The 60,948-nt window shown below is 40.5% G+C and overlaps 2 protein-coding genes across 2 annotated transcripts; both read right to left on the reverse strand.

Moving 5' to 3' along the window:
• Positions 1-6,833: 6,833 nt before the first annotated feature.
• slc17a6b (solute carrier family 17 member 6b) lies at positions 6,834-22,883 on the reverse strand (the record flags this gene model as incomplete). The annotated part of the gene is made up of 12 exons (XM_083891563.1): positions 6,834-7,193; positions 7,826-7,953; positions 11,923-12,033; positions 12,459-12,591; positions 13,640-13,789; positions 13,884-14,026; positions 16,480-16,566; positions 16,654-16,741; positions 17,643-17,757; positions 19,781-19,899; positions 20,971-21,226; positions 22,810-22,883. 12 exons carry the CDS (start codon positions 22,881-22,883, stop codon positions 6,834-6,836), a joined length of 1,764 nt encoding a protein of 587 aa, XP_083747689.1.
• A 5,327-nt stretch (positions 22,884-28,210) lies between these two features.
• Positions 28,211-57,888, reverse strand: ano5b (anoctamin 5b; the record flags this gene model as incomplete). The annotated part of the gene is made up of 21 exons (XM_083891721.1): positions 28,211-28,640; positions 28,726-28,831; positions 29,947-30,131; positions 30,214-30,419; positions 30,566-30,696; positions 32,433-32,530; positions 33,958-34,136; positions 34,230-34,449; positions 35,748-35,822; positions 37,140-37,291; positions 37,670-37,730; positions 38,783-38,888; positions 39,740-39,874; positions 39,952-40,067; positions 41,404-41,523; positions 41,633-41,917; positions 42,123-42,191; positions 42,614-42,721; positions 46,330-46,394; positions 49,809-49,853; positions 57,819-57,888. The coding sequence occupies 21 exons, from the start codon at positions 57,886-57,888 to the stop codon at positions 28,416-28,418; spliced, it is 2,757 nt and encodes a 918-aa protein (XP_083747847.1). The 3' UTR covers positions 28,211-28,415.
• Between the last annotated feature and the right edge of the window lie 3,060 nt (positions 57,889-60,948).

The following is a 60,948-nucleotide window of genomic DNA, read 5'->3' on the forward strand; positions in this document are numbered from 1 at the left end:
TCACAAGATTCTGTCTTCTGGTCTCAAATCTCGCGGCTGGGAAACACCGTCAGAAAAGAGAGAAAAGAGGATTTCTATCGGCTCGTTTACAGCAACTAGCAGGTTTTTGACCATAAAAATAAGTTGATGTATGTAAGTAGACCTCCATAACTAACATATATGTGCAACAGGACCACACTAGGTCTGCTTTAATTCTGGTTGAATACAGGGGAACGTTGCCCTGCAGCAAATGCCACACAGTTCATCTACTGCTGTTTGCTCTGATTGCTCACTGAACCTGTGAAGTGAAGGAGGACTGAGTCCTTTGTACATGCAGCAACGCATCATCTTGATTCTTTTCTGAATATGAAACTGACTTTGTGGACAGTTTGTGAGGCCAGAAACTATTTTATGTAAGTTTCTGTATCAACAATGTATCACTAGCTGAGTCTAAAAGATCATATACAGTATGTTGCTGTGACCTAAGGAACAGAACTATTGTTTGGTTTTAGGTCCAATTAGGTCATATTTTTTGCAAACCCTAACCCATCTGTGAACATTCTGAAATAAATTGGTTCATTAATTACATACAATTAATTGTTTTGTTTTTACAGTTCATTTTTGTCGACGATACAATTGTTTATCGTTGTTCTCGCCTTTGATGCCGTTTAGTTTAACTTTTTTTCATTTAAAAGCAAAATACTTTTTGTTTTAGCAGCATTTAGGACCGGTTTAAGATGGAACAAGGTGTCGCCAGTTGTCCCTTACAGCGCACTTTGTCAATCAAATATTTAGGAATGCTAATTGATGAAAATCTGTGTAGTATGGGACACTGTGTACTATTTATGGGTTTATATAACCCAAAATCCACTTTTTAATACATATTATGTGCTCCTGCATTGTCTAGTCGCTGTATAATATATTTTGATTCATTTTCGTAGTGTTTCAAAAAGTCATGTATAATAACATGGTCAAGGGCCGCGGTTGCATTGCCACTGTTAGCAGCGAGATGCCATGTTTCTACCGGAGCCTGTATGGACAAACGCGAGAGAACAAATCAAGCGTCGCTTTATTTGTAGCAGAAGTCCCGCCTCCACTCTCTCCGCTCTGCTACGGCCGCGGTATCTCGCCCTCTCCCTCGCCTCACGAACCTCATCTGCTGACACGGAGAAAGACGACGAGGACGACATTTGACCGGCTGCGGATACCGTATCGCTCAGGGAAGGGAGGGGGTGAGCAGAGGAGCAGTTCTTTGTTGTAAATTTCAGCCTCTCCTCTGGATGTCACTATAAACTACTTACTTCACCTTTAAGTCCAACTTTGACCATATTTTGAAGAAATTGATAGTAAAACAAACCAGGAAGGGTTTGTGGCAGCCATCTTCTTACCTCATCTTGACTTTGATGACATTGTTTACATGAATGACTGACCATCACTGACTGTACGCACTTTTCTGTGTTGGTATAACTTTATTTATAAATCCATTATTGGTGTCACACAGACAGCACAGTCTTAGTCTGAGCTCCACGGAGGTTCAGAGTTCCCGGAGCTCATGGAAAAAAAGTCTCCTCTCATAAACTCTGGAACACTCCTGGGGGATTGTTAAGAGCATGAAAAAAGAGACTCTTTGGAAACCCGTTCCTCTTTGTATGTTCTGCTTCTAAACGACACTAAACTGTTGAAAATCTGTCTGTTGAAAATCGATCTCTCTTATGAACGAGACCCCAGGTCACAATGACATTACTTGTGTTCCTGTACCAAACTCTCATCATTTCTTGATTTTCCGACCAAACCTACATCTCCAGTAAATATAATCCAAATCTGTCCTTTGCTCATAAACAGAAATACTGAAATCCTCCAGTTCTTGAACATTACTGCATGAATCTTGACCGCACCATCATCTGTCTGCTTTTTTGGCTGCATCTCCTCTGAAGATCCTATTTAAGAACCGTGCCCTGAGCTTTTGTTGGTGGAGGAGGCAGGGGTCGCCTCCTGAATAGAAGTAACACCTCCAAATAGCTTGGTAAGTGCTTCTCCTCCCTCTCATCTCCATTAAGAGGTTAGAATAGTCAATAGGCCCAGCCAAACACTGGGGACTGACCCTATTGATTTTACCGACAGGGAAGGAGGGCAGCCATTAACTGTACACTTCCTGTGGCCTTGATGGAACACGCTGAAAGTCCCTCGGCTGAAAAACTTGCTGTAATGACATTACACAAGGATTGTGCTTTGTGAAATTCTCTTTTAGTGTATATAATGAAAAAGAAACAACCAATAACATTATTTATCTGAACTGTGACGCATATTATTAGCATATTATATTATTTTTTAACAGAGAAATCAGGTGATTTTATATTCACTTTTGTCAAAATGCAGCACAAATATTTGTACAAGAATATTTAGACATTCAGTTTCTGGTGTGTCAGGTTTACTCTTCACTGTCATGGTTGAGGTTTTTTAAGCTACAAGTGTCTTGAGATTCTCTTCCACCCATAGACTATGTATAAAAAATAAACATAGTTTCCTCCTGAAGCCAAACAGGAAATAAGAGTATACTGAATAGTCACTTGGGGTTGACTCCACTTATTGTAAAAAGGGACTGGAGATCTTTGAAAAAACACAATTTCTAGCTTGATTTATAACGACAGTTAATGTTTTCACGAGTTTCAGGTCTTCTCCAATACAACATGATTTCAACTTTGTAAATGATGTTCCAGTTTAGAGAAAATAGATGACACCAGAGTGACTGACAGCTGCTATTGTCCAAAAAGAAGCCTGGTTGTATGGGTGATACCTGAGAACGTGTTTACAAGACGCCAACAAGGCTTCAAGACTGCTTGTTCCCAACCTTTAAGTCAGCGTAAAGTGTATTAACAGACTAGTTTCTGCTTGTAATGTTGCTTTTACACACACCGTAATGGTTGGTTTAGTGTTATTTAACGAATCATTGGATTCAGAGGAGTCAGGAAGTCTCAACCAACAGCTATAGCCTACAGAGTGCTTCATGGGTCTGCTCCCACCTACTTAAATGCTCTCCTAAAGGCTTAAGGCCACATTATACTTCTCCGACTGCGTATGCGTTATCCGTCTGCGTCACCATGGAGACCCCTCGAGCCTTCATACTTCTGTGTCGTGGTGACGGATATGCACTGCAATTTCCCGCCCGATCAGTAGGGGTCGCTGTGCAAGGTTGTTGTGCTTTTGGCTACAGTGAGCAATGGTGTCCGAGAGAGAAAGAGGGAGAAAAACTGTTGGTGTTGAAACAGTGGCCGTTTCTCACTTTTCTGTGTCACGGAACGCAGTTTTAAGATAATTTGAGGCGAGAAATTGGCCATTTAGAGTCTAAACATGTGGTTTGTGTATTAGGATATGACGTATTTATAGTTTGACAGCGACGTTGTCGGCGGTGATCAGCTCTGCCTCTGTGGACGCATGGTGTGCACTGTGAGCCGGCACAGAGCAGCTTAGCTCGGCCTGTCCTGAGGACCAATCGCAGCTCTTGCCGTGTCCGTTGTCCCTTGACGGAGTGATGGACACTTAAAAAATATTTCGTGCAGTCGGAGACGACGCAGAGACTCTACGACAGGCTCTGCGGTTACGCACGTAACCTACGCAGAGCACTTCACGCAGGAGTATAAATTGGGCTTTACTCCTTGACTACATCGCTCATCAATGGATTGTCGTCTAGCAATGCCAACGCCCCGCACAAGGCAATCCAGACTCTTTTCATGTCTCGTTCCACATGGCGTCCCTGTCTATCTTCAAGAAGCTCTTGAAAACCCAGCTCTTCCAAGAGCATCTTCTGTCCTATCTCCTTCTGCATTTGCATCCACTCTCACCCTCTATAAGTCCACTGTTCCTATCGAGTGGAGTGCTTTCCAAGACTTCTATGTCGCTTATTTCTCTCTTGTAAGCTTTGGATAAAAGTGTCTGCTAAATGCTTAAATGTTAAATGTAAACACCTCATCTTCTTCATTACTGTCTGAGTTGCTCCACCATTTGTTCACTGTAGTCACCAGCAAAGCACTAAAGACACACAGATTTAGTTTTTTAATAAAAAAAGGATATATATTTCATTTTGACATCAACAAACCTCTCAATTTACACATCAACAGAAGCCATAGAATCACACCGTAACTTCAGAGGCACAAAAACAGGAAACTATTTTTTATGTGTTTTGTTTTACTACTTCAGGTTGCACATTATGCCATTTTTTTTTTTTTGAAAATGAGGAAATCGCTTGTGTTACGTTTTAACCTCTGTGAAATCAGGGTCGGACAGTGGGGGAAGGGGGAGGGTACGTCGGGCAATTCCAGCCACTGAATGAAAAACGTGAATCAAAGTAAAACCTGAGGAAATACAGAGAAAGGAGAGAGAGGGGGAGAAGACGACAGCACAAAGTCCACGTGGACCACACGAAAAACAAAAAAAACGAAAAGAAGACGAGCACCCGTCTCTCAGATGGAGCTCGTTTTATCATTCTCATCTGGTGAGCAGCCGCCGCACAAACTCATTGCACTTTCTTTGTCGTCAATGAGGATTGTGTTGGGCTCTATTACTATATTTTTCATACATACAGATATATTACTATTTTTTTTTCTTTACAAGTATTCATTTTCTACATTTGTTATCACAAAAAAACACGACTGTCAAACAAAAAAGTGCATTAAAAAAAACAACAAAAAAACAAACAGTTACAGAATGACCGTTTGTGACGTTGGACCAGAACTGTTACTATGGATTTATTGCTTTGTACACTGAGTAATGTTTGGTGCCACCTGCACGCAAAGGGACTTCATACGTTCTTGTACTTGCCACCACAAAATAAATATATTAGACTTCCAGCTAAAACCCAGCTCTGCTCTTCACTTTTGGTTAATTGTGCAAAGAAATTGAAGCATCAGTAACAGTTTCTGAGACGCGAGACAGAGAATTTGGGAAAGAAAAAGGACATTCAACAGATTGTACATTGTTCCATGCATAAATACACGTACATCCACACACATCTATATTGTGAAGTGCTGTCTTGAGTGTCTCCACAGACGAGTGACAAATGAAACAGAGTAAGTGCAGAGTGAGGACGGAGCAGATTTGGGAGAATGTGCGTTCACATGTTCTTCACGTGTCTGGAGCCTAAAACACTTTTTCTTTACCAGGCTCCAAATGTAAGAAAAAGGTCATCCTATCTTAGTTTATACTACTTCATATCACCTCATTCTGTAATGGAAATGAACAAATGGCAGTTTGTCCAAATTGCACATTCTTCCTGATTGAATCTCCTATCGCATTAAAGCCCCAGTGTGCAAGTTTTAACTTCTCACGTAGTCGATTAAGCCTCTGAAGCTCCACATGTTTCTCAGCGTAGCAGTGTTTCGTTTTTTCGTGTCTGTGGAGACGCACAGAGTTCTGCAGGGAGGGGAAAGCGTGAAAGCATCACAGCTACGCTGGTAAAAACGGACACAGCAGCAAATTTAAGGCTAAGGATTTCATCCACAGTTTGAGGTGAAAGGATGAAAGGAATGGTGAGAAGAGAACTTTAGGTCAAGGAGTTGAAACCCGGGTTCTCTGAAATGATGAGTGAGGTAGTGCGATACCAAACAAATGTGGAATGTGGACCCTAAAGTGGTTCTTTCCGAAAGCTCTGACTGCAACAGAAGTTACACACTGGAGCTTTAAATGCAAAGTACAGATATGTAAACATTCAAATACTTATGTTCACTTTATTTTTTAAGTCTTATGAGGCAGATTGAGCATTTTTTTTTAAATATTTCTTTCTTTGTTTAGACATATGTAGGGACTTTAATATTAAATATAACTAATTTATTTAATGTAAATATCTATTTCACACTTTCTATATTGTTTCGATTTGCTGCTCTAACAGATTAAGATTCTCATACTGATTTTGGTTCATCTGTACTTTCCCCAGAGTCTTTGCATTGCACCAACTCTTTATAAGCTCTTGGTTTAATGATTCTATTTAAATTCAGTTCTAATTTTAACTCCACTAGTTATCTCTGTAATATATGGTTTATATAAAAGGTTCTTTTCATTTAAAACATCTGTTTTCTGGACTATGGCTGTACTTGTGCACGATATACGCTGCTGAGACGAGACAAACTGTTATGAAATGGATCACACGTAGCAAAACAAAAACCTTTTTTTTAATGCCAGTGTAACGAAAAACAAACGGCTGTCAAAAGTCAATAAGCCCCTTGTCAAATCTTCACTGCCGCTCACTCACTTGTTCAGGACACGGAAGCCGTGGATCAGAAAACAAACCAGCGACCGAGCGACAAAAGAAAAAGGAAAAAGTCCACCATTTTGTGCATTTAAAGGTCACACTACTCTGTGTGCATTTAGGAAAAGGTACAATCTACATCAACAGTGTCTACTTTCTGTTTACAATGCTGTGCAGTGACATATTTATACACTGTAATGGCTGGTTTGTACGACGTTGTACTGTAGTAGGTAGGCTCACTGATAACTACAGGGTACACCTTCTATGTAACCCAACAGTGTGATTGGGAAGTCTCCACTAAGAGGATGGAAATGTTCACATTGTTGCACTCCGAATAAATATATTTATTATTAGTATTATTATTATTATTATTATGAATATGCATAATAATACATTTAAAGACTGCCAATTTGATATGTTACAACTCTATTAATGAAATATTATATTTTCTATGTAATTCTTTGATTAGTTTTTTTGTTGCTGTAATAATTTGTGCAAACATGAGCTCACAATAATGGATTGTAGTGTTTTCTCAATTGTTGACATTTTTTATGACTAAACGGATACACACTCAGGAAAATAGGTCTACTCATATGTCAGTGAATGTGCGTTTGGTCTAAGAATATCCCTCCTCCTGCCTGTATCCATACCCCCCTCCTCCTCCTCCTCCTCCTCCCTGTGCTTCTTCTTGGATGTACTCTTCCGTCTTCTCCCAGCCGGCCGCCCAGCCTCCGTTCACCTGAGTGGTCGCGCCGTACGTCTTCGCCGGGCCTCCGAACGCGGCGTAATTCTGAGTTATGTCGCCCGTCTCCTCCGCCAGCTCGTCCTCGTCGATGAAGCCACACTTCTCCTCGCTGGTCAGCTCCGGGTCGGCCCACGGTTGTTTCTCTCCCGACGCAAATAACCCATAGAAGATCACGCCCCCGTAATGCACCATGGAGGCAATCAGGAACACGTACTGCCATTCTTCTCGTGTCTGAAGGGAAAGAGAAAAATGTACGTTACGTCATGTTTGTCCTCACAGATTACCGAGGGAATGGTGTTAAAACAATGTTTTGTTAATGATTAGCTGCGCTACTGAGAGTGGGTGTACTGAATATACTGGCCAATCACAAGACTCTGGCTGTAAACACCAGAAAAGAAGATTTCTATTAGCTTGTTTACAGCAACTAGGAGGTTTTTGACCATAAAAACAAGTTAATGTATGTAAGTAGACCTCCATAACTAACATATATGTGCAACAGGACCACTCGAGGTCCGCTTTAACATCTAAAATCTATTATTTTTAGTAGCATTTGGACACCGAAGCGGCGTGAAGGCGGCTCAGTGGTCGAGTGAGTCGCCTTTCAACCAGAAGGCTGTGGATTCAATTCCCAGCTCACATGCCAATGTCATTATCGTTGGGCAAAGCAGTGTGCTGGCAATGTGTGAATAAAATATATAATGGAAATGCACTGCATATATGTGCTGTATGAATGTGTGAATGGCAAAACTGTCGTGTAAAGCAGCTTTGAGTCAATCATCGAGACTTAAAATATCCTTAGACTCATGAAATGATCTTTATGACTGTATTATTTAGAGCTGGAAGGGGAGAAGAAAAGCTTTTACCTTGTTTTTTGTCATAGCACCAACGATTAGAGGACACACCATGCCAGACAGCGTACCCACACCATTAGAAATCCCCATTAGGATGCTGGCGTAACGTGGCGCTATATCCAGGTGATTGACATTAAAACCTAACAGAGGCGAGGGGAGAAAAGCCAATTAAAAACATTGGATAAATAATCAGTCATGAAGAGGGTAAAAAAAAACACATTCACGACCCAGTTGTCCATATAAGCATCAGAAATGTGACCATGCTGTTGCAGAAAAATAGGCTGCAACTCTCCTCTCATCCTCCTCCTCCCCCCACTCTGACTGGCTGAATGAGTAAGTGTCCTCGCCGAGCTGCTGGCTGACTGGTGAGTCCCGCGGGACGGCGAGTACTGAATTATTAAACACTTTCTCCAGGAGAAAGCTCAAGAACAACAGGAAGGGAAATTTCCCTCACAGACGCAGACCTCTGCAGTCAAACGGCAACACATAACGCTGCTGTTGAATGAAGGAAAGTCGGAAAGGATTCGTTGTGATTATACTCTGTCTTCATATCCTTTACATAATATACTGCAGAATTACTGAATTTGACAGTCCTATGCAACAGCATAAATATTCGATGTATCAAATAACGATGAGTCCACTCGTAACAAAGTCTATGTGAACCAAGAAAACACACCAACAACCCTCGTCAACCCTGGCCTATGACCTCAGTTTGTATAAAACCCAATACAACATAACAATAGAGTGAAAGTTACTAAATAAGAAACCCACACAACTTCTGTTTGTATACACAAATACTTTATATGATATAGAAAACTGATTCACTCTTTTGTGAAATGATCTAAACATGTAAAGAAGTTGTCGCTGCTGGTTGGGCTGCTATTGACCTCTAACAAAAAGCACTTATTTTACATATTTGTAAATATGACTGTTGGTTTAGATTAGAAGATTAACAATACTATAATGGCTGTATAGCAAATACAGTAAAAGGCTATAGAGCAATGAAATAGTGTAGCCTAATATAAGGAGACTACAGACCTGATTCTGTCCAAAGGTAACAAAAGACATCCCGAAAAGACCTAATAAATTAAATTTGGATTAAACTAGGACTGTTATCTGTTATTATTATGATAACATGTCAGGAACTGGTAAATGAATATTAACTGGTGACTCCGAAACATCAAAATGACAGAATCCCCAAAAGTCAAATATTTCTTTGTAATCCAGAGCAACAAAACCAGCGAATATTCACATTTTTAAAGCTGAACAAAGCCCTCACTCACTCTGATTGATCGATGAATAATCAATGAATTGTTGCAGCTCCGGTTTTAACAAACATATAACATGATGTGATGTTTGTGCCATTTTTAAACCCCTAATCCTTTCTTTGATCCTTTCTTTGATCAGCTAATGGTCAGCGGTCTATACCTAGTGCTACTGATCTTTTCATCTCAGCAATTAAGAAAATGAGCAATATCCTCCTCCAAAACACAATGTTGTACGTCAGTGTTCACCTTTTTTAGTAAAATGAAGGTATATGTTACACAGAATCAGAACGGTTCAATCAACACCTACTGTTGTGAAAAGTAATTTACCTATTTCAACGTTTATACCTTGTAAATGTGGCACCGTGGAAGCATTTCAGTTTAAATATATACAGTTGTGCTCATAAGTTTACATACTCTGGCAGAATTTCCCATATTTCTTGGCCATTTTTCAGAGAATATGAATGATAACACAAAAACTTTTCTTTCACTCATGGTTAGTGGTTGGCTGAAGCGATTTATTGTCAAATGAAATTACTCTTTTTAAATCATAATTACAGCACAAACTATTCCTGATCAAAAGTTTACATACCCTGGTGATTTGACCTGATAACATGCACACAATTTGACACAAACGGGTTTGAATGGACATTATTAGTTATGGCTATTATTATTATTATTATTATTACATTAGTGGGTGTGTATAAAAGCATCTTGCATCTTTCATCCAGTGCTGCACTGATGTTTTTTGGATTCAAAGTCATGGGGAAAGCAAGGGAATTGTTAAAGGATCTGCAGGAAAATGTAGTTGAACTCTATAAAACAGAAAAGTGATATAATAAAATATCAAAGGAATTGAGAATGCCAATCAGCAGTGTTTAAACTCTAATTAAGAAGTGGAAAATGCGGGGTTCTGTTGAAACCAAACCACGGTCAGGTAGACCAACTAAAATTTCAGCTACAACTGCCAGGAAAATTGTCCGGAATGCAAAGAAAAACCCATAAATAACTTCAGGTGAAATACAGGACTCTCTGAAAAAATGTGGTGTCGCTGTTTCAAGATGCACAATAAGGAGGCACAAAGATGGGCTGCATGGTCCAGTTGCCAGAAGAAAGCCATTACTATGCAAATGCCACAAAATATCCTGCTTACAATACGCCAAACAGCACACAGACAAGCCTCAAACCTTTTGGCACAAAATCATTTGGAGTGATGAGACCAAAATGTAAGTTTTGACCACAACCATAAACACTACATTTGGAGAGGAGTCAACAAGGCCTATGATGAACGGTGCACCATTCCTCCTGTGAAACATGGTGGTGGATCACTGAGCTACAAAGGCACAGGACATTTGGTCAGAATTGATGGCAAGATGAATGCAGTAACATCAAAAAATACTGGAGGAACATTTGCACTCATCAGCCCGGAAGCTGCGCATGGGACGTACTTGGACATTCCAACATGACAATGATCCAAAACACAAGGCCAAGTCGACCTGTCATTGACTACAGCAAAATAAAGTGAAGGTTCTGGAGTGACCATCTCAGTCTCCTGACCTCGATATCATTGAGCCACTCTGGAGAGACCTCAAACATGCAGTTCATGCAAGACAGTCCAATAATTTACAGGAATATGAGGCTTTTTGCCAGAAAGAATGGTCAGATTTACCATCTGAGAAGATAAAGATCCTCATCCACAACTACCACAAAATACTTCAAGCTGTCATTGATGTTAAAGGGGGCAATACATGCTATTAAGAACAGTGGTATGTAAACTTTTGATCAGGGTCATTTTGGTAGTTTGTGTTGCCATTATGATTTTAAAAGAGTAAACGCAGTCGTTTGACAATAAATGGCTTCAGCCAACCACTAACCATGAATGAAAGAAAGGTTTTTGTGTGATCATTCATATTCTCTGAAAAATGGCCAAGAAATCAGAAAATTCTGCCAGGGTATGTAAACTTATGAGCACAACTGTATATGCAGACACTGCCAGACTGCTGAGCACTACACTTTGTGCAATATGAGTAATAAAAGGAGCTACTCTGCATTAGGGATGCAACGGGGTAAGGATACAGTTTCTCCACGGTTTGGTATGTTTCACTTTTTTTGTGCCACGGTATCGGTGCGGTTTTCGATATCTTAATATAAAACTGCGCAGACTAGCAAAGGCAATATTAAATTGTAAAAATAATTAAAAGCACAGATATAATCAAACCACAAACTGTATTTAAACAGTAGTGCAGAGTGTAGTTCAGATCAAATGAAACAGCAAACATGAAACCACACAAATTAAGACTAAGTTTAGTGCTATCCAACAAAAATAAACACAATTTTAACCCACTCACAGAAACTACCACTACAAATACACCATGCTGCTCCAAGTGAAAGAGACGGGTGATGACGCTTGCTCTGGGTGGCGCTGTAGAGTGAGTGTCTGTCCAATATCCAACTTCACTGCGCTGCATAACAGATGCTTGCAAACCGTGGTTTGTTTGTTGACATTCATTTCCTCATTCTCATCGTAGTCTACGCTGAATCCTATATGGTGATGCCGCTTCAAACGTCCTTTTTTCGCTGAAGGCAAGTTTGAGACCTCTGCTCTAAAGGAAGTGATTTCAACCGCAAATTCCCCAAAACAGCAAGAGAGCTCAAGAGATTGCGAGATATTTTAGTGAATATGGAGCCAAATACCTGAAGCCATTTTCTGTCATGATAAAAGACTGCTTGAGAAGGTTAATAAGCAGGCTCACGCTAAGTTATAACACCCACTCACAGACATACTTTACTCAAACTCTCAATAAATACTGTGTGTTGACATGTGTGTGGTGTAATTGCACTTACCAGATATAGCAAAGCCACTGAAGCCCACTGCTAACACCAGGAAAGATATGGCCACTCCTTTACTGTGGGAGTATCCTACCACCAGCAGCAGTGTCGCCTCCATGCCAAATCCTGCCACAGAGACAGCAGGGCAAACGCACACACACACACACACACACACACACACACACACACACACACACACACACACACACACACACACACACACACACACACACACACACACACACACACACACACACACACACACACACACACACACACACACACACACACACACAAAGCCCATAGGTTATTGGTCATCACACTGCCAATTGAATTAACCATCACGCATGGTCTGAACTCAATTACATAAGTGGCACATATGAAATCAATGCACACTCTGTGTTTTTGTAGAGATCTATGAATGTGAAACAGACATCTCTCGCTGCCTCCTGGCAGAGAAACAATAGGCAGCAGGTATAGATCTAACACCCTGCAGTAGAACACACAGAGGTGTGGAAAGTAATATTTCATTCTCAGTGCAGACTTCTCACCTCCACAGTTCATGATTTTCCTGACAGTAGTGGTTGTCAGGATGTTGTTGCTGCGCAGGTGGTCAGCCAGCTGGCCACCAATGGGCACGATGATGGTCATCACCAGGTGGGGGAGGGCAGACAAAAGGCCAACCTATGACCACATAAAGATAATTAAGGTACAGTGTTTTCAGGAAACTGATATTTATTTTCCTTTATTATCAAGTGCTGACAATTCAGCTTCTGGATATCCACCAAAAAAGACGCTGTCACGTGTAATTTTCACATTTGCACACTGCAAAACATTAACTTATTCTCAAAAAAAGCTATAATTCTAATCCATGTTCTGACACTTGATTATGTAACCCTTGATTATTGTAAATTGCCTTAGGAATAATACACAACTCCTTATATGGACATCCTGGTGGGTGTGTTTATAGGTCACATTATTTTTGTGTGTCTTTTAATGTGTTACTGAGTCAAAGTTATGATTTTATATTGCATAGTTAAAAAAAACAAAAAAAAAACAGGACTAGCAATAATTGTGCAAAATAGACCGTTCTTTTTAAAATGAGCCAAGTGAACTTCGAAACTTTGACAAATTTCACAAATTAAATCCGATTTAAAACATTTTTTGTACTTTTTGCTCAGGAGTCTTTATATAGTTGGTGAAAGTGAAACATCTATATATTTTTCATCACATTGCCTATAGGTTGTACGGGAAAAAAGGATATAAGACACTCTATTTACATTATTAATGTAAAGTTTGTATTATCATACAGTAGCAATGGTAAAAATCAGCTTAAATGCTCTGTGGTCTCAGGGTTAACACTCTTGTGTGTCATCACAGACATCCATAAAATGTGATGCCCTGCATAGTAACAATACAGAAGACATGTTTTGTTCTCTTGTGAGATTGTTTTAGGACTATGTGCACATTATTAAACAGAAATATTACAAGTACCTTGGGTTATTTTCCTCACATTACTGCTCTTGTAAACCTTTTTACGTGAAAAACAAGTCCATGTCCTTGTGTGAAGTGATTTCATGTTGTTATGTAATGTATCGGCTGATGGTTTAGAACCTCAGGCCAAAGGTTTGCACTGACATTGATTTTGAAGTGTGACACATCAGCTCTAAAACACCAGTGCGGCTGAATCCACCACTGATGGAACACACAATCCACACTCTCTATTGCTCACCTTACTGATCTCAAAGCCAAACACTTCCTCAAAATATGCAGGTTGACTGATGAGAAGCAGGTAAAAGGTCCAGCTCCTGCAGAAGTTGGCCACGATGATTGCATAGACAGGCATAGAGGTGAAGAACTTCCTCCAGGGGGTTTTGAATTTCTGAAATTGATCATCAAACGTGAGTGGATGTTATCCAAGAGGGTGATAACTTGTATTATTGTGAGTATAAGTTGTACTGTGGATTTGCCCTCACCTCAGCAGCAGCCATTAGCTGGGCGCTCTCTCCGATGCTCTCCTCAATGTAGCAGCGCTCCTCATCAGTGATTGTTGGGTGTTCAGCGGGGCTCTCGTAAGACACAAGGATCCAGAACATGTACCAGAATATGCCAAAGCACCCTGCAGAGACACGATTACAAGAGAGAACTTCAGATTCTTAGACATGAGGAAGTCCAACTTATTAGCAGCAAATGGAGCACTGCAGCTCTCTGGGAATTAGAGGCAGACACGAAAGCTTAACTGTACTCACTTCAGTGCGGGCAGAAAGATTGATGGTTATTTACAGATATGCCAAAACATTGGAGGAGATCAATACACAGTCTGTCGGGATAGATCTGTTTGACTTTCACTGGGCTTTCTCGCTGTTCAATTCTCGGGTTTAAAAACACTTCAGCGAAAATACATTTGCTGACACTGGGGATTCAAGACCCTTAAGGCCACATACTTCTCCGACTGTGTAAATGTGTTATCCGACTGCGTCACCACGGAGACCCCTCAAGCCTTCATACTTCTGGGTCGTGGACGGATACGCGCTGCAATTTCCCGCCCGATCAGTAGGGGTCGCTGCGCAAAGGTTGTTGTGCTTTTGGCTACAGTGATCAATGGCGTCCGAGAGAGAAAGTGAGAGAAAGACTTTTGTTGTTGAAACAGTGGCCGTTTCTCACTGTTCTGTGTCACGGAACGCAGTCTTAAGATAAATTGAGGCGAGAAATTGGCCATTTAGAGTCTAAACATGTAGTTTGTGTATTGAGATAATACGTATTTCTAGTTTGGCAGCGACGTTGTCGGTGGTGATCAGCTCCGCCTCTGTGGACGCTCGGTGCAGCCGGCACAGAGAGCCGGCACAGAGCAGCTTCGCTCGGCCTGTCCTGAGGACCAATCGCAGCCTTTGCCGTCTAGGTTGTCCCTTGACGGAGTGACGGACACTTAAAAAATATTTTGTGCAGTCGGAGACGACGCAGAGACTCTACGACAGACTCTGCCTCGTAACCTACGCAGAGCACTTTACCCAGGAGTATAAATTGGGCTTTAGATCACTGTTTTATAGGAGACTCTCACAGTTGCCGGTGTTTTGAAGCTGACCCTTGGTGAGACAGACGGCTATAGGAGGTCAGGTTAGCAGAGCAATGTTTGTCATGGCTAACTACTGTACATGCAACACTTCTCCATTCAAAGTGAAGGAGAAGAGTTACAATTACATTCAAGCATTTAGTAGACGCTTTTATCCAAAGTGACTTCCAAAAGAGGGTGAGAGTGCAGTAGTGGATACAAGTGTAAAACGAGATTGTGCAGGGGAGGGGTGGTTAGGAAAGTGCTAGGACAGAAGATGCTCTTGGAAGATCCTGGTCTTCAAGAGCTTCTTCAAGATAAATAGAGATAGACAGGGACAACCCCTGTTCTGGTAGCGATCAGTGTACGCACAAAAAGAGTCTGGAGTTGAGGGGGTAACATAAGCCAGTTCACTATGTGAACTGTATGGTATATACATGCACTCTGAGGACTCTGGGTCAATCGACTACCAGTTAACATAAGTATCCAGTCAGGATGGCACGATATCACTTTTTCAGGTTCAATACCAATATCACAAACCATCAGTCCAATAGTCATTTTAGACCTTTTAAACTATAAAGCTGTTAACAACACATTTGTGCCATTTCAAGCTATTTAAAAGTCAGAAACCCAGATATTATTTTCCCCTATAGAAGAAATAAACAGCCTACAACATGACTCTGCTAAAAATGCTGCTACTGATTTTTATTTACTTTTCTTTTTTTGGATTTGTATCTGATTTATCTGTCCGATATCCGATCCAATGATTTTGACCATTATCTTACTGATACTGAGTATTATATCGGCTTAAGACCTGTCTGATTATTTCAGAAATTGTTGATCTTATGGGATTTTCACACACAATCATCGCTAGAGTTTCCAGCCAACGAATGGTCCGAGAAAGAGAAAATATTCAGTGAGCAGCAGTTTTCTGCCCGAGAATGTATGACAATGCGTTGTGCCACAAGTTAGGTATGTCATCATCTGTCCAAAAGTGTCAAGGGAGCTGGCAAAATTATAGGCAGGACTAACAGATACATATCTCTGTCTGCACAATTCTTGATTGCACTGTTCTTGTCTCACTTTATGGACAGTTCTTTTTAATCTGGATTAGGATTGTTTTAAGTCAAATTTGGTTGTGATGTGTCTGCAAGGAGTTTGTATGTTCTCCCCGTGTGTGCGTGGGTTTTTCTCCGGGTTCTCCGGCTTCCTCCCACAGTCCAAAAACATGCAATATGGGGATTAGGTGAATTGGTCACTCTAAATTGACCGTAGGTGTGAGAGTGTGAGTTAATGGTTGTGTGGCCCTGTGATGGACTGGCGAACTGTCCAGGGTGTACCCCGCCAATTGCCCAATGTCAGCTAAGGATAAAGCAGTAGATAATGGATGGTTGGATGGATTGTTGTAGTGTTCAACGTCCCTTTGTGGGGCAATAAAGCTCTGTACTATTAGATGTAATTTGTACCTAATAAAGTGGCCAGTGAGTGGATATAACACGTAAAACCCCATCAATAAATCTTACCATATACATAGAAGACTGAGGACCAGCCGGTGTACTGAACTAGGATCCCAGCAAGAGGCATCGCTATCACAGCTCCGGCGTACGACCCTGACAAAAATATCAGTATATTAACATTTAAAATACCATAAACAAATGTATTAAGGGAGAGGAAACGGAGACTCGCTGAGTATTTACCACAGAATGATATGGTGGCCAGACGACTCCTCTCCAGTGGAGGTGCCCACTTACTCCAGATGCCATGGCAGGCCGGATAAGTCACTCCCTAAAGAGACCACAGAGCCACAGTCAGGCTTTATTCATGGTGAGGAAACGCGAAAAAAAAAACAATAGAGTGGATGTCTAAGTGTTTCACTCTAAAGAGCTGAGTAAGATCTGTAAATGTGTGTAATGAACGAGCATGGACAACTGACTTTGGGGTAGTTAAATACAGCTGTGTGATCAATTTATAGGGAAATAAAAATAATTTGCGCCCATCTTGTCCCAGTAAATATTGGATTTCGAAATACAAGGGAAATTAACATTTTTCACCCTGATTAACATGAGCTGTTCTCTGCAGCCATTAACTCTTCATCAGGCACTAATTTGAACAAACTGCACTGATGTGAAATCAGCATGGACTTTCTGAAGAGGTCGCTGACATCGATTTTTGTCATTTTTATCTTACTAAAATCAACATCTCTACTAAAATGTTAATATTTTACCTCAGTTTTTTGTACATCTTAATACAAATAGATCATATTTCTGTGAATATAAGTTATAACTTCAGTGATCATTCAATATATATGATATAAATATATGTATTGTTGTTTCCAGGATACAAAGTGACAGTAAAAAGAAAAACAAAGAGCAGGACAATCCTACAAACACATAGTGGCCTGAATCAATACTATGCATCTTATATTTCCTCTGGCTGTAAATCTCATGTTACAGACTTCCCTTCCCATGCTTTCATGTTGAGTACTATTTGTAAGGAAGCCTCTTCACCGAGTATCACCGCTAATCCCCCGTGCAGCCATTCATGGACATAATAGCACAGACGTGGCTCAGACACACGGCACCTGTTTTTGTTCTGTTAATGGCGAGCTGTGAGAATACAGTGTGTCCAGCACTTTGTCGCAACAAAGGAAAGATTCAGGAATACAACACCTTTAACGGTCTCTTACCTCCACCAGGCCTTGTAATATCCTGACAAAGATGACACATCCATAATGCACTCGAGCGGCCGAGGGAATGAACATGTTGAGAATGGAGGTGAGGATAATGGCTGCACCAAACACCCTGGAAATGATCACATGTAGCATTTCATTAACATGTCGAATGAAATATTATATATAATATAAGGAAATAAGACAAATATTGGCACTTTATACCAAAAATATTTAGTGGTCGAAGGAAAGCATAATTATCAAAGCATAATGCACAGACTATTGGTTTTACAAGAATTGAATTAACATAAAATGTACTTTTTTTAATGAAAGGCCATTTAAAGGCTTCATCTTTGTCATTTTCTGCGTTTTGCAAAAAAAAAAGTGAAACAAATGAACAAAATATGTCGCATTGAAAAAGAAGAAGCGTGCACTTGTGCAGCCTGTGTGCCGGGTACCCTTCTGAGGTCACATCAACACATTTTTTTTTTAATACAGCAACGCCCCGTAATGGTGCTGTGCGTTGCCTAGCAACCGTTTTCACGTGGGTTAATCTTTCAAGAAATATGTTTCTTTTTTTTTTTAATTTCTATTTGATTTTGTTTATGGCGAAAAAATATTAAATATATATAAAATGATTTAGTGTTTTTTTTTTTTGTCTGTCACTGTGAGGGAGCAGCTGAGCGCGTGCAGGGAGGAAAACACGCGCGGTGATGCTTCCTCATTTGTGTCATGTCTCTCTTTTCTGCTTTGGGGTTTGGGGGCGGGGGCGGGGGTGGGGGGGGGGGGGGCATAAGGGGGGGCAAGCCCTAATCCGGTTTGAGACCGATGTTGGGGCACGAGACCAACGTATTCGATAGCATCCTCGTGTCAATCAAGAGGGCGAGAAGCAGGGGACACGAGAGGATTAGGAACATCAAATGACAATAGGCTTACAAATAAAAAAGTAGATAGATAGATAGATAGATAGATAGATAGATAGATAGATAGATAGATAGATAGATAGAAAAGCATGATAAAAAAACAGTTATTCCACAGTGCCGGTGTCATTAACGATGAAATGGACCATGTTATTGTACACACCGTATCTCTTAAACGTCAGCTGTGTTAATGCTGCAGCCGCGCTGTTTGTTATGCAACTGCAGCGGCGATGACTTTCTGCGTTGGCAACGCTCGCGTGGATAAAAACGCATTTGGCGACACTGGATGCAGCAGATCTCTGCATGCATGGGTCTCCGTGGCCGTGACAGAGCGACAGCTTTTAGCCCCCGTCTCTCCCTCTCTCTCTCTCCCTCTCCAGGGAGCTCATTAACAGGTGGCAGGAAGCCCTGACACCGCAGAGCTGCGGGGAGGCCCGCAGCCAGGCAGCCTGCAGGCCCGCGCCCTCCCCGCAGCTCTGCATCTTCACAGCAGCTGACTGTCTGGAACAGAATAGTGCACCACCACCACCACCCATTTAGCTCTTCACTCGGACAAAAATGATGCCAGAAATGTTTTTTTTTTCTTTCTATTATGTAAAGATTTTGTTTGGAAAAACCCAAGGCAATTATTTTTCTAATGTTATTTTATGTTTTTCACATGAAACATTACATACGTTCTCAGTGTAAAGTGTGTAATATTGTTTTTAAAAACATGAATTATGTGCCTATACCAATCATCTGCATGAGTGTTCAGTAATTCAGATGAATATGTATAAGCACGTATACAGGATTAAGTTTTTTTGGGCTATTAATAATCATGAGGGTGTCCCTTTTTTGTCCTTGAGGGCCCCCTCCTCCTCCCTCAAATGTCTGTGCACGCCACTGAATCACAATTATAAAACAGAGGACTGGTTTAGAGCTGTGTGTGTGTTTGAAGGCCTTTTGCACATCAGCCATTTTGACACAGGTGGGAATAATCGAATGAATGCTGGTCGAGTTCCTTTTAGCTTCTTCACGTTCACTCGTAAAACACTCGTGATTTTCTTGTTCTTGAAACAAAAACAACATTTAAATGTGTCCCTTTTTCCGTTTAATTCCTCCTCTTTTTCCTCACACTGATCGACCGACAATCCGTTTTCTGCTAAGTGTTGATTTCGAATAACAAAGGAACAAAGACACGATGCAGTCATCTCTGTACACTCATAAAACCATGGCGCTGTTGTGTGTTGTTGTTACCTGTTCGCTGCCAGCCTGGAGGATATATATCCTCCCGGGATTTGCGTCACGATGTAGCCCCAGAAAAAAGATCCATGAATCATCCCCACTGTCTCCGGATCCCAGTTGAACTTGGCTTTCTGATTATGGAAACAATGGAGGGAAAACTGTATTTATTTATTTATTTATTTATTGATTGATTGATTTTTTATATGATATGATTATTTGTCATTTGAGAAATAAACACACTCTCTAAAGGGAGCGTAATGTGAAGGTAATCCTGTTTAAATTCGATCAGATTTTAATTAGACTGAGTTAGAATGAAAACGTGTATCTGAACATTACAAAATAACACTAAAGAAGATCAACATGCTGGACATAGGTGTTTATTTGGCATATTAGCCATAAATGCGTGCACATAATTTTTTTTTTTTATTTAACGTATGTATCAATAATATAATATGAATATTCTTTATATTATGAGTTCATATTGAGACGTAGTTTTAAAGATACACGTGTCTGTTACTCGTTTAAACTCCTGTGGCCTTTGCACAGCGAATTCAACCATGTTTTAGGGTTTCTGGGTGATTTCTATTCTTGTGATGCACGTGCTGTAACATATGTTTAATAAGCACATGATATAATACAGCTGAGTTACGGGGCTGATTAAATTACATCGCAATAAGACCGTGTAGAGCATCCACATCGAAAGATTAATCGACTATTTGTCATATCGTTGCTCCTCTCATAAGAAAATGCATCAGAAACTGTCAAATGTTGACGATTTAGATTCGTGTTTTTAATTAAAAAAACAAAACAGTTAAGATGGGTCACATCAATAATTAATCAAATCACGATTTCAATATCATTAAAATAATCGCAATATATTTCGTTTCTCTTTATCAAGTCTACATGGCGCATGAATGCATTGGCAAGTGTTAAAAGGTTTGAAAATTGTTTGTATTTATTCTAAAAAGCTTATAATTATTATAAAAATCTAAATGATGATGAATGTTTATTTTAAATGGTTCATTTCATTTTGACATTTGTGGGATCATTCCATGGCCTAATATGACAGCAGGCCTTTTTTTATCAGATGATTTCTTATTCTTATTATTTTCTTTTCTCTTTTTTTATTTTTTTTTTATTTTGAGAAGTCCTCGCGTGCGTGATTTCATACGAGGGCGCGCGCCCGTCGCTATATGCCACACCTCTTTGATGATGATCTTGCCGTTCTCATGGACGGTGTGGTTGTTAACCATGCTGACTATGGCCACGCCCAGGTTACACCGGATACCGAAGGAGATGCAGAAGCCCAAGCCGCTCATCATGGCGATGATGTAGCGGCGCGGCGCACCGAAGCACGTGCAGTCGCACAGCGGGGCTTTCTTCTCCGCGGCCTCGCGGGGCCGCCCGTCCTCCGTCATCTCGATCACATCGCCGCTTTTCTGCTTCCTCTCCATCGCCCTGCAACACGCAGCCAGGTGAGGACAAGCAGTCAAACACCGGCACGTTCCCGCATAAAGAATGCATTTTTTTTTGTTCCCCCTCAAAGCAGTGGAGGCCTTTTTTTCCCTCCTTTATCTCCAACTAATCATTTGGAAATGGAGCTGTTGTGATGTCTTGTGGTTTATTAATATTTTATTCCAGACAAGACATGTGCAAGAGGCAATATTATCAATCAGTGTGTGTCTCTCTCTCTGTGTGTGTGTGTGAGGCCTTCAAAGAAAAACCATCTGTGACTTAAGATGAAACCAGAGCAAAAACCCGCGCGTAAATCCACATTTTTAATAATACAAGGATGAGTAAACAAACAAACAAACAAGCAAACAAACAAACAGACAAACAGTCATCGCCTGCAGATCTTGTCTGTTGTCCCTGACTTGTACCGCATTGCAGCAGCAGCAGCAGCGCAGCTCACTTTTTCCACACTAATTAGCATTCAGGGGGCCGAGCAGAGGCTCCAGCCTCCAGACACATCACGACTATGGGCATTCCTCAAAGTCCACCTCTCCTCCTCCTCCTCCTCCTCAGGAGAGTCACATTGAACCACCCCCCCCCCCTCTCCACACACTCACACACACACACACGTTGTTTTCCACACACAGGATGCAAATATGGTATACAAAAGACAGAAAGACAAATCGAAATATTGTCTGCTATCCAAAGACAAACTGGAGAATGAAAATGAGGCAGAGAGGCAGTGGAATAATACATGGATGTAGGAGTTGGAGTGAAATCCAAAGGCCTTTTTTTTTTTCTTTTAAAGGTTTTTGTCTCGGGAGAAGCAGAATGACTGCATTCTATTATTAAATATATATATACATATATATATATATATATATAAAATAAGAAAATGTCGCCCAATCCTCAACTCGTATTCTTTTTTTTTTTTATATATATATTACATCTCCTGCAGATACAGCGAATGCTCATTTAATGAATCCAAGGACGAGATCGCGTTGTTTGCAGATGGACAAGAAAACGAGGAAAAATCGAACAAATGACAATGATGATATATATATATATATATATGTATACATATATATATAAATATATATATGCGGCCTTTAAAGAGAATATAATCAATTATTGTTTAAATATTTCATGCACGCGGCTTTAATGATATTCTGGTTCAGGCCCCACACGCAGCACCAGGATAGACAAGCGGCATCTAGTCCACTAAAACCACACACACACACACACACACACACACACACACACACACACACACACACACACACACACACACACACACACACACACACACACACACACAGGCACACACACACACACACACACGCACACACACACACACACACACGATTACATAACCCCCCCCACACACACACGTCCAGAGGCGTGACTACACATCCGTGCAAGTTGTAAAAAAACAGATGTGCGGTGTCTCGCTGCACATCCCGCACATCACATACACAACAACACAAAAACAACAACAACACGTCAGGTACTTTCACGCACGCGCCATTCAGAATGCAAAAAACCCCCAAAAAACAATTAAATAAAAAATGGATGATGAGTGTCCTCACCTGTACACATGACCCAGGGTTTTCCCCGCGAATTCCTTCACCCCCGCCGTCGCTCTCGCCTTCACTGACTCCATATCCAGTTCGTGCGTAAAAAGGCCTGTTTTTTTTAAATTTTAAATCTTCTCTGTGTTATTTTACAGTTTCATCGTCGGGGACGGCACAGCAACTTCTAATGACAACGAATCGGAGCGCGCGCGTCCACGTGCACGAGACTTTAATAAATAAATAAACGAATGAATGAATGAAATAAACAAAAAGAAAGAATAAAAATCAAACGAGTCGAGCGCCTTCATCCGCCACCTGCTCATCCGCGCCGAGAGCCATCGCGACGGTGGGGGAGAAAAAAAACACACGAAAAAGGTGTGGAAGTGAGAGCGAGTGTCGTCGAGCGATATGGATCAGTGTCCGCAACAGCGGGAAAAAGAGAGAGAGAGAGGGAGAGAGAGACGGAGAGGGCGAGAGAGAGAGAGAGAGAGAGAGAGAGAGCGCGCGCGCGCGCGAGAGAGAGAGAGAGAATGGAGAGATTAAAAAAAAGACGATTTTTAAAGTTTAAGAAAAAGCAGAAATGTGTGTTTGCGCTAAATGAGTTGAAGAGTGTGTGGGCGTGTGTGTGTGTGTGTGTGAGCGTGTGTGAGCGCCGGTTCACGTGACGTCGATTTCAGCACCGAGGTCAGCGACAGCAGCATCTGCAGCAAGAGCACGTGTAAAACACTCAGAGAAGTGCGACACCGATGATTACACCGAGGATTTTTAATATTTCTGTAACGAAACACTGGGCCTAAAGAAATACAAGGCCGTACATCCGTGCATTGTGGGTTATTTTATTTATTTGTTAATGCATTAAGTGGCAAAAACAGATCTCTCTCTGGGTGAGGCTGCCGCTCTCTCTCTCGCTCTCTCGAGGGCGGTGCTATGGAAACCAAACGAGCAGCACTGGAAAGCCTCCACCCCGCCTCCCCCAAAAACATCTTCTACTCCTCACATCCATCAATAATTCAAGCATCTCCCCGATTTCCATCCCCCCTGACAACCAAAGCCTTCCGCACGGCACGAACAAAAATGTTTAAATCAAAATGAGTATTTAGTTATTTGTATCAGATCCATCCCATTATCTGATTTACCGAATCACCCTTTTTATGGCAATTTAGCCATAAATATAAAATGATACCCACTGTGACAAATGTGTTGATATTATGATGATAATAATAATATTTAGCATCATCATAATAATAATAATATGTTATAATGTTAATATGATCAGATTAGACTCATCTTACAGATGTGTGATATTAGGATTCAAAGGGAAAAGCGCGAGCACTGCTTCTCTTGCCATTTGTGGGTGTTGTATGCCACCTGGTGTTAAAACAATGTACTGCATATTTCTCAAACTTGAACAAAAACAAACACCTGCAACATATGCATTGTGTTGGGCTGCTTTCACTACATGCTTTCACTGCAGCATTGCTTTTATAAACTCACATACTTATGTTTCCTCTTGTGTTGATGACAGGAGGGAGACATGGATCGCTGTGCTCAGTTCTTCTCTAAAAACTCACTGCAGGGTTAATGTCTGGACTCAGTGATGGACATAACGAGTCATGCTCCCTGAGCTTGATGATTCCTGTCATTTTCATCCTGGAACAAGCGGAAAACATGTTTAGTTACTGAATCTATCTGGAGCAGTTTAGGTCAGGGCTCCCCCTACAGGCTTATAGTCTAAGACACAATTGGCATTAGTATTTGTATTTTTATTACTTATTTATCCATTTATTTTGGGCAATGTCTTAATGTGTAACCAACACAGTGTCCGCTGTGGTCTTGTCTCTTTCAGTGTTTGACGTGAGTTCTTTGACCTCTGGCATCACCAAAGCATTCTCTCCTTAAGAACCGCTGCATTTTCAGGAATACTCATAAAGTCACTAAAATCACCTTACTTTCTTCTGCCAGGGTGAACTTCAGCAGGTTTTCTTGGACTCTTGTTTCAACTCTCTCAGGTCCTCTGGTAGGAGGAAGTTTGATGTTTCTGTACAGTATCTCAGCTTTTTCTTGGACAGTTGTACCTGGAATCTTCTGCAGATTCAGATTTGTTTTTTATTTATTTATTGAGTCCAGTTGGCCAGTGTGGATCTGTGAGTCCCACAGGATCTGTATCAGATCAGTCTTTCTCAACCGCTGCAGGAAGAGAAGAGTAGTGTTGCAAAGATTTGATTATTTAGTGAGTCAACCAAAGATGGAGTTCCCTGGAGTCAGAGATGAGTTAAGTTGAAAAGCTTTATCTGAAGTTACTCAGATCTGAGGAGAACTAAGAAAATGCCGAGCATAAACCAAGTATGTTAACAGTTGGGCGTCCTCTGTCAGTCTGCCTGTGAGTCCCAGAGTTAGGATACTTAAAGGTGCTTTCTCTGCTGATACATGGAGCTGACCTTGGGGAGGACTGCGCAGCAGCTTCATCAGTCGCCTGCCCCATTCTGGTCAGGCTCAGCGAAAATATGAAGACGAATTCTGTAGACAACAGACTGGAGCCAGTGCTATGCCGAGGTCGCTGTGATTACAACAGTTGCGGCAGGCGCCGTCCTGAATTGTTGAGGCTTGTGCTTAGGAACGGGAGCTGATAACTTTAGAGAAGGCCGAATAATGTTTTTCCCTTTCGAGTAAGAGTTCCTGAGGTGGTTGAATTGAAAAAAATTCAGATTTTTTTTTTTCCTCACACGGCTCGGCTCGGCTCTGTGCCGCAGGTGCACCATGGTAATTTACCGTGGAAATAATACACAACTCCTTATATGGACATCCTGGGGTGTGTGTTTTTATACAGGTCAGGCTTTAAAAATGAATTTTTTCGTATTTGTTGTTGTTGAGTCAAAGTTATGATTCATTTTATATCACATTTTTGTCACACAAATCAATCAATCCATTCAATGTTTACATACTTAGACACTCTATATTGTACATGCTTATAGCCTCTGTATGTACTGTATGTTTAAACCTTATATAAGTATAAAACCTTATAGTGTTTTCACATTGTTCGTTGTTGAAATTAAGAACTGACTTAAATTAAGTGTTTGTCATGGTGTGATGTTTTCTAGGAAATATAGATGTTTTTAAAAAGAAGCATTGCAATAACACTAGGCCTAATATCTCTATTTAGTAAAGATGAAGCTCTTTTCTTAAACTTAACTTTCACATTTCACTGTTTGACTTGACTGGAAACAAAAACCCACAGACTAAAATCATAGTTGTTTCTTCATTTATTGTGAGTATCTTGACTGCATTTCTGCACAACGGGCTACAATAAGTTCAGAATATTTACACAGAACAATTCCTGCACATCAAACGGGACAGAAGACAAAGGCTAGAACGGCAGCAACCAGTGATATGAAACAAGTTTTGAGTCCAGATAGGAAAATGCTGTCGTTTAGAAAACTCATACAAAAACAAGTAAATACAGACATTTAAGGCAGTTGTTGGGGCGACACACACACGCACAGCACACAGAGCGTCATGCACGAACCCCTCGCACACATCTGACACAGGTAGGCGATAAGAGCGTCAATGGAGCGATGTTCCACAAAATATTAAAGGATGTTTCAATCCTGAGAACAGAATAAATCAGGCTTCGTCATCGACTATGAGCTGAAATCGCAGCTGAGAAAATCACAGTACAAACACAGACTGCATGTTAAGCTTCAGCAGGTTTTTAAAAAGCCACAGTGTCTGATAAATAATACTGTAAAAGACAATCAACTCAAAATCTGGTCTCTTGGCAAAGTCCTAATTAATGGTATAAACTGTTCTTGTAGATCTTTCTGAACCAACATTTGGTGTAAATTGCTTGGTGTAAAATGACTCGACTACAGAGCAGAGACAGGTCAATAAATTAACCGCTCTACAACTCAAGTAAATAAATATCTGTTATATCAACAGCAACGCTCAGTATCTGCTACGGAGTATGAAGTTAGTAAAGGTCATTAAGTTTGACTAAAATCTTCACTTATGAATAACCAGGGCATAAGAGACTCTTCTTAGGATCGTCTGAGTTCAAGTAGACACCAAAAAGAATGTATAAAACCAGCAATATTGGCCGTCGTTATCCAAGTGCAACACAGTTCAGAGTAAAACCGACACATGATGATGAAGCTGAAGTGATTGTGTGGTATCGATCTGTCCAGAGATCGTGTTCTTCAGGTAATCTGCTTATCTTTTTTGGTGCAAGTCCTATAATTGGTCCCTGTGTGAGTTGGACATTCATATGGAAGATCACATCATAATGAGCCGGCGGCTTCTGTTGCAGCATCATGGAGGTACTTTGTTTGCAAATGCACAGTTTTTAAGAAGTGAATATAATATGCTTTTAAAAAAAAAATCATATAGCCCAGCTATAGGTATAAGTTAACGTTATGTAGCTACCAAAATTAAAAGTGATTTAGAATTATAATCTGATATATATGTAGATTACTTTGGATATATTATTTCAACATTTTGTACATTTTGAGTGTTTTTTACATTCATAATTTAAGGATATGAACTTCCAACCACAGTTAATATTCATTCAAAACAATGAAGCATTTTTCTCGTCTAAACAGTCCAGTCCAGAAGAATCGCATGCAGAAAACTAGAAAACAATAATATCATAACGTGCGATTGAAAGGTAAATAACACCTTACTTCACATGTTTAATGCCATTTCATTAAACTCAAACTCCAGCAGCACATACAGCACAGAGTCTTTCAGTCACGACCAATGGAGAGAGTCACTGGATTTACATGGGGGAATAACACAAACTGCACTTACTAATACTTTTTTATGGTACAAAAGAAGCAGTTTAAAGTATGTAAGCACTTTGAGAGACGTTGCTTTGGGTTTTTCTCTTTTCTGATGCCTCTTAAAAAGAGTCATGGACTGTGTCTGAAAATGGACAAAATCTTCCCTCCTGTTGTAAAAAACCGGAACAATACAGATGTCTCCTGCAGCCGGGCAACCACTGGAAGATAGAAGCCGTCAATCACGCTGGTATCTGCTCATACGTGCTGTTTATTTAAAAACTCTAAACTCGCTAAATGGGAGTTAGCAGAATTGAAAATTGACATCATGTTCTCTTGAACAAGACCTGAAATTAGTGATTGAGTTAACTGACGTCATTATAAATCAGGTTAGAGAATTAGAGAAGTTCATTTTCCCATAGACTTCCATTCAGACTGAGCGACGTTGCCCCCTGGTGGTGAACTGCTACTTCCATCACATACGCCCTGTGTGAGAGAAAATTCTAATTTTCAGCCAACTTTTAAGTTTAATTACTCACATATTATTATAACCAGAACTGGTGTTCAATATTAACAGCCATAACTTAGGATAAGACACAAACTTGGTGCCTTTCAAGGTTCCCTCCCTAGATACCAAGGTGCCAGGCATCTGGACTTCACTTTTCTGACTAGAAGACGGCCCATTTATACACAGTCTTGTTAAAAGAGTATATTTTGCCAGATGTTTCCATCCATTTCAGAGTTGATAGCCTTTTTATCCCCAAAGACAAAAGCCGTTTTTTAAACAGTGTATTAAACTCCCAGACTTGGTTGTCCCTTCTTGGCTTTGCTAGTTGAAGTCGAGCGTTGCTACACGCGCAAAGACGACACCTCGTGATTGTCCATCGACAGTGAAATCTCCGACGGCGGCTCCGTGACGAAACTGGCGCTCAGCTGGATTTTCAGCCTCTCCACCTCGTATTTATGAAGGTACTCTTGGATCAGGTAGCGCTCTCGTTTAATCCGCGCCGTGACGTCTGACGGGATGTCGGGGATCAGCCACGCCACGAAGAACTTCACCACGAACACGACGTGCTGCGGAGGGAGAATTATGACAAGAGTTTTAGAGTTTAATCAGTTTAACGTGAATAAACGCTGCAGCTTTAACACACTGTCTTACTTCCATGATAATAATGAAGGCCATTTTGGCTGCCAGGATGTGCCAGAACTGCATGGTGTGAGTGTACTCCCGCTGGTGTCCTGGAGGGTAACGGTAGTCACGGTATCTGTTCACGACAAAAAACAAACTGGCATCACAGTGAGAACAGCACATTCATATGCCGTGGCACGGAAAACTAATTTTAACAATCGGGAGGCACGTAAACATCACGTTAGGTCTTTTTCCGGTCAGTCTTCATGGAAACTCGTCATTATAACGTTATAACGACGCTAACACAGGGCCGTTTCTAGCTGTTTGGGGGCCCTATGCGAGATACTATTTGGGGGCCCCTATTTTTTCAAACTCGAGGTAGAGATTCCTAACTTTTTCATATATTCTGTGATGATGCAGCAGGTAACAAGGTAGCATAACAAGGTGGCATAACGTAAAACAGTTTTAACCCACGATTCAAAAACAGTAAAAAATAAATAACTAAACTTACTTCTAAATAAATATAATGGATTATAATGGGATTTTTACCTGATTACCCAAACGAACACTTACATGCTTTGCAAATATATGCATAATGAATGCATGCAATACATGCAAATAAGGACAGGTACTTTTAATTCTCAAAAATATAATAGAATATGAGTCTGAACTTGCAGCTTGGGGGCCCCCTGGTGGCTGCGGGGCCCTATGCAGCTGCATAGTCCACATATAGCAAGAAACGGCTCTGCGTTAACGTGCCCAGCACTAATAATGTACTTTTTTTAATCAAATTATGACAGCCCCAGACCGGTCCAAAAACATGCGTCGATGCCTGCACATCAGCTAAAATAACGGACTATGCTGCTAGTGAAACAAAGACTTGTGGCGGAAAAATCACACCCCTGATAGCTGCTTTAAAATCAAAAATGTTTGGTTTTCATAGCTTTAGAAGAAGTGGAATGGTTCGCCTTGGTACAGTTTTGCCTTCCCATTAGGAATAAGAACCAAAAGACATTTCTGTTGTTTAAAGACAGAGGTGTGTTTTAGAACGGCAGAGAATGTGGGAACGTGGAAGAGTGGTGACAGCTGTGAAAGAGGGTTTCTAGTAGGCCACCATAGTTCCCCGAAGCACTTTGGGCAGTAAGGGTCTGCAGAGTCTACAGTTTGACCTTGCTAATTCTTAAACACTAGAAATTAGACCTTTAAAATAAATGTAAAATATTAGCATCCAACAAACTCCATCTCTGATACCTGCAGGTGGCGGTTGAGTTATCAAACCCATTCAGATTCTCATCTGGCATGTTGCGCATGGGTATTTGTGAGATATTGTATATGGACAAGCTGTGGTTGACGAAGCCCGTCATGGAGCCCTGGTTGTAGGCATACAGGTAAACCATACGGGGAATCATGTCTGAGGTGAAGGCCATGATGAATGCCTGTAGAAACAAGGATGTGGTGTTAGTTTGTTAGTGGTTAAAAACAACAACAAAAAACTGAGAGAATGGAAAACTCACTCACATTGGTCACAACAGACAGAATAGCCACTGCGTTAAGGATCTCCTGCCACGCTCCAATGTTTCGGGCCTTGGAGGCCATCGGTCGTCTGAACTGGGTGGTGAACTTCCACGAGTCCACCCTGATTTCCAGGATGTTGTTGACCAGAGCCAGGAGGGGAGCCAACGGGAAAGAGGCAACGAACAGAGTGATGAAGCCGAACTGGACGACTGCAACGACGCAGAGGGTGAAAAAGAAGAGAGAGCGAGACAGTGATGAAAAGAAAAGCCTGAATGTGGAACAAGGTTCAGTGGATCTTTCCTGAAAAGTATGCAAAAATGCCACCTGGATATCCTAACTTCACAAAGTATCTCACCCATCTCCAGATACTCGTAGAACAAGCCCAGTTGGCTGAAATTCTGCAGGACGTGGTCCTGTTCCCAGCGGCTGTAATGGTTTTCCGGATGGTGCCGCCCCCTTCTGCTCCTCCACCAGTTACGGATCAACCTGTCAGTAAACCACATGTCGGTCTGGGAATAATTAAATAAAGATAAGCCCAGATTTTGAACTCTAAACAGAGCCAGCAAGAAACACTTTCCAGAGCGACTGCGCTTCAATCATCTGCAGATCCACATCTGCTCCGCACACACTGTCTCCATCTACTCATGGAAACAATTTATTTGAAAGCATGCTCGGGAAGTTTGGGGGCGAGCTGCTCAGCACTCTTAAATCACAGACGCTCGTCTAAATGATCTTCCTCCAGATGCCATCTACACTCAGCCCCCTTTCTTTAGGCATGACGTTTACTTCGTAAAGTGTCTGGTGTGGTCCGTCTTCTGCTGTCGCTTAAACGTTTGACATGTTGTCCATGACGTCTCTACATGCCTTAGTGGTAACAAGTGGTTATTCTCCTCTGAACTCAAGAGAACTGCCGCTCACTGGATATTTTTGGATAATTAGTGCATACAAATCCAGCCTGTCTACCTCATACTGATGCTCTCTTTGATCAACAGCAGCTTGCTTAACCATGTATACATGCCCCAGTTACTAATATGTGATTGCTTGATTTGATATTTGAATTTGGAAGGTGGGTGTGAGTGTCTATATTCAATAAAACTTAAGGTAACACTTTATATTAAGCAACACATTCACCATTAACTAGGTCCTTACTAACATGCATATAAGTAGCATACTAGCCCTTTATTAGTAAATATTAAAGGTCACATAGAGTGGTCCTGTTGCACATATATGTTAGTTATGGAGGTCTACTTACATATATTAACTTTTTTTTATGGTCAAAAACCTCCTAGTTGCTGTATGCTGTGAAATCGGAAGCGCAGCTCCCCCTCTGGAACGGTGGATGCACTGCTCCTCATTATCAAAACATTGTTTTAACAGTGTTTAAAAATAGCTTCGTCACGACTCCCCACCGCCGCAGTCCCTTTTATGACTTTGACCCGGAGTCAGACCCAGAGTCAGAAGACACTGTCGCTCGTGAAACACCTCCACAATGGACGTTATTCTTCTTCTGCGGTTCAATGTACGCAACCGGATGTGCCCGGACTAGTGCCCGGAGCAGGACGATCGGCTATTCAGGAGAACCGGTGTTTACGTAACTATTACGGGATTTTCAGAGATCTCGCTGAGCCCGAGATTACAATAAAACAGAGCGTTCTCAGCAGTGGCTGAACTGTTTGTTTCGAAACTTCAGGGCTTCATAAACAAGGTAATGACGCAAATACACACCAAAAAACAGCATTAATAGGAACTTCCGGTCTAGGTCCACTTTAAGCATGTAATAATTCATGTCGTAATAGAGGTAGAATAAAGCTATGTAGAATACGGTGTTAATACATGCTTAATGATTCCTAATAAAGGGCTAGTATGCTACTTATATATGTTAGTAAGCACCTAGTTAATGGTGAATATGTGTTCCCTAATCTAAAGTGTTACCAAACTTAAAAGATTTCAACTTATAATGACTTTTGGGAGACATAATAAGAAAAAAGTTATCTGCTACAGGCTCTCAGGAGTCATCTTGGCTGAAACCAGTTCTTCTTGTATTGGTACAGTCAATCAAACGTATGACTCTTCTCCAGAAAACCATGCATATGCAACACTAATTGCTTCACATAAAAACATCCCCACCCACACCACTCAATCGGACATTTATCATAATGAATGAACATGGTTTTAAATGGAAATGATTATCATAAACATGGGGCTGATGGAGATGGACTCACGGCAGCAGAGCTTCCTGAATGTTTCCCCATAGCTGTTTTCCTGCCATGACGATCACCAGCTGTGTGGTCAGCTCAATCAGGCAGCCTCCAGGGTCACACTATAGAAGAGAACAGCAACATGTGCTTAGATGAGACACAGTATGAAGCCTCTCATGTTATTTAAAGTACTTCCTCTTCACTGGCCGCAGGTTATGAAGCTGAAAAAGTAAAACTGATGGGGTTGTTAATGAAGTTAATGAAATACATCCCAGAACAACAACTCCCTAAGAAACTAGATTATTCACAAGAATAGTTTTGGTTGTTTGAAGGGTGATCATATGGGGGTTTTAGGAAATGGCTGGTAACTGAAGTTTATTAACTGCTCACTCTGCCACACCAAAGTCCATTGTGAAAGGTCAGTGATTTAGCTCATGGGGACACAAGAGCTGCAGGTTTACTGCTGCCTTAAGTTTGGTAAGTTTGTGTCGCTTGAGGAAAACCTTAAAGCGGACCTAGTGTGGTCCTGTTGCACATATATGTTAGTTATGGAGGTCTACTTACATACATTAACTTGTTTTTATGGTCAAAAACCTCCTAGTTGCTGTAAACGAGCCGATAGAAATCCTCTTTTCTGACGGTGTTTCCCAGCAGCGAGACTTGAGACTCAAATCTCTCACCCAGAAGACAAGAGTCTTGTCATTGGCCAGTATATTCAGCACCCGTTCTCAGAAGCGCAGCTCCCCCCTCTTGAACGGTGGATGCACTGCTACTCATTATCAAAACATTGTTTTAACAATGTTTAAAAATAGCTTCTTCACGACTCCCCGCCGCAGTCCCTTTTATGACTTTGACCCGGAGTCAGAAGACACTGACGCTCGTGAAACACCTCCACAACGGACGTTATTCTTCTTCTGTGGTTCAATGTACGCAACCGGATGTGCCTGGACTAGTGCCCGGAGCAGGACGATCTGCTGCTCCGGAGAACCGGTGTTTACGTAACCGGACCGGGTTTTTTCAGAGATCTCGCTGAGCCTGAGATTACAATAAAACACAGCGTTCTCAGCAGTGGCTGAAATGTTTGTTTAGAACCTTCAGGGCTTCTTAAACAAGGTAATGACGCAGATACACACTAAACAACAGCGTTAATTGGAACGTCCGGTCTAGGTCTGCTTTATGGAAAGGATTTCAAAACAACTTCACAACCAAAGTCACAAGGTAACTGATGGAGATAGCAAAGGATCAACAGCTTCTGTGTGTCACGATGTAAAATCACAGATTATCTCGATGGACTTTGGTCTGAACCATGCGCGGGTGACAAACTTCAGTTTCCTAGAGGACAAGACAAACATATTCTTAAGAGTTTATTTGGTAAATATGTTCTTCTAAATCTGTAATTCGACTTCCTTAAGTTTATTGTTAATTGTTAAATAACTACTGGATATCTTCTCATTGTTATCAGTGAGAACAAGTGCCTGAACTTCCCCTTTAAGAAAGTTATTATGTATATTATTATTATCATTTTAGGACCAGTGTTGAAGAAACTCACCTCCTCATTTCTCAGTTTGCTCCACTTGCCAAACATGTACTTGTAGTCGCCAGGGTAACCCACAAACTTGCCTTTGAAGAAGGCCACGTAGAAGCACGAGGAATAGTAGTTGACAAACTGGAAGAGAAACATCTTCATGGTCAACCTGTTCTCATACTCCAGGTGTGTCTTTGGGATTTCTGCAGGAAACAGACAGTATATGCACAATCAACACAGAGACTGTAGGACAAGACGGATTGAACTGATTCTTTGAGTGACAGAGCCTCCCTTACCCATATCAGTGATCCAAATGGCCACCCTCTCATAAAAGAAGTTGAGGGTCATGATGATGACAAAGTTGATGCAAGAAGCAGTGACAGATGTGGCCAGCTGTGGAGTGATGAACCTGCCCACCACCTGGATCTTGGGGTCTTTGATGATACTCGCAAAGGCAGCGTATACGGCCAGTCTATACGCAATGACGCCGATAATGCAGGCCACTATCAGAGAAATCTATGTGGAGCAAACACACAGACACACACACATGTTTAGCTAGTTTAGCTACAGTGGCTGCTCTCTGTCTCCCTCTTTGTCCATTGGCGGTACTGCAGCCTCACAGCAGAAGTTTCTTCTCTACGTCATTTAATCATATTTAGATCATTTAGATAAAGAGTGTTTTTACGTCGAGGTAAAACACATTCTCAGGACAAAGACGTCTCAGCTAGCTAGCTAGCTAGCGAAACCATATGTTCTTCTCTTCAAACCTAGCACAGAGAGGAAGTTTTTTTTTGGTAACAATCCAATCAGCAAACTGAAATACAAGCTGTCCGAGATTGGGAGTGGTGATGTTTGAAGACCGCGACATGCAAAGTGGATAAGGTCATCCAGTTTGATGAAGACAACCCAGAAGTAATATACTCAATAGCCACCAGGGCGTGACTCCACTGGTTGCAAAAAGAGCTCTGTTTGAATGCAGGTATATGGCAAAATGAGCTTACATCCCACTTGATTGGTTTTCCTGAGTAAATGGTCTCAATTAGGGCTGTTCGATATGGACCAAGTTTCAACCAGGTTTCTTCACTTGGTTCATGAATAAATCCTCAGCTGGTTAAATAATAAAATGTAAACTTTACAACAACAGGTGTACCTTTTTTGAAATCAAAGCTCCGGTAAGAAACTATATCAATATATGCGATATGGTCTCATTCCATATCCCATTTAAAATATATCAATATATTTTTTTATATCGCCCAGCCCTAGTCTCAATCACGAGTTTAAGGTCTTAGTTTCATCTCATAAATGATCAAGTGTGGTACATATGAGTGGACACAAGTGTGATTGACAGTTGGTATCGTCCAGTAGAAGCCTGGTTACATGGTGCTGGCCAAATCCTGATCCTCAAGGCTTCAATGTGGTGTGTGTTTTTATCATTTAACATCAAGTTTTTTCACCACATTAAATGGACTTCAGTATGGAACGGTATACGCAATTATGTGCTCTCTCATTGTGTTAGATATTGACAGTGGTATAAGAATAAGCAATTGTACTGTCCCAGTTTTTGGAAGCCTTTGTTGGCGGACCAAAGTTTGTTGTCTTCTTCTTGTGATAAACAGCCACACGTCAAGAAGAAGGAACATGGAATGCTGGATGTCCTCCACTGTTGTCGCTTTCTTCTTTGTGAGATTTATTGTCGAGTGACACTGTGTCACACTGGTATGACGTTAATCGCTACGTTACTTGCATATCCAGCCCACACAGTGGAAACACAAGTGAGATCAGGGTGAACTGTTGCAAAAACAAGTGCCACTTACCCAGAATATAACAGTGGCTCCAGAAAGGCAGAAGCGAGCACACTTGGTGGTGATGGGAAGATAGGGCTCCATTTCCTGAAAGATTCATTATTATGATCACTTTAAAACACATCATTTGTCATATTTTTTTAGTTGTTTGATACACTGAAAAAAGTGTAACATGCGGTTGTTCATTTAAACTAATAACTGCCATTTAAAACAGGATAAATATTGATTTTGATTGTGAAACCCGTATATAGTTTTGTGTTTTATAGTTTTAGTCAAAATTGCAAAGAGTAGCCCAATTTAAGGTGGCTAGCTAGCTTATATGGGGCGATAGCTGGCATGATTGTAGTTGGCAGCACTGTGCGAAATACAGGAGGGTCTGGGGGGTTAGACAAACATAGTAAACATGTTACAGTGTAATTGGAAAGCATGTTTTTTTTCCTAAAGATTTTTGTAATATCAGTTTAACATATATGATCTACATACATAATACAGTTTGCATGCTTCCTTATCCTTTTTAACCAGACAAAATGTCAATTATTTTATTTCTAATTGTGTATTTTTAATGTTTTAATTATTTGCCTTCCAAATGGCGCTGTGGAAAAAGCCCACATCTGACAGGGAAGATAGCCAATACTGCAGCGTGGCACCTGGGGTGGTGAAACAGTATTGTGCAACAAATGGATCATGTCCTGATTTTCAAAAATTCATTAAAATTATTTCTTAAGAGATACGTAAATATTTTCAACGGATCCCTGTTCAGGGCTATAACGACTATTATCATGGTAAATTCCAAGTAATTCCGAGATACATTTTGTTTTTGAGAAGAAAGTCAGCTTACTGTCAAAGTGCATCAGGGCAAATGGATCATGTACTGATTTTCAAAAATTTATTAAAATGATTCCTTAAGAGATATGCAAATATTTTCAACGGATCCATGTTCAGGATGATAACGACTATTATGATGGTACATTTCAAGTCATTCCGAGATACTTTTTGTTTTTGAGAAGAAAGTCAGCTCCCGATTGTTAATGGGTATTTCGCACACTGGTTGGCAGCAAGGCAAAGAATTAAGGTTGGGTCAAGTGCAGTATTATTGTTTATAGAGCTGAATCGATTATTAATTGATTTCAGGTTTGACAAACACTGATCAACGTTTTTTTTTTAATGTTTTCTGACATTTTATGGACCAAACAATTCATCGAGGAAAACAATCGACAGATGAATCCATTACGAAAATAGTTGTTAGTCGCAGCTCTAGTTGTTAACATCAACATAATCAGGTAATAAGAAGTAACTCAATTTAGATTCTGTGAAGTTCAAATATTTTAGATGTGATATCTGGACATCATTTTTTAAAAATTGAGCAAGGTTATACTTGTTTCAGTGTAAAAACGTCTAAAGCACCTGAGTGATCTTGTTCAGTCTCCTCGTTGTGCATCTGATCTCGAACTCGGGTCGGATCTGAAGCTGCTGCTGCTCCTCTTCAAAATCCACCAAGTCCCACTCGTACTCTAGCCGGGCCTGACGCCGCTTCCAGAACTCCAGAAACAGAGTCACTGCCAGGGTGATTTGAGGGGAAAAGAGACAAAAACAGTTGACAACTCTTATTTTGACAGTATCATAACATAGACTTTGTTGTTTCGTCTAAATGTTTTTTTTTTAAAGTGTAATGTTTTGCTATGACTCTCATTAATACTTGTTTAACTTGTTTAATCTGATGCACATGATGCCAGTTTCCAGGCCCTCTTGGCCGACGCTGATGGCCAACTGCTTGTGCATAACAACATAATAGTGCTGGCAAGCAGCTATGGGCAAATGCTGCTGCTGCTGCTGCAGTGTGAAAAGGCTTGAACTGTGAAAAATCTGTCTTTACAGGAGGAGGAGGAGGAGGAGGGGCAAGTTGGATGTTAAGGGCAGCACAGATTGACACTTACCCCAAATCCCCATAAATATGGCAAAGAATACCGTTCCCTCGTTATCAAACAGATGGGATTGCTGCGAGAGAGAATATGGGAAAGGTTAAGAGGAGAAACGCAGGGAAGAGACACGCTGGGCATGAACATGCCGACATACTGCTGACTCGGCAGGACACACATTATCGACTGTGTTCGATTCAGTGATCATTCGCAGGAAAACTGCTTCTCGTTACTACTAGGGCTGTGACGATACACAAACTCACGATTCGATTCGTATCACGATTTTTGACCCACGATTCGATACATTCCACGATTTTAATTATTATAGCAACTTAATTTAATTTAACATTTAATAACAATATTTTGGAACACTGTAAACAGATTTGAACATAAATAAATAAATAACCAAGGATTTCTCTCTTTTCTGTAACAAAATAATACTGTTTAAAAATACAAAGTAAATGATCAATCAGACTGGGATTTGTCCCCAAAGCATGCTGGGAAGTGTAGTTCTTCATGAGAAGCAGTTTTGTTTTCCGGTGTAAATAACTTGTTTTGATAAACAGCAAAGGTAAGACAACATTTCCGCTTGTATTTCTTGAAAGTCAGTTGTTGTTTTGCTCTTATTTTGGGGCTGGATCTGTGAATCTTGTTCGTTCTCCGCTGTTTACATAATCAAGCTGACGCTCCAGTGCCGCTTTATGAGCTGTAACAGGTTTTTTCCGCTCCTGCGGGTTTGATCCATCGGTGTTTTAACTGTCTTTCGTGAACATAAGAATGGTTTATATGAGCTTTTAGCTGAATTTCTGACCTTTCTGTGGGTATGCAGCATGTCTGTGTTTGTTAAAGTTAATTAACAATGAATTAATCACAATTAAAGCGATAATTTGACACCCCTAATAAAAATAAGTGAGTTAGAAAGGGCGTTTCACGATTTTGTTTTCTCACGCCGCGAGACAGGTTCGTAGCTCTGAGTATCGCGATTTCGATTTTGATTCGCATATCGTTACAGCCCTAGTTACTACATGTGTGTTTTAAATCAGAGTGCCGCACAGCAGTATCGTCAACATTAACGTGACACCAGGGTTTCAAAATGGCTGCCAAAACAACACAGGAAGTGAAGAGATTTACCCAAGACGAGAGACAAGTGGAGTTGAGCTTCCAAAAAGGACATTTTTTATCACACAGCGGACACATCACGATGCTGCCTCCGATAGCAGCGTCACAGATTTCTTTACTGAAAAGAGAAATAGAGGAAATGAATAGAATCACATGTAAATGTGAGAGTATTTATCAAAAAAAAGTTTTGTTTCCAATATTATTCTATCAACACAGATATGTACATCGATAGTCTGCCGTTACAATTGATTTGCCTCGTGTGCACTGTGGAGTCGGTATGAGTGTTTTTAATGCCATGCTAACTTGTACCATTGACTTGCGCTAGCCATAGCACCAGCGAACTCGGCAACTAGAAGAACTGAATGAAATTTCTTGAAAACGTCTCCAGACGTCTCCATCACACCGGCTGAGTTGGAAAATAGGTCTTATGTCCAAAATTCCGAACTATCCCTTTAAAGTAAAAAAAAAAAAAAAAAAAAACACCCATTCCATTTTAATTATTTTAATTATCAATTTAAGATTTTCAAATGTTCCGATTTTTCAGACTTTCTTCCAGTTAATAAAATTAGCCACCGTAGTTATCACTCGATCAGAACAATTAAGCAATGTATGTGCATTTAAACGAATAAACTAGTGAATGAAACAGTTGACCAAGCGATTACTGATAACAAAAGTAAAGGAATGATCCATGAACCCAACGAACATCAATACAAACCCAGATTTAAGTCTTGCCCCAGTATTTACCTGTTATCTATTGATGGTGTTTAACACTTGGTGTTTATTCCTGTCACATTCTCAGCTGTGACATTTAACATCTTCTTCTATGCATATAAATGATTTCTTTTGTCTTAATTTGTCTTATTTTGCCTTACCTCATCCTTTTTTTTAAATTGTGCTATATAAAAGTGCTTTGACTTGACTTTAGGGCATCACATTAGAAGCTCTCTGACACCCTCTGGTGGCACTAACCTCGATACGTTGTCATCATAACTGAGCACGCCGTATGTGAAACAAATGACGCCCATGACGGCTGCAAAGAACAGCATCTCTGTGTAGAAGCCCAACCAGGCGAAGTAGATCCCGATCTTCTCTCCGTAGTATTTCCTGAAGTGAAAACACAGCTTCAGTAACTCAGACGGACTCTTTCGTTGTGAACTGTGATGAAATGGAATTTTTATTACCTGATGAGGTTCAGAGGCTGCTCTTTGTAAAAGCAGAGGAATCTGGCCCAGTGGTTGTACAAGCTGAAGCGCTCACTCTCACATTCAGCGTTTGGTGCCCTTTCCCAGTATTGACACTGAGAAGAAGAAAAAAAAAAAAAAGTGCTGGCGGCTCATTAAAACACATATGAGAAGATTACATATAGTATTGTAATTATTTTGAAAGTACGGAAGTAATATTTACAGTAATACCAATTTAATTCTGGTGATTACCAAGTATGGTGTGAGAGAAATGGATGAAATGAATGGATTTCAAACGAATGAATTAAGTTATAAACTGGATAGATTAGGGAACACATATTCAACATTAACTAGGTGCTTACTAACATATATAAGTAGCATACTAGTGCTTTATTAGCAATCATTAAGCATGTATTAACACCTTATTCTACATAGCCCTATTCTACCTCTACAACGACATGAATTAAGATTTTGCCGACATAAGGTGTTAATACATGCTACTAATTAAGGGCTAGTATGCTACTTATATGCATGTTAGTAAGCACCTAGTTAAAACCCTTCAACTACTTTTCGCCTTTGTGTCTCGCTCATATACGTAGTCATAGCAAATCGCCAAAATGGATGCCAGAATTCAAAATAGCCAACTTCCTGTTGAGTTGAGGCTATGGTTACGGTCGACTTTTTTGTTCGTCTTGGTCTGTCACATCTTCCCACCAAGTTTCGGGAAATTTGGTGGGATTTGGGGGTCCTGGAACAATGCCAATATTGCATTTTCGCCAGACCTGACCTCCATGCAAAGTTTTTTTTTTATACCTTAACGCCCTCAAAAATTACCACAAAGGATAACAATAGGTTACCCTTCATAGGTTGAATTAAGGTTGTGTGAGATCCAGTGGTCAATACTTCTAAATACTTAATATGGAAGTGGGTTACTCTTAACATGCACCATGACATCAATCTTGCATGTTGAATATTAATGTGCAAAGAAATCCAGATGAACACAGAAGCAGGACACGGGAATCCCCGTCTTCAATGAAGGGTAAATAAAATGTTTGTGGTGGGAGTGGGAGTGTTTAAGTGTTGGTATCTAAAACACTTTGTATATAATACGGTTCAAACGTTTGGCGTCACTTAGAAATGGAAGGAAAAGCACTTTTTTTCAATGAATATTACATTAAATGAATCAGAAATCCACTCTATACATCGTTAATGTGGTAAACGACTATTCTAGCTGCAAATGTCTGGTTTTTAATGGAATATGTACATAGGTGTATAGAGGCCCATTTCCAGTGTTCTAATGGTACATTGTGTTTGCTAATGACGTTCGAAGGCTATTGGATGATTAGAAAACCCTTGTGCAATGATGTTAACACAACAAAATTGTATAGGTGACCCCAAACTTTTGAACGGTAGTGTATATATTTATATCTATATTTCCTCCGCATGTCTTACATCATGAAGAGGGAAGGCCGCCGTGTAGGTCCCGTTGCTGAGTAATCGCTTGATTCCGGTCTTGTCGTTGTCTTTCCGTCCTTCCGCATAGTACGGACAGCGGGCCAGGATGTAGAACACCTACCAACAAGGAAAGGGATTCGTCAAGAAGAGAGATTAAGGGATTTGGAATTGTTTGTTTTTAACTGCAGAGAGAAACTCAATAAAAGACAACAAATCCAACACTAACGATCCTGTTCCTTGTGGACGGTGGAAAGAAGGAAGCTTTGTCTTTCATGAGGAAGAAGTCAGTCTTGCTCTTGTCGAAGGGATATGTGAAATAGTCCGTTTGGGGTCGCATTATGTGACCTGGCAGACGGAAAGGACGCGAGAGCCACTGCAGCGGGTCGTCCTTCCCGTGGGGGATGTCGCTGTTCTTGAAGGGAACTTTAATCTTTAAGATGTCGGCGTAGGTCGCCAGGACGTCCCACGGAGCGTGGATCTTCAAGAAATACGTCTTCCGATCTTTGGAGTTCTGATGCAAAGACAAACAGAAGAGAAGAAAAACACTTTGTGTGCTTAAATGCAACTGCATAAGGTTTTTTCTTTTTTTTAAGCTTTAGTTCAACATGTCTAATCCTGAACCATCCCCTTTAAGACTTTAATGCAGGAAAGATAATGTGCCTGAGCAAGTTAGCCACCAGGTGGCAGTGGCACCACCCTTTGGCTGGATTTCTTACTGATTTGTCCTCAGTCTCCAGCTCCAAACCTGCTTTCGCCAAGTTGGCCTCAAACTCCCTCCTCCTTTCCTGTGGGTGAGCAAACAAAAAGTAGGATTTAAAACCCAGCACATTCAAATAATCTCTTCATCAGTCAATGAAAATAGAGTGTGTACATTGACAAGTGTGTACAACATGCTGCAGTGAACTACTAACAAATAGTGATTAGATGAGACATGAATAAAATACATGTATATAGTGTATATATATCCATTAAATGTAGCTACAGTACATTCCTGTGTCAATTAATACCAATATCTCGCAAATACTAAACTTTGCTTCATATCCTCAGACTTTCATGGAAAATATGAATTTCACTTCCTCTTTGCAGTGGCACACATTCCTGTTGTGGACATATATGGTGTCGTAACTCACAGTTGTTCACTGACCACACTGTAAAAAAAATACTGAGTCGTCAAGAAAATTTAAATTGTCTTATCTGTCACACTTACTTGTTTCTTTTCTCCATCTTTGTCGTCCACGTAAGACAACACAAAGTCTATCCGTCGAATTCCGTCCCTGAAGAAGACGGTGTCTTTGTGTGATTGCAGCTTGTCCGTCTAAAGGACCAACAACACAATTAAATTTTTTGTTTTTTGTTTTTTTGTTTTTACAGAGACATGAGACTTGATGACTCACTTAATGGACTATGACAGGCAAGATGTCCAGTATAAGTATTAGTGTCTGAGACATTTGGTTAAGTTTTCGGTCTTATTTGACCGACTGAAACGAGCATAAGTCAAAAACAAAAGGACATATTTAGCTGGAACTTTATGGGGATATATGGTCTAAGGCATTGGTTCTCAAAAGTACGGCCCGGGGGCCAATGGCGGCCCGCAGAAACATTTCTGGCGGCCCGCAATGAATTACAGTTGATAGTTTTAATCCAGGAGCTACTAAGCTTGTTAAATGTTTATTGGACATTACTGGATACAGACCAATAAGTGTAAACAAAAATACTGGGTATTTACCTGGTTTCTATATGGTGAATTTTAGTGTATTATTGGGTTATAAGCTGGTAATAAGCAGGTAGCTACAGCCCCCAATTACAAGCTATTTACCCAGTAAATATATGGTAACAGAAATGTGTTACTTGGTATTAACCTGTAATTAGAAGGTAAGAACAATGGCCAAAATACTGGGTAATTACCCAGTAAATTATAGAGCGTTATTATATTAATGCTTAAATTACATTATATTAAAGCTTATATTACTTAACGCTAAACTGTAGAACTGCAATCTGGTCATTAAAATGATTACAAATGGGATTTATTTCAGTTTTTTTTTCCTTTGGCGGCCCTCAGTCCAATGTTGGGTTTCTAAATTGGCCCTCAGGTATCAAAACTTTGAGAACCCCTGGTCTAAGGAGAAAATAGAATTTTGGTGGTGATCTGGATAAAGATTTGGGATTTTTAATCATGCAGTATATGGGAGTTTTCATTGTTTTTGTTAATTAATCTAAAAGAAGATGCTGTAATACAATGTTAGGTTGTAGTTGGGTCGAAGTCACCAGACTGTGATTATATAATTATATTTCAGCCACTGTCTTCAATCCAAAATTTTAAATCCAACATCCAAAATGAAGATTGAAAGTGGCTCAGTCCACCAGAAGATGACTTGTATCTGTGAATTTAAAGTCACCGAGAAAGAGTAATTTAACATCTCAGTAAAAATAACTCATCCTGTAAAAGTAAGACTCGTATGTCTGCGGTTGTGAGTTCAAGTCCTACAATGAAGTGAAGTTGAAGATTTCATGTAAAAACAGTCAAAAGAAAACCTGAAGAAGTGTAAGAGCAGGTAGCTCAGTGAACACAAACACTGCTGTGAACTTCTGATGTCATGGGTTCAATTCTTATAAAGAACAACACAACTTATAATTCAGTTTTTTTGAAATTAATATTTTGATTTTAAATATTATTTCAGTTCTTCTGGTTGCTGTGGAAACAGAGAGAGGGATTTGCTTCATTTTAGCCGTCATTTCCTCTTTTTGTTCTGTCACAACAGCGGACAAAATAAATCGGAAGGAATCTGTCGTTCACTGTGTGTGTCTTTATTTAAAGGCTTGGAATTTTACACATGTAAACCTTTAGAAAACAATTATTTTCATTTATTTATTACTGATTATATTACAGAGCATTCAACGTGAGCTGTCCCTCGAATATGCTCATTTCTAATCCTGTCCACCCTGGTCACTTTCACAAAAATGACTTCTATATCTCCAGCTCCACCTCCTGTCAACAAGTGCTTCAAACTGTCCATCAGCTTGTGAGGGTCCCATAGAGTCAGGCCATTTATAATCGGAGGCCCGAGAAGCAAGGCCCTTGACTAAAGTACACTTTAAGAGTTTATTCTAATGTTACAAAAACATAACAATGTGTATTTTAAATTGATTATACACGTATATGAACACACATATTGAATTTGTCGGTAAACACATCCCAAACATTACAAAACTATGACATTTAAAGTCTACTTTTTCTGCTAGATTGAGAGATTGTGTCCTTATTTTTTACCCAGCTTATCTCCCAATCCCCAAAGTGCTCATTAGTTACTTAATCATGTTATGTTTTCATCAGGCTAATTCATTCAGGAAAGAAAGTGTTCCTTTCTTGCACCGAACACATAAGTCACACACAATAGAAACTTAATTTATTCGGTGTAATGAGTTGTGATGAATAAACCATCTGCTTGATGGTCTCGCTGTATCACTGGAAAATCAGCAGACTGTCAGGCTCCTGTGTGAGTGTTACTGTGTGAGGAATGAGAGGAGCTCTTTGATACATAGAGGTCTTGTGACTCAGCATCGAGAGCGGCGAGTCAACTACAGACCAGTGAACAAATCCACAAAAATCACACAAAATCGAGGCAATATTTTGGCTACAAAGCAAAGATAACAAGCTCTGAAAAAGTACATCAACTAGGGGTCGTACCTATGTTCCCCGGGTCCTATGTTCCCCGTTTTTCCCAAGAATGGTCCTATGTTCCCCACTTTGTGGAAGCCTAGGTGTGGAGCTCCAGGGTAAAGGGTTGGGGTAGGTTAGGGTGGGTAGAGTAAGGGTTAGTGTTAGGGTTACAGAGAGAGGGAGTTTCCTGGTTTGGAACATAGGACCTTTTTAAAAAAAAAAAGGCCCTATGGGTTAGGGTTAGGGCTAACTGGGTCCTTTTGGGTGAAAGTAGGGAACATAGGACCCTTTTTCTAAAAAAGAAAACATAGGACTTTTTTGGGGAAAAACGGGGAACATAGGACCCGGGGAACATAGGTACGCCCCCATCCCGTCTGATTCTCAGTGAAGACGGCACACTTGGTAAAGTCAGTGCTGACAATGAGTCAATAATTCATATAACCACACTTTAAAAACCTGAACTATCAAGGCTTATCATCTTATTTGAGGTATGTTGACAGTATGATGTTGCTCCAGTTAATATTTATCCACAACTAGCAGTAAAGTAAACCAAACCAATGGTTTTTTTTGACTGTGTTGATATAATGTCAGTCTAGCTGTTTCCAGCCTTTATGCTAACCCAGGCTACATGCTAGCCGTAGCTTCATGTGGACAGTAAAGCCTCTTTCATGCTGAGATTAGCAGGTACACCAGTGATTTTTAAACCCAGGTGAATATATTACGTTGGTTACTATTTTGCATCTTTTAAACCAGTCATTTAAATCTGTGTTTCCCAATCTGCCTGTATGGGGACCCACTTATCAACGATGGCAAACTAGCATGACCCAACCACAATATAATTATTGAATTGAATTACCAAAATATCTACCATGACCCACCTTTGGGTCCTGCCCCAGTCATTGGGAATAAATGATTTTAATGATCTGATTCATGAATTAAATTATATTGAGTGCTGTCCCAAGATTGAAAAAAGTAAGGACAGCTTCAAAGGGGCCACACGGTTGGTGTAGTGGTGGTTAGCATTCTGCATGGAGTTTGCATGTTCTCCCTGTGTGTGCATGGGTTTTCTCTGGCTTCCTCCCACAGTCCAAAAACATGCAATATAGGGATTAGGTAAATTGACAGTGATTTTTGCTGATGGCAAAACAGAGCACACAAAGAAAGTAGTGTTTTCATGCAAGTCTTAAGTTCTCACTGGTGGGAAAAACCCAATTAATCCCAGGATCAGACTGGTTTTTAGGACCAGTGAATGGGCCGTGACTTACTTCTGTATGTCCAGGCAGTGTCTCTCTCTCAGATGAAGAACTGACGCCATTTCCGTTGTTTTCATCTGGAAAAAGAAATACACCCATCATGCATGTGCAAATGTACACGAATGTGTGCAGTGCCGACTTGGACAATAGCAATAACAATAGCACAATGTTTGTTGAAATGCAGATGCAGAGTCTGGACATATTGGTAAAAGCTGAGAAGGAAACACCATGGCCAATGGCAATAATCATACACACACACTCATCCTCCGTAACACACTGACATTCCTGCACTCCCTCTCTCTTTCTCCCCCTTCATGGCAGACTCTGGCAGACAGAATGTGCTCATGTAGCACTGCTTTGCTCCCCCCTGTTATTACTGAATGGTGGGAAAGCCACACTTCCTGTGTGTGTGTGTGGGGGGGGGGGGGGGGGCTGGAACGTGCATGGAGACCACAAGAGAGAGAGAGAGAGAGAGAGAGGGGGAGGGACTGGGAGCAGTGGATGGAGTAGCTGCTGTATCAGAAGTCCAACCTCCCCCAGGATCAGGATGGAGCAGAACAAAGGAGACAAAGATCTCCAGCCTTCTTCTGCTGCAGACCAGGCACGCTGCTGCCGATTAGACAGTTATCTGACAGGCAACGGCGTGAGCCAATGAGAGAAGGACTGTGGTGTTTCTAAGTGGGCTCACTCGAGAGGTATGTTAATATAGCATGGCAGTGAGATCATATGAATCCCTGAAGGATAAAGGGACAAATGGCGTGGTGTGAGCTTTCCATCGGGCTCGTGGGAAGCATCTGTGACTGTGCAGATGAGTTTATTTGTTCCTACTTGGCAGCTTTTTTTTCTCTCCCCCTCCTCCTTTTCCTTTCTCGGTCTCTCGCGTTTGGCCTTTCTCCAACTGTGCGCAGCCACGAATCAGAGCCCGGCTTGAGCAAACAGAAGCCAGCAGTGAGCTATATATACGTCCACAGTGAAACAAATAAACAAAGACAAGAGGTCATACATGTAGAAATATGCAGCAAATGGCACAAAAAATATCCACTGTGGACGTGTATATCCACGAAGTACCGTTCAGTTACAACTCACTTGAAAGTAAAGCTCACACACCATTTATTTTAAGTCAAAGCAGCCTAGTGTCACATGACATTCTCCTCTACTGGGCTCTAATTCAAAGTGACAATTTTAAGCCAACTAATGGACAAAATGGTCAGCTGCTGATCACTGCACTGCACACACAGTAATGTCAAAGTCCAATGAGTGTTTTTCTCTTTGCTGATCTGTCGTCTTACAGTGAGACACAGGGTGTCATGTGACATGTTTTAATCAAGATTCCTACTCCAAAAATCCTTACTAGTGTCCTGAATAAAGATTAGGCTTAGTAGATAGTAAAACACTCGGTGGAGTGTACACATCATGTTGCCAGAGCCTGTGTTCCAGTGATTGTTGTTCTGTAATTTACCCAGTTTTTTCTGTAGTTGGGGGACTCACAAGGGATAGAGTTCCAAAAAAAAAGACTGATGTATGATGACTTTCATTCTGGGCAAAGCTCCAAAAAAGACTGCATCCTAAAGTTCTCGTAAAGAAACTCCGGTGCAGTAAAAACCATAGACCATAAATAAAAAATGGGCCTCGTCCTACAGTTTGCTAGAGAAGGACGGATACTGTGGTAACGATGTCCGTGCACTTGTGGTTGCAAAAATGTCAACATGGTCAAATCATGAATCTTGACACCACCGGTTGTCGCTTATGAAAAAATCAGCAATAATCGCCCTAAATTATATTGACCGTGCAGTTAGAAAAGATAGATAAGATAAGATATCCAAGTCACTTGAGACCAGATCCACTTCACTGCTCCACGTTTGAGCACTGAAGGCCAATGAGGAGTTATTAAAAGCCCTTCCCCCCAGAGATAGGCCTGTACTGTATATCAGAACAGGCAGCCCCTCGAGGTCAATATATGGATTCCCAGAGGCCTGTGTGTGTGTGTGTGGATCATGTGGAGAAAAGACACAGAAGGAGCTGTGCAATTTCTCTTGATACAAAAAAGCCTCACTCTAGCTGAGCTGCATCGATCCTAAACCTAAATCACTGCACTCTGAAGAGGTTCCCATCCTCTTTACTGAGTGTCTGTGAAGGCCTCTGCAGTAGGGTTGGGCAATAATGTAATAACATCTTAGACCAGGAGCTTAAACTCAAAATGAATCTCCTAGTCTGGTCAGGAGGGGGAGGGGCGGGGTTTCACTGTATCCCAGAGTGAACCATCAAAACAAGCTGGAGACAAGGACGTCTTGATCTGAAGTGACATCTGGTACTTGAAACTGTGACAGCTACACACGCATCCATTTACCCACACAAGCATAATACATAATGCATATTCTTCAGAATGGAGACAGTGTAAACATGCCATACACTTCTGATACTTAAAAGCACATGTGCACCAGCAGTGGTGGAATGACCCTTAACCAATGTGTTTTACATTTTATTTCCAATGTACACTACCGTTCAAAAGTTTGGGGTCACTTAGAAATGTCCTTATTTTTTAAGGAAAAGCTCTTTTTTTTCAATGAATATAACATTAAATGAATCAGAAATACACTCTATACATTGTTAACGTGGTAAACGACTATTCTAGCTGCAAACATCTGGTTTTTATGTAATATGTACATAGGTGTATATCCATTTCCAGTGTTCTAATGGTGCATTGTGCTTGCGAATCGCGTTAGAAGGCTATTGGATGATGAGAAAACCCTCGAAAACCCTTGTGCAATGATGTTGGCACAGCTGAAATCAGTTTTGCTGGTTCTTTGACGAAAGCAACATTATTATTTTGAATAAAAATCATTATTTCTAATCTAGTCAATGCCTTGACTATATTTTCTATTCATTTTGCAACTATTTTGATTAATAAAAGTGTGACTTTTAATGGAAAACACACAAAAAATATATAGATGACTCCAAACTTTTGAGCGGTAGGGTACATTTTATTGTTTCAGATCAAAAATATTGAACTTTTTACTCCACAAAATCCCTATAAACCACGATAAAGTTACTCATCAAAATAGCTTGTTGCTACTACTTTACACCACTTGCATGCTGCACGTGTATGAGCCACATTAGTGTGGATACAGTTCTCTATATTGATGAATGAACCCTTCATCGACTGCAGTCACAACTGCTTATGGATAAAATAAAGTTCCATCTCAATGAAACTTTACCCATGAGCACATGCTACGCTGTACAAGTGCATGCATCAAGTGCAGGAACACAGCACAACAACTAACCAGGAGCCTGCAGGCTCTGCTATAACCAGGAGCTGAAACAGACACACAGACACACAGACGTCTGGGTGTGATTATAGCAACAGGCAAAATGTGACTTCAGCACTGATATAAGACGAGACCGGACGGCTGAAAAGAGAAGGAGCAGATGAGTATGATGATGTGAACACGGACAGACAGGCAGCACACACAGAGCCTCCGATCTGCCCATACCTGAGTGCAGGTTTATCCCGAACACAGTCAACACTGCAAGGCCATCTTTCAGGGACAGATATGACAGATATTAAAGGAGGTGGTGTTAAAAGTGTAGGTAAACACGCAGGGTTATTAAGTGTTGAGACACGCCGGACTGTGATATCCATCAGTAAAACGAGAGTCCAGCGACGAAGAGACTCACCAGGGAAAACAGAACATGTTAGCTTCTATTTATATCTAAACAAGCAGCAGTACTAATCATAATTTGCTTTAGGATTTACTACACATGTGGATGTTTCATTATGGCTGAAGGTTTCTTTTTCGCTCTTGCTGTTTAGATCTTGCTAAAGGCAAGACCCTCAGTTCAGACAGACCTTTTTATTTGACTAAAAACTAAAAACAAGTTTTTGCCTCCGATCACAAGTGCAGACCACAGCCTGGAATTACGACAACCTTTCACAAAGGAAGTGACATCTCTCTCTCCCCTGTGTGTTATTACACTGTGCAAAAAAACCCACATCCTTGCAGACACATGAATGTGTAAGTCATCCACAATATACACTACCGTTCAAATGTTTGGGGTCACTCTACACAATTTTGTTGTGTATTCCCTTGAAAGGCACACTTTTATTCATCAAAAGAGTTGCAAAATAAATAGAAAATGTAGTCAAGACATTGACAAGATTAGAAATAATGATTTTTATTCAAAATAATCATTTTGCTTTGAGCAAATCTGATTTCAGCTGTGCTAACATCATTGCACAAGGGTTTTCTAATCATCCAATAGTCTTCTAACGCGATTAGAAAACACACTGTACCATTAGAACACTGGAAATGGGCCTCTATACACCTATGTACATATTCCATTAAAAACCAGACGTTTGCAGCTAGAATAGTCGTTTACCACATTAACAATGTATAGAGTGTGTTTATGATTCATTTAATGTTATATTCGTTGAAAAAAAAAGTGCTTTTCCTTCAAAAATAAGGACATTTCTAAGTGACCCCAAACTTTTGAACAGTAGTGTAGCTGAAGAAAAAAGTGATTTAGTCAAACAATGGCACATACTCACATTTATATAAAGAACTGAACTATGACATTTCATACCAAAACACATGCACCATACAGATGTGCTGTGCATCACAACACCAACATCCTGAGCTTGAACCCTGGGCGCTCTATGACAAGACAACCGCTCTATCTTTTTAGCAAGTTTCCTGCCGAGGGAAAACGTTCTAAAAACTGCTTCACTCAAGTACGCATTAAGAGCCGTGGAGTGAAAAACACGAGGCATGGACAACAAATTCACAATTAATGTTCATCAATTATTCCACCACATGATTTCATCTCAGTATCAGTATCTCATTTAGTTATGACCATGGATCTCCTAAGTTCTCATGAACATTTGTGCCAAATTTGGAGAAATTCCCACTTGGGTGCTCCAGAGATAATTGTGGTCATGAGAATGACTTACAAATATGGACTGACAACTTGAAAAGATGTGGATTTATTGAAAGGTTTTACTTATAAACAATCATAATCATATGCAGTAGCTGTGACCTTGTTTTTTGACATTTCTAAGCTGTAACCTTCAGGAGAACGAAGACCGTAGTGCATACACAATGAGGGTTTTTGGTGTGTTGTGTTGATGTTTTGTCAGATCATTTCCTCTCTTATATGTTATTCCCTGTGGGGATTTTTTTTCCCCTGACAATCCCAGGAAGCATCGAGTGATATAAAAATACCACAGACTTATACACAAGAGGTCACGTGCAGAGCACAGACCATGCAGACTGCATTATCTTCATACAAAAACAACAGAATATATTTAAAATGCAGATTAGCATTCACTGTATTATCCTCATATCTGTCATGTACTGTTATTATATGAGGCAACAGTGACCGATATATATATAAATATAGCTCCTTCGGGCACAGTCACTCGATCAGCAGCTCATACATAAAACATCGGCCTGCAAGGACATTTCTTTTAGCCTTTCTTTTAGTGCTACATGTACGTGTAGACATAAAACAAAAAAGAAAAAGGCGCCCAAAGATCATCGTTGTAAACAAAGACCAGAATGTTTTATTTTAGCCTCAAAAGAAAACACATGATCTGGTACAAACACAAACAATGTTGTACTGCCAGCATCTCCTTGTTTGCTGAGAGGGAAACTTGGGTTTCCATATCTCATTCGGTTTCATGCTTCGATCGAAAGGGAGGAGGGGAGGGGGTAATGAAATTATAAGAACTGTTTCCATAGCAACCCTTTGGCTCTGTTTTATGTCTGACTTCGCCGATGAGGCCGCGGAGAGCAGAGATAAGTCACCTTAAATGAAAGCAAAGTCCTTAAAATACGAGCTGAATTCTCTTCAGGGCTCCACAGCTAAAAAAAAACAACTTTGACTGTGTTTTCAGATGGCAGAGAAAGTGGCAAGCTTCGCGGTCTGTTTATTAAACAAAAAGAGCGGCGCTACAAATAAGCAGCGTACCCGTGTGTACTGCATGTGTGTGTCTCTGTTTTTAAAGTTTAGCATTACTTTAGAGACTCATTCAGTCAAGACACATTTCAGTCGTGGAAATGTGTCATGCATTAATGTGCATTAAAGTGGACATAGAGTGGTCCTGTTGCACATATATGTTAGTTATGGAGGTCTACTTACATACATTAACTTGTTTTTAAGGTCAAAAACCTCCTAGTTGCTGTAAACGAGCCGATGTAAATCCCCTTTTCTGACGGTGTTTCCCAGCCGCGAGATTTGAGACTCAACTCTCTCACCCAGAAGACAGAGTCCTAGACCGGAAGTTCCAATTAACGCTGTTTTTTAGTGTGAATCTGCGTCATTACCTTGTTTAAGAAGTTCAGCCACTGCTGAAGAGAGTCTGCAGAGTCTTCTGACTCTGGGTCTGACTCCGGGTGAAAGTCATAAAAGGGACTGCGGCGGGGAGTCGTGAAGAAGCTATTTTTAAACATTGTTAAAACAATGTTTTGATAATAAGTAGCAGTGCATCCACCGTTCCAGAGGGGGGAGCTGTGCTTCTGAGAGCGGGTGTGCTGACTATGTCACTTCCGGGTACTGGCCAATCACAAGACGGGAAGCTTCTACGCTGGCTGGCCAATCACAACACAGTTTGTCTTCTGGGTGAGAGAGTTGAGTCTGAAATATCGTGGCTGGGGAACAGCGTCAGAAAAGAGGATTTCTATCGGCTCATTTACAGCAACTAGGAGGTTTTTGACCAAAAAACAAGTTAATGTATGTAAGTAGACCTCCATAACTAACATATATGTGCAACAGGACCACTCTATGTGAGCTTTAAGCAAATGTCCATTACTTTCAAACCATTGTTTAATGAGTTCACACAATCAGCTCCACTTGACCCTCTCAGTATTCATCAGTTTAGCAGGGTTTGGATCTTGTGTTGCCTGGCAGCAGTACAGCTCTGCACACGGGAAGTGATTTATGACAGTAACACTACGCCAGTGAGGTTGAAAGTATGACTGAAACCAGACTTCTGAAACCGTATAACTGAAAGTTGCCAAAAGTTAAGCACTGCAGGTTTGAAACTATAGTTTCTTACCTTTCTGAAGCTATTATTTGGTTGAATCAATTCATTTTCTGTTTAGGAAAAGACCATTTTTAAACATCTCAGTAACTTTATCCATCGTGCTAGGCTCCACTGTCTCTTTGTTGATAAAGTATGACGACATACATTCTCAGAAGGTTTCTTCTGGATTTACTGTCCTGAGAGAATGATGTCACTGAGCCAACATGTAGATCAGCAATTGACATCGGCAATAATTGTTCCTGTGTGTCGGTATGTGTCTATACTGACAGTAGCTTTTTTTTATGTTGTATTTTATGTTGTATTGGATGTAGACAACCATCCAGTGAAATCTGGTGTTCACCCAGTAGTCTGTCATCAATCATGATTCTTTTTATAAATCATGTTTGCCCACCTGCATGCACACACACACACACACACACACACAGAGAGAGAGGTGAAGACAGACACCTTCCTCTTCTCTCTCTCCATTTTCCCTTTCACATGTGGCTGAAGGTCTGTCCTGATAAGAGCCTGAACAAAGCTTTTGCCAAACCGAGCACAGTCCATTATCCTACAGCCCCCCCCAAGACAAACAACCATGTGTCTTAATAACAACTAATTGATTAACACAATAATGGGTCTACAAAGTGAAAAGATCTTGAGTCCTTTGCATTGAAGTCCCCACTGCTGTTGATCATAGAAGCTGCTGCAGCAACATCACATCGTCACATCTGCAGCTCCCCGGTTTTTGTTGCTTAGTGACAACATTTGATATATATAACAGGAGTGTGCCTTAGACAAGAATACTGGCTTATTCTGTGCATTTTTCACAGGTTTATTGATGCTATGTGTGACAGCCCCTTATAGTTTGCTCGTGCATTTCCACTTAGCGCACAGTGCAGATGCGTTTCCTCTTTATCGGATATGGATTGGCTTATTGCATGTTATATGCCATATCATTTCACAAATAATTAAGAGACTCAATACCCACAATATCTTTATCTGTCTGTCTGTCTGTCTGTGGTAAATGGTCTACTGATCTGTACAACATTTCGTCTGTGGTAGCCAATATCAGCCAATAAATTAGCGAAACAATATGTTGGACAAGCTTTTACTGTACAGGTCTTTAAATCCGACATGTGGACTTTGGTGTATATTAAATCATCAATTGAGGCAATAAATAAATGAATGAATAATAAAGACATTTCAGGACCAAATTCATCTCCGTTCGCCTCTTAGCGTCTATTGTGCGTGGTTGGTCTATTCTGTGAATACAGACCACACTATCTTTTAATCCTGTCCCTTGTTCAAACTCAATGGGAAGTGAACGATTTTGAGGCGATAGCAATACGAAGCAAGGAGATGATTAAAGGTCACGGCACCGTAATACGAATGCATGTCAGCGCGTTATGCTAAAAGAAGCTCCAGAATGTGTCAAGAAATTAGCATGCTCACCCATGTCTTGCATTTCCATAAATGCAGTTCAAAGCGATAGAGGTTTTCGGCCAGTGGAAATGGGACAAGGACGAGTTCTACGTAAACTGCAGCGCTGCTCTTATCACAGCCACAACACACTGTCCCAGTGCATTCCGACATGGAGGCTTCCAGAGATAAGGACCGTTGCAACTGAGCGGTCTAGTATTTATATTGGGTTTTGACTGTTACTTGTTTTTCCAAGATATCTCAAGACTTCAGTGCTAATGAATCTACTGGAGATTTGATGACGTGGGCTTTTTTACAACGTAAAATGTCAATTAGGTGGGTTAAATAGAAAAAAAAGAGACATATTATTTCAATTTCGGGGACATCAGAACTCTAGTGTTTCTTTCAACTACTCGTTCCCCAAAAGACAGAAACAGCCAGAGCAATATTGTCAGAAACGTATTCTACGATCATTGAAGTGAACCAAAGGGATCTATATTCTTTTTTGAAACTAATAAATCCTCCAGAAGGTACAGAGTGCAGTATATTGTCTTCTGACCACATCATTAGGGCTGTCTATGTTATGTTATACCTGTAAAAGAATCCACAACGTCAAATGGTTTATCTCTTTTGCAATCCAATAAATGACTCATGCCTTCCCTAGATACAGTTACATGTAGTTTATTCTCTTTATTTAGTTATTTCTTTGTAGTGAACCAAAATGTCCCCCCGTGTGATTAATGTCATTGCTTAGTTTTAAAGCGGACCTAGACCGGAAGTTCAAATGTTAGCTGTTTTTTAGTGTGTATCTGCGTCATTACCTTGTTTAAGAAGCCCTGAAGGTTCTAAACAAACATTTCAGCCACTGCTGAGAACGCTATGTTTTATTGTAATCTCGGGCTCAGTGAGATCTCTGAAAAAACCAGGTCCGGTTACGTAAACACCGGTTCTCCTGAACAGCAGTGCCCGGGCACATCCGGTTGCGTACATTGAACCGCAGAAGAAGAATAACGTCCGTTGTGGAGGTGATTCACGAGCGACAGTGTCTTCTGACTCCGGGTCAAAGTCATAAAAGGGACTGCGGCGGGGAGTCGTGAAGAAGCTATTTTTAAACATTGTTAAAACAATGTTTTGATAATGAGGAGCAGTTCATCCACCGTTCCAGAGGGGGGAGCTGCACTTCTGAGAGCGGATGTGCTGAATAGTATTGGCCAATCACAAGACTCTGTCTTCTGGGGGTGAGAGCTCGCTCTGAAATATTGTGACTCAGAAACAGCGTCAGAAAAGAGGATTTCAATCGGCTCGTTTACAGCAACTAGGAGGTTTTTGACCATAAAAACAAGTTAATGTATGTAAATAGACCTCCATAACTAACATATATGTGCAACAGGACCACTCTAGGTCCGCTTTAAACATTTAGTGAGAACACAGTATGTCGTTTTTGCCGAGAAACAGGAGCTGTCCAAACAATGTCAGAAGACATTATGTGCAAACTCTGCTCTCAGCTACTGTAGGTTGTTGTCATCTTCATCAACAGGGAGACATAATGCGAGTCTTAAAAGACCACAGCCCTCCATTACAGGAATGACATCTTAGAAAGTGTGCGGGAACTGTCCCGTTTAACTTATGTTCTGCTGTCACGGCAAATGATGTTGAACCTATTTACTTCTATCATGTTTAAAAGCGTATCTGTGAGCGTTTGAAACCACAGAGTGAAAGTGGTTTGCCGTTAAGTAAAGCCTCACTCTCTCAGGCAAGATATGGATATGGACAACAGAGAAGATGAAAGTCCCTGACTACTGGAGAACATATACGAATATATATATATATGTATATTTAAAATATATACATATATATAACTTTTATTGTCAGTGTCATGATGTCATGAACAAAAGTGTGTGATTCTGCTGTGGACCTGTGACTGTCTGCTGAGACTGAGAGCTAATTATATGAACACAGCTAATTCTTATTTTTGTATATCCTGTTATGAGGAATGGGAAGACGTCCAGTAGCTGAAAATCCAATCTGGAATCCATCATTTTTGACACGACAAATACAATATATGAAATGAATTAGGATCCAAAGACTGGAGTTAAAGGTGCATTATGTAATAAATCTAAAGCAACTGGCCATAGAATCCTCCTAATATGTCACAGAGGACCAGGACCAACGCCAAAATGAAGGGCAGTTTTGTCAAATATCATGCATGAGGTTATTCCATCTGATATATCCATCCCTAGTCAACAGCTAATGTTACCATAAATGATTATACATCTTGATCTTTACTGAGAAAACAGAAGTGATTGATTCGCCATGAATGGGTGGAGCTACTCAGAGCTATGTTACCATCACAATATCAATATTGTACCATGGACTTGTAACTGCAGTGTTGTGGACTCACCGATACTTTGGATACTTTTCCATATTAATAATAATAATAATAAAAATAATAATGAATTATATTTGAAGGCGCCTTTCAAGACACCCAAGGTCGCCGACCTTTTGTCCTCTTTTCTAACAAAATCAGAAACATTTTACAGACACTGTGTCTTGATAATTGTGACTCAAGTTGAACTCAGACCCTACACATGTGCCTCTGTTCAGCCAAGTGTGACGTCACTGCCCCCTCACAGTCAGGGACATTCCTCATAATGCGTCAGACTAAACAACCAAAAAAAAAAAATCACGTGATCACTGTTAACTTGCTGGATAATAACGCACATACAGTAGAGTGAGTGACAGAGTTGACCCCGCCCCCCCATACACGCCCTCCTGACGTGTGACGTCACAGAGGTGAAAAGTGACAAGTCAAAACTTAAAAAGTAAATGACAGCGAATCCCAAAGCAACCAATTATAAATTATATATTATATGTTGCTTTGTTTATATGATTATTAGCGATGTATATTGACTGAAATGATGGGGTTTCATTTAGTTGAGCTTTCATCCTGGGATTAGGATTAAACCATTAAGCGGCAGAGTGACAATAACAATGACAGCGTTAAAGGTTTATGACGGGTGGGGGGTATTTTCTATGAAATAAATAAAAATTGATTTACCTCCACAATCCGCCGCGCTCTGCAGCTCGATCAAAGTTTCGTCCTTCGTCTTTCCCGTTATTCGCCTCATAGCGGCGGAGGTGTTGTGATAACAGGCCTCCTCACCTTCTCAGAGAGAGAGAGAGAGAGAGAGAGAGAGCGAGATAGTGTTGGTGGAGGAGGAGGAGGAGAGAGAGAGAGAGAGAGAGAAGATGTCGCTGTGATCCCGCACCGCTGCGACCATTCAAACACAAACAGAACCACAGTCAGTGAGTTCCGATCAGGACGTGTGTAGAAAACACACGGATCATATTTTCATTGTGACCGTTTACTGTGCTGCACTGGCCGGGCTCCTCCGTGCTGCTGCCACAGGGGGAGCAGGCGCTCTTAAAGGGGAGTGACACTTTTCTTTCGCTCTCTTTTTTTCTTTTATGTCGGCAAACATGGAGCGCGAGCGAAAGAGAGAGAGAGAGAGTTTGAAATGAAAAGTCATATCACCATGTGTGTCGGTCAGTTTATTTATTTGCATGGTCATTAATGAGTACCTGCCTTTGATCTGCTTCCATTCATCGTAAATGGGTAAAAACAAAGGCACAAAATGGGCAAATGTGCTTAAAATGCAGCAGCTATTAGAATTTTACAGAGAATTAAAGGTGCATTATGTAATAAATCTAAAGCAACTGGCCATAAAATCCTCCTAATATGTCACACAGACTCAGGAATAATGTTCATATAACAAACTGAACTCACCAACAACAGTACAGCCAAAATATTTGCATTAAAAAAAATATTTTGCAGACTGCAAATATGTTTTAATATGTTTTGAAATCATGTTTCAAAATGTGGCGCCACCTACCCCCGTCTACCAATCATTGCAGTCTCAGCTGCTGAGCGGGTTGCCAGTAACCTCTGAGCTACAATGGCAGAGAAAACGAAACCTAAAAGACCTCGGTATTTTGAATTTGAGTGTAGTAACAGTTTTTGGCCACATTCTTACATATGGCACCTTTAATTTTTAAAAATGAGTGAAAAATTCAGAAGGTTAGAGCGACCAGACACATTAGATATAAGAAGCTTTTCTACCTTTGATCTGCCCTCCATTCATCTTCAATGGGTAAAAAACAAAGGCACAAAAAGGGCAAATAATCGGCATAAAAAGTTTTAAAACTATTGGAATTTGGAAGACTAAAAAAAAAAGTTAAAATAGAATGTATAATGTACATTATAGACAGTTTCCAGGATATGTACAGTATGGACTAGATATTTAGGGTGTGTTTTGATGTGTGCATTGTTGAAATTGTCTGCAAAAATGGCAACCGTGGAGATGATGATGACAATATCACTCAACAGATTAAGATTAATACAAAAATAAAGAATAATAAAAGAGGAGCCGAAACTAAAGGTTAGGACACCATGTGGCCATGTCCAATACTGCACAGCGAGTATTTGCATTTATTATAGTGGATAACAATAAAAAAAAAAAACAAGTCACATTCTTATGATTTAAGATGAATTTACTGCGCACACGCACCAAACTTTGGTTACTTATTATGCCTTAATACGTATTCAATCATTTTAACAGAGAAACTGGAACTATTTTCCCATAACTTGCATTTTAGTGCAGCTAATGCATTCATTATCGATGAGTCTAATGAATAATTGAATCGTCTGTGTTTGATTAAGTGATCGTCAAGTTAGAAGCCATTAGAATTCCAGGTTGTGAAAAATCTCGCTGGTGTTTGTCCTGCTCCTGCTGTACGCCTGTAAAAACACTTGATTGACCTGTAATGGAAACATTAATCACAGATTAAAATAAATAGAATGTAAAATTGTGTAAATGTGTAACTAATTATCACAGCTAAAACAAATAAATCAAAACTGGCAACCTGTTTTTGTTTGTTTCACAACCAAAATAACCTGCAAAGTTGCTCTTAATATTGGCTTCCAAAGAATCGGTAAAGCCTTAGAGGGAATGTTTCCCTGCCCATTAATGAAGACATCATTATAGGCCTATGTGAATAGTGGTGAGTGCACGACCTCAGAGAACAACCTCACCACAAAGAGGAGACGAGACGAGGATCAATGCACTTTAGAAGCTTCTAAATCATGGCAGGGTTCCACGTGTTTCCACAGCAATTACAAACTCTAGATTGTTCTTCCCGCTAATTATATCAACGTGAGTCAAGTCTATTACACTGTATTGCTTCAAATATTTGAAGTAACACTCACTTTTGGTAAAAAGCCACCAGGATCATCATCATCATCATCATCATCATCATCTTAATCCAGTCTCAGAGCAGCTCAACTGTACCAGTTTTAAAGGTTAATGGAGAAAATGGCTTTTCTGGCTTGAAATGTTCCACTCAGCAGATTAAACAAAAAAAAAAACCACAATGATGGCCCTTAGTGGTGTTTTCAGTGTCCTCAACCAAAGTAGAACCTGCTGTTTTCAGCTGGTACCAAAGCTCTCTTAATGACTTTTTTACGCAGACCCTGGACACAAATCCCAAACTCCCAAAACTAATAAGCCAGTGCTGTAAAAGAAATAATAATAAAAAAAGAAAAGAACAACGTTAATCTCCCCCTACTTTAACAGCTTTACGGTCAGGGGTGAACATGGCTTCCTCAGTCAAGTAAAACGAGTCCATATTATTGATCCTGCTTTGACTGATAAACTGTATTAAATTGTCACCTACGTACAACATGATGGAAGTAAAGCATTAGTCTGTAAGTTACTTTTATTTAAAGGTGTGTAAGAAAGGTGTTGAAAGTGCTATAATGTCATCAGAGATTAGAGGAAACATATATTCATAAAATAAATATTCTGAGGGCCATGGCCTTCTCTACCTGCTCTGATGTGCACGCTGCATCATGGCTAACATCACCTTCCAATCGTTCTGGAAACTGTGGAGCCGTAGATCAAAGATTCCTCCAGCAAAAAAGCTGCAAATATACAACGCAACTTGTGTCTCCATAATGCCATACAACTGCAACAGCTGGGCAGTGCCAAAGGCAGCATTGGACAAACTTGATGCATGTCATCGGAAACACCTATGCAAAATCACAGGATACCAATGGCCCCACAAGATCTCTAACAAAGCACCATATAAGATGTGCAACACCACCCAACTGTCAACAAAAGTTAACCACG

Source organism: Microchirus variegatus (genome assembly GCF_963457635.1).
Source record: "Microchirus variegatus genome assembly, chromosome: 6".
In the NCBI taxonomy this organism is placed as follows: Eukaryota; Metazoa; Chordata; class Actinopteri; order Pleuronectiformes; family Soleidae; genus Microchirus; species Microchirus variegatus.